Source organism: Hibiscus syriacus, unplaced genomic scaffold (assembly GCF_006381635.1).
Source record: "Hibiscus syriacus cultivar Baekdansim isolate YM2019G1 unplaced genomic scaffold, ASM638163v2 tig00111810_pilon, whole genome shotgun sequence".
Taxonomy (NCBI): Eukaryota; Viridiplantae; Streptophyta; class Magnoliopsida; order Malvales; family Malvaceae; genus Hibiscus; species Hibiscus syriacus.
This window is the reverse complement of record NW_024063186.1, coordinates 1,179,345-1,251,433: the sequence shown is the minus strand read 5'-3', so window position 1 is coordinate 1,251,433 and position 72,089 is coordinate 1,179,345. Positions and strand designations below refer to the sequence as shown.

Below are 72,089 nucleotides of genomic sequence, written 5' to 3'. Positions count from 1 at the left end.
CAACCCCTTTGTCCATTAATACCGATTATTTGTGTTTAACGAACACTTTTTGTGGATCAGTCACCTCTTTTAAATGATGCAAATGATAAAATAACAGAAAATAAGAAAAATGAAAGAAACCAAGTTATTAAGATAAAAAATAATAATGAAAGTAAAAATTCCTACCCCATATGCTTTATTTCTTACCCGGACATGATTTATATCTCGAATATTAACTTTTGAGCACATCCTAATCTCATATGTTTCTAGTTCACATGCTTTGAACAGAAAATAAAACAAGAAATAACTCAAGCATACTAGGTTTTGAAATGGGATCTAGGGGTGGGCTCTAATTTCTTGCAGTCTCCCGGTTTAGGTTCTAAAAGAATGTACCCGAGTTTTCCTTGCTGATGCCCCTTAGGCTTGCCAGACCCTCAGTCCTAAGCCCATTACAAGCTCATTTGGACTGAGTTAAACTTGAGAGGACACATTCCCTTATGTATGTACGGAGAATAAATTCACACAAAAACATAAGGTATATGCATCCCAAAGGTTACTTGTTAGGCTTATATGGAAAATAAATTCCCACGAAGGTGTCGCTTTCACCTCCACTTACGAAAGGGTTTGGAGCTCGAATATAGAGCCTGAGATGAATTTTGAAAGGATGAATCATTAGAAAACATCAGTACGATTATTTATTTGAAAAATAATAATCAAAGGTAAATAATAAGGATCGAAAAGTTAAATTAAAATTTAAACTTACAATTTTCTCTTTAGAAGACAACCTAAAATTAATTTTGGCCTGACTCACTTACCTGTTCCCAGCAAAGTCGCCAAACTGTCGTAATCGTCCTTTGGGTGGGCCCGGAATCGGGTTCCAACTTAATTTCGATGTGATATAGCCACCACCGATCATTTAGAAAGAATTAGGTTGATCGGATACCATTTTACCTGATCTGCGTTTTACCAAAAATATATTAGATTCGGGAGTCGATTACAGTCAATGAAGGATTAACACCCTTGTACCGCCCTTTCGGTACCAATTTAATTTTTCGGTTTTCTTAATGCGAAAACTAAAAGTTAAATTAAAAATTAAAATTCGATATGAATTACTTACCTTTGATCGATTAAAATTACCCCTAAAAGTCAAAAACATTATATTATAAAATAAAACAAATATTAAATAAATCAAAGAAAAAAAAGGTAAACTAAGAAATTAACAAAAAATGTTAAAAGAAAAAGATAAATAAAATAAAATAACATGAAGAAAATATTAAATTTTAGAAGAAAAAAATAATAAGATATGTAAAAAACGTCAAAAGAGAAAATAAAAAAGGTGTTAAATTTTAAAAGAAATAAAAAATAAATAAATAAATTTAAAGGATCAAATTAATTCTAGGAATGAGCTGCAAGAGAAAAGTAAAAGGTTTAGGGTTGTTGTTTCAAGTTTAGATTGTTATGGAAGATTTTGAGAATGGATTATGAATTCGGAGTTGGGCATGTAATTGAAGTATTTTAGAATTTGAGGTTTAGAATGTAATTGAAGTATTTTGGAATTTGGGGTTTAAAATGTAATTGATGATTGTGTTGCAAGTTTTAAAAGTTGGGGAGAATGCAAGCGCCTAAATATTTCAGTGACTATTTATATAATTGACCTTAACGGAAGTGAAACGGTCGTTACGTCGGGGACCATATTATAAACGAACTAAATGTTTGGTAATTGTATTGTATGTTTTAAAAGTTAGAGGACATAAATGAAAATATATAAAAAGTTCAGTGACCATTTGTATACTTTACCCTTTATATATTAATAGTTATGACATGTCGTTTATACTGTTGTCTGACGCCACTTCGTAAAGTAAACAAACCAACCTTTCAATTTGGCTCTCGCTCCTCTTTTCTTTCACTCGGATTTTTTCTTTTCTCTTTCTTTCTCTCCCACCACCGACTCTTTTCTTCTTCCAATGGACACCACTGCAGCCAATCAAAGCCCTTCTTCGTCGGACGTGGATGTCACGCCACGTGGAGAAACCTCTGCCGTCCTTCGAGCCCTGCAATTAATCCAATACGACCACCCCGATTCCATGCTGCAAGCCGCCAAGGAAATCCGCCGTCTCGCCAAAACTTCCCAGAGGTGTCGGCGGCTCCTCGCCGACGCTGTTATCCCACTCGTTTCTATGCTCCGAGCTGAATCACCTGAGTCGCAACACGAGTCCGCCCTTCTCGCCCTCCTCAACCTTGCCGTTAAAGACGAAAAGTACGTTCACCCTTCAACAATCTCCTCCTCAACCTGCGTTTATTTATTATGAATGGAGATTTCTAACATGTTTGTTTCAAATTACTTTTTTAGTGATTCGGGGATTTTAGAATCAGTGTAATGGTTTTGGGCAGTTTGTATTGGGAATTGGAGTTCGTAAAGGATTGGTCTTCACGTTGATTACTCTTTACTTTATATGTTTCTATTTTTTTTTCTTTCTTTTTCAACATGAGAAAGAACAATGATTTATGTATTTCCTAATTGGGTATTCAGAAAATCTGCAGAGCAGAGCATCAGAAATATAATTTCGCTTTTCCCAGAATATTTTGACCGTACAATTTAATGGCGTAGAATGTAATTTTTATGAATAATAGAAAGAAATGAGTTGCATAAGGCTAATTTTCTTCTCATTTATGGAGAAGATGAATTTAATTTTGGGATTATTCCTTTACAAAGAAATAGGTGCTGCTTTTAGTTTGGGGGGTGTATATATTTTCGATTAATTTGATTAAAAAGTGTAGTTCTTCTTCTTTATTGAAAATTTCCATTCTCTTTCTGTTATCTTCTAGTTGAAGTTATAATTTTGACCCCAGGATTCGTTTGGTGATGGAGGATATATAGATATAGATATTTACTAATCGAGTAACCTATATCATTCTATGCTTCTTCTTCAAAACACTATAGGATATTCTCTAGTAAAAGTAGAAAACCGTATTGAAGTAAATTTCTTGTTACTCAAGTTTTCTTTGAAATCAAATAATTGATCTTATAAATAGAGATAGGACTCGGTCGTCTACAACTCAGGTGTGCGGTTAAGAGAGAAACAGTGAGATGATCTTATAAATAGAGATAAGAATGATTCGTTTAAGGTGTGCGGTTAAAGAGAAACGGTGAGGTAGCTTGTACAACTATTAGTCTAGCTAATAATCCTAGATTAAGATGCCTAGAGAATTTGCAAGCATGAGGATATCATTATAGAAACTTTAATCCAATCTGGCAGGAATATTTTGATGTTGATTACAGTTATGAGTGGATTGGAAATGTTTTTTAAACATTGTTTTGCATCAAATTGTGCAGGAATAAGATGAGCATTGTGGAAGCTGGTGCATTGGAGCCAATCATTAGATTCCTTCAAAGTGATAACATAAACCTGCAAGGTTCTGCAACAGCAGTGTTGCTCACTCTATCAGCGTCTGTCAACAACAAGCCGATTATCATTACATCCGGTGCCATTTCTTTGCTTGTACATATGCTTACACATGGACCCACGCAATCTAAGGTTGATGCTGTGACGGCTCTATCCAATCTCTCCACACATCCTAAAAATCTTACCGCCATCAATGAAACCAGTCCCATCCCCTCCATTGTTAGTTTGCTGAAAGCCTCGAAAAAGTCTTCAAAAGCAGCCGAGAAATGCTGTTCCGTGATAGCATCCTTGGTGTGTTTCGATGAAGGAAGAACCGCTTTGGCAGCTGAAGACGGCGGAATATTAGCAGTCGTCGAGGTGCTCGAGAACGGCACTCTCCAAGCCAGGGAACATGCTGTTGGGGCACTGCTGACAACATGCGAAAGTGACCGATGTAAATATAGGGAACCGATTCTTAGAGAAGGCGTGATTCCTGGACTACTGGAGTTGACAGTGCAAGGAACACCCAAGTCCCAGACGAAAGCTAAGACCCTTTTGAGGTTATTGAGGGAGAGTCCATATCCGAGATCCGAGCTTCAACCCGACACACTAGAGAACATCGTTTGCAACTTAATATCTCAGATGGATGGAGAGGACCCATCTAGTAAAGCAAAGAAGATGGTGGCTGAGATGGTCCAAGTCAGCATGGAGCAGAGCTTGAGACATTTACAGCAGAGAGCTCTGGTTTGCACCCCAACTGATCTATGATCGCTTCTGGTTTCCTTTTTTATTTTCCTTTTTCTTCTTGGAGGTGTTTTGGTACGTAAAGAAGTTGCCATGCCGGTCCAGTCCAGTCCAGGCCGTTTGTGGGGTGTCGGGTGACTGGTAAAGAAAAGTGTGAATAAACTGGAAATTATATGATGCCGTACGCATGTATATACTAGTCTGTTTGTAAAGAAACTGTCATATGTTGTAATACTTTACCAATCAATCAAGTTCTTCTCCCTTTCTCCATGGTTTGTATTTGGATATGATTTTTTTCCCTTCAATTAAATTTTACATTCGAGTAAAGGGGGTCGTTGATGGGAGAAGCGGTGGCCCCTGAAAATTTTGAAATTTTATATATTTTCTTTGTATTTGCTATATATTTTTCATCCACATCAGTTGTTGAATTGTTGTTTTATTTATTAATGATGGACAAGTCAAATTAAATGGCTGAGAAATTTTCTGGATTGGGCAGTCCAAAGTTTATTAGTTTTCATGCTTTCTGAAGGGTCCTCGTATTTTCTCAAGTAATCGTCCTCGTGGTGAGACGCAATTGGTCAGGTAATGAGCACCGCATGTACTAATGTCATTGGGAAACTTGTCTCTCCCTTGTATGATTAGCTTTAAAAAAATGGAAGAAAAGGAAGTTTACAAGTTTATTATTGTTGGTACGGGAAACCATGTTGAAAGGATAAGATCATTCATTTGTATAGCTGAAAGTTGTGTGGAAATAAATGAGGTCTGATGTTTGAAATTGGGACGGAGGCCCCGATTTTATATTAGGAACGATGAATATTATTAATTTCAGGTGAGAATGAATTTATAAAATCTTAAGAGTAAAAATATATTGTTAATAAAAAACATAAATTTTTTTATTTAAAAATATATAATGATTTGAATATAGAGATAGTCGTTCCTCCTTAATTCATCTCTACCAGAGTTGTCTCACGAGGGTTAGTTAGGCGATCAACTTATTTAAGAACCAAGTTTTATGGGAGGTTGGGTTGGTCCCATCCTGATTAAGCACACTCATTAACTCGGCTATCTTGTCTTTGGACTCGTTAGGTTAATGCATGTATTGAAACCCTCCCTATGAGGCCTTCAGACCGACGGTATAAGACGAGGTATTGAAATTTTGAAGTTTTATATTTGAGTCTTATTCGATCTTATCTTATGTGTGAGTTTTATTTAGAATTTATTCAGATTTAAAAATATGAATACTTCATAATTTAAATAATATAAAATTTTAATATATTAAATTTCAAATAAATCTCTTAAATGCACGAATCAAGTTATCTCAATGATTAAAGGGACGGTTCTTGTCTTTAGAAGCCTTAGATTCGAGCACCAATGTTTGTAGCCATAAATGTATTAGCGTCTATTGTCAAATGATTTATAATTTTTAAAACAGATACTATTCTTATAATCACCTCAATTTAATAAAATTAAATAAATATCTTAAATACTATTATAAACTTTATTATACTTCTCATAAACATCAAAGAGAAAAAAAAGTAAGCATAGCAAAGCCGGTAAAATTGGCCAAGCTTTTTTATTTAGCCAAATACGACCCAAAGTAATTTATTTAGAGAACTACGACATTTTCTGTAGTATTCCTGTAATTCGTCACATCGACATGATAAGTTTCATATGAAAAATATATTTTAATGGACCCAGACGTTAGATCTAATATTTTATTATATTTCTTGAAACCCGTCACGTAGACATGATGAGTTCTGTTAAAAAATATTTATTTTAATTTAGATATTTTTTCAAAGTAATTTTTGTACAAAAAAAATTACAGAACTCATAATGCCGAAGCAATGAGTTCCATTTGGTTTAAAAAACTAGTCATTTATAGTTGTTGGGCAATGATCAGATTTTAAATTAATGAGGAACTCGTCAAGTGGGTGTGACAAGTTCCGACAGTCATATTGATAAATTGTTTTGTATAAATAGGAGTGAGGTGAGTTAATGGAGTTTATATGAGAAGTGAGAAAGAAAAAATTCTGAGAATCAAATCATGTATCTTTGAGAAAAAATTTATTTTGATTCCATGAACGATCTTTTTGGATTTGACAACTCAGGCTCTGGTGATTTGGATTCAAGCTCGTCTTCAGATTAAGAATTGATGAAGGAGACAATAAAGTCGATACTTGATAAACATAAGGAGAGAAGAAAACTTGAAGATTATATCCTTTTCTTTTCTTTGACCACTTTTAATGAAAAATGGAAAAACATCCTTTTTCATTTCTTTTCAGTTATTGTTGAATGAATAATGACAAAATCTTTTTAGTGTTCAATCACTTCATTTATGAATTTTTTAGTGTTATATCACTTCAATTCTATGATATTTTCAATGATATATCACTTCAATTTTGTGATATATCAGATCCTATCATAATAATTCAAAACATCATTTTTCTTTTCAATGATATATCACCATATTTCTGAACTTATTGACCATATTTAATAATTCATCAAACCTTATCATAATTATTTCACAATAACTTTTTAGTGTTATATATAACCATGCCTATATGTGACACAATTTCATTGTTCAAGTTCCTATTTTGAAAATTTTCATGGCAACAATTTATTGAGAGGAAAACTCTTTCACCATCTCCTTAAAGGGAGACATTCGAATTTTCGACTTGATGGCAGAAATTTTAAACAAGGTTGGAACTAATGAAGATTCAACATTTTCTTTATTACAATTCAGGTTTCCAAATGAGTTATATGAACAATGATATTGCAATTCGAACAATGATTGACACATACATTACTAATTCAATGAGTAATGTTGACTTATTTGTCGAGTATCACAAGCAAGTCGTTACTCCTTCCACAACAAAAATAAAATCTCTAGATATATCTGACAATATAGAAGCTAAATTTCAAAAACTTGAACTATTTATATATAGAAGGAAACAAGAGAAATAATGGAGGGTTGAAGAACTTAATATTTAACAAGTCAATTGACTATGAAGACTAAGTTGTGGGGGTAACCACTTAATGCTTCTATTGTATTGTAATGTAATGTATGAGTTAATGCTTCTAATTAGGGATGACAATTTAACACGAATCTGACGGGTTCTGACTCGACACAACCTAATAGGGTTGAAATTTTTTTAAAATAATTTCAGGTTTGAGTCGAGTCAGATTTTTTAAGGGGCGATGTAAGTCGGGTTCGGGTGGAGGGTGAAAAAACTCTAACCTGACCCGAAAATAATAATGTAATTATCTTAAAATTTATTATTTTTAATTAAATCCTTGTTTTTATTGGGTAGGGTCGGATTTATACTCTAAAAATTTAGGTCGGTCGGAGTTGGGTGGAGGATATGAACTATGGGTGTTACATCTTTAACTCGTATTACGAGAATTATACGGACTATGGGTGTTACATTGTACAAACGGTTCGTTGGTTATCACATATATATGCCAGATGATATTGATGTTAAGAGGAGATTGCTTTTTCCGTTGGTCATTTTGGTTATTCTTCAAGTTTCTCTCCTCCATGTTTGATTCTTAAAACCTTTTGTGTTTTAGTTTATGTACATTTTTGCTTCACTTGTTGATGGTTTTGTTTATCATGATATCTCTAAGCGATCATTGTTATATTTTATTTTCGATAATCATGACTGTATTTATTCAATCTGTACTTGACAAGATGTTTATTAATACCACTTTTAGAAATATCCTAGTTATTTTCAACAAAAAAAAAGTTGGGTTAGATATATATATAATTAAAAAAATGATTATTCAAAAAAATAACCAAGACTAAACGGACCGTAATACTTATGTCCAAAAACAGTTTTCCAACGGGTCAACCCGACCCCCCACAGGTAAAAGGAAAAAAGATCTGGTAAAACAAGACATCACCAAATATGGATGGAGGGGTGGACAGTCGTCGAAAGTCGTAATACAAGGTTTCCTACTCCAATCTTCCTCTATTTCCTCTTTCCTGTTATCTTTTGTATACCCCAAATCAAAACCCTAGATTTCAAAACCTACCCAAATCCCCTTCCTTCGATTATTAAGCCAATCCCATTTTTCTGAACCCAAACTCCGTGTTCTGTTTCCCAAGGTGAAGTTTCTCTTGTTGATTATCCCTTTTGAGGAATTTCTATTTTAGATTGTAGATTCTAGATGATCAAAAACTGTTTTCAAATTCACGGGTTGCACATGTTCCTGCAGTATTTGTTCTATTTTACCTGAAAATTTAGGCCATAATTAACTTTTCTTTAGTCTTTTTTTAGATATTCATATGTTTATTAGCATCCCACTTAAGATATAATGTTAATTTCCTGTTTGTAAGCAACATGATGTTTCGTTTATTTCAGATTATGGGGGGATCTGTTTTGTTCTAAACGGTTCTGGTTATGAATAACAGATGGTTAAGTTTTATTCCTTGTAATTGGAGAGTTTGGAAATCGGGCTTTGCAGGCGTAATTTGGATGTTTACTCAGGTGATTGTAAGGTCCCATTTGTAATAGATTAAATCTGGGATGTTTATGTAAATCCTGTTTTCTAGTTGCTCTATCTTTGAACCTAAGCCGTATCAGCTTTTAACTGTTCCAAATGCTCCCTATTCGACAACGGTATTAGTTTAAACTTTGAATCATCCTTAAACCTCAACAGTAGGGGTCAGTTAGTAGGAAGATGAGACAATTTAACTTCAATCATTTCCTTATTCTGGGTAGATAGGATATAGGGCATTAACAGCATCTTTTCATCATGCGTTGTCGCTTATGCGTAGTCAGCTCAAAAGTTGAAAGGGGATTTAGAGATGAGTTGGATAATTGTAGAATATGCATAAACTGATTTTGTATGATTTGTGGTAACCTTTAGATAAGTCGGTTTTGTATGTTTCATCATCTGTGTATCTAAAGTTGTTTTTGATTCGTACAATTCTTTCTGAGATTCTCTATCTTGTTAAGCATGCCAAAACCATGTGTTTATCAGTGAGGATATTTAAAGTTATGCTTGGATTTGCATACATGATTCACAGCAGTTATATAGAGAGAGAAAAAAAACTAATATGCTAATACTTTAATCATTGTATTGTTTTCAGCAGCGAGAATGCAAGATCCAAGGATGCCACCATCAGAGGAAGGTTTGAATCTTAAGCCGCCTAAACAGAAAAGCTCTGCTAACAAAGGACCTCTGTTTCTGTTAGAAAGAAATAATATTAAAGGGGCTCAGCAGGTACAGGGATCCCTACCATTAAAAGGGAAAAAGACGTCAAAGAGGAACCCGAAGAATGAAATGTCTCCAATATTTCAGCAACCTGAGAGATCTAACTCAGATTCATTACCAGACTCTTCTACATCTGGAAACGAGTACCGCGTGCTGAGGCGCAAGTATTTGCTACTGGAGGAAGAGAGCTTTACATTGGGTAAAGAGGTTAAAGAAATTGAAGATGAGGTCAAGGCTCTTGAAGATGAAAAGTTTGCCCTACTGGATCAGCTTGTTGTATTAGAAGGTCTAATAGATTCTTCAGAAATGCAATCTCATTGAGCTTAGGTACTATTCAGTACTTTTTTGCTTCATGCTAGTCTCTATATTTTGTGTGCTTGTATATCATATGGAAGTAATAAACCGCAGGGGAAAGTTAGTTTTATTTTTTAAGTGATTTTAGAAGTTCTTTCGGGCGAAAAGTGGACATGGAACTACTCAGATGTTGGCTGGGCCAAAAGACATGAGCTCTTAAAGAGAGTTCTGGGTTATGTTGTGCAGTGCAGGTGTAACCGGTAATAAGCTTTACGTAAATGAAACTTAAATATTCATCAGTATTGGGATTTTTGTGATAATAGTGTTTAGCTGCTTCTATGAATTGAAACTTCAATTCTCAATATTCAAAGAAGATGATGAAATCAATAATAGTAGGGGTAATTACACTTTCCAAATGAATATTTAAAAAATCCTCAAAGAGAACATAAGTTCAAATTATTTTTGAATAAAAAGCCTAGAAAAATCAATTTGATTTTGATTTTAGATTCATAATTTTGGACATAGTAACTATTCAAATTGAATTTTTTTTTTTTTGAAATTGAATAACTCACAATTATTTTTTTAGTTTTCTATTCTATAAAATAAATACCTATTGTGAAAAACTAAATAATACAGTTAAAAATGTTTTTTTATAAAATATAAACGAGCCAACCAAAAATAATAAAAGTTAGTTTGAGTCGATTTCAAGTTTAATTTTTTTTTAACTAAATCATTATTACTTTTAATTTCTTATATTGCTACTTTTAATTAAAATTTAAAATTTTCAACATATTACGTTTTATCTTTAATTTAATTAACCTAAATTTAGATATACGTATTTTGAAATTGCACTACTAAAATTATATGCTATTAAACTCAAGAATATTGTTTTCCTAATTAATATTCCACAATTATGACAATTTCAAGAAGGAAAGAAAGAAGAACCGGTCGTTTTTAAGAAAATGCAATGAGATTAACCTATCATTTCCCCCATCAAATTATATAAATATTAATATAATATTTGAAAATGATAAAAGATCATTTTATATAAATATAAAATAAAATATGGAAAAATAATTAAAAAATCTTAGACAAAGTAAATTGGGATTAGGGCGATTATCGAGCGAGTCAATCGTGATTTGGACAGTGCTCAACTCGTGCTCGTTAAAAAAATTTGTTGCTCGACTCGATTCGTTGCTCATTAAGCTCGATAAATTTTTGCTCGACTCATGCTCATTCAAAAAACTTGTTGCTCGAATCGTTGTTTGTTAAGCTCGATGCTCATTAAGCTCGCTGAAATTTTTACCTTATTTTCTTAATTATAAGTAAAATCTACTAATATTATACAAAGCTTAATATAAACATAAATTAATAAATTTAACCAAAAATATTATCAAAAGAATACGAAACAATTTCAAAATCTAAACTCCAAAGTAACAATCCACAAATACATTAAAATAATAAGTATTGTTTGATTTTTGAGTGTAGTAAAATTCTAATTAATAATTTAGTATTTTTTATTAGAAAATTAATATATTAATAATGTATAATCTTTTCTATTATCTATTAGTAAATTAGTATTTTTTAATGAAATGATTTTTTTAAGATAACTACAGAAAAAATTATATAAAAAATTAACGATATGCTCGCGAATTTATTGAACCGAGTTGAACTTTGCTCGAATCAATTCGTTAATATCTCGAGTTGAACTCGAGTCATCCCGAGTCGAATTTTTATCTAATTTTAATTGAGTCGAGTTCGACCTACACACAACCTACTCAACTCATTAAGCAATTCTAATTGGGATCCGTATAGATGAGAACAAAAAATTTCCTACTTTTTTAAAAATTGAAAAAGTATCCATTTTCTCAGACTCAGTCATACACACTGTCGTTTCTTTGGTTTTGGGAGTGAAGTGAGGCTTACAGTGATGAAGGCGTGGCTCTTGTGTTATACTTTTACTGCGATTCTGTGCATTGCAAATGCGGGTAGGCAGCACCGGAATTTGGAGGCAGTGAGCGACACCGGAGGGCTTAGCAGAGAAAGCTTCCCCAAGGGATTTGTATTTGGAACTTCTGCTTATCATGTTGAAGGGATGACCGGTCAGGGCGGCCGAGGCCCCTGCGTCTGGGATGTTTACGTCAAACAACCAGGTAATACCACTACTAATGCCTCTATATCTCTTTCTTTTTTATTTATAATTTCTGGAGAAAAAAAATGTGATTTCCTTCTTCCGATCAGCTCAACTCTCAAGAGACTGTTCGTGGGAATGGGATGTATAGAATAGTGTCATTTTCTAATTAATTAATTTCTAACCAGAAAAATATATAAATTAATTATACTCCAGTGTTTTATTTGTTGTTGGAACAGGCTACATTGCCAATAATGATACGGCTGACGTAGCTGTGGATCAGTATCCCCGCTACAAGGTTACCGTCTTCACTTAAAATTTTGTTTGTAACGATATAATAAATATGATATAATTGTGTGGATTCATGTCCCTCTATTTCCACAGGAAGATATAGATTTACTGGCGAAATTCAACTTCAATGCTTACCGGTTTTCTATTTCATGGTCGAGGATCTTTCCTGGTATTTGCACCAATGGCTCAATTGTTTTGGTTATTGTTCATTTTTTTTAACTAATTAACTCTTTGAGTTATTTATAATTTTTGTAGATGGAGTTGCTTATTACAATAGATTGATCAACTACATGGTCAAGAAAGGTGACTGAAATGAATTCCCATTGCTTGAAACCAGTTTTCAATTTGTTTTGCTATGATTGCCAGTATCCTGGAATGTCGGGTTCATGTTTCATCCTCAAATCTTGATAATGTTGGGTTTAGGGTTTGCTATGATTGCCGGTATCCTGGAATGAAAACCTCTGCTGATTCATTCCGTTTGTAGGCATTACTCCCTACGGGAACTTAAACCATTATGATCTCCCTCTAGCTCTTCAGGAAAAGTATGGTGGTTACTTGAGCCGCCAAATTGTGTAAGTAGAACGTTTTTCTTTTCTTTTATTTTTCTTGAGCTTCTCGTTATTGAATGATCTCACTATCCCCATAATCCTGTATTCTTGGAAAAGTTGTCTCAAATGTTTAGTATTTAATTTGTGATTCGAATATTTCAGGGAGAACTATGCAGAGTTTTGCTTCAAGACATTTGGTGAGAGAGTCAAGAACTGGTTTACATCTAATGTGTTCGGAAGACGGCTATCGGATAGAGCAAATTAGGAACTGATAATTTGAGAAAATAAAAATGAAGATAAAAGAGACACAAAATTTACGTGGAAAACACCTGGATAATATAGGGTAAAAACCACGGGCAACGGTAGAAGAATTTCATTATGAGAAAATAGGAATTACAACTTCTCTCAATCGACCAAGGAGAAAACAATGATAATTCTCTCTTGATAAAAAGGAGAAAACAACTCTCAAGAAACTCTCTAAATTCTCTCTAGTATTGGAAGAAAGCTAGAATGCTTTGGGATGGTTTTGAAGCCAAATGTGATAGGGTATTTATAGCTAAATCTTAAGGACTTAATCTTGTAAATACACTAAAGTTTAATGACTAAAGTTTGTAATTTGACCATATAAAAAATCAACAAATTTGGCTTTTAATAATTTTTTTTTCAAAGCCACCGGCTGCTTAGCAGCCCATGTGGTTTGATTTTTCAACAATCTCCCACTTGAAGATTTGATTGGAACAATCATATCTTCACATCATTCTTTCTACCTTGTACCATCATGTTGCTTACGTCTTTGACATGCCACAAGAGGATTGACACCAGGTAAATTTATCAGCGTTGATTGCCTTTGTCATGAAATCTCTTATGTTGTCTTTGGTATGGATTTTCTGCATATCTACTGTCCCTTCTTCCACCTTTTTACGAATGAAATGGTACTGAACTGGTATGTGCTTTGTACTTGAATGAAATACTGGATTCCTTGCTAGATGCAAGGCGCTTTGACTGTCACAAAACAGAGAGACATACTCTTAATTGTGCCCAAGCTCCTCCAATAACATCTTCAACCAAATTGCCTCTTTACTAGCTTGTATAGCTGCTACATATTCTGCCTCTGTTGTGGATGTAGCCACAACTGACTGCAATTTTGAAACCCAACTTACAGCTCCACCATCAACTTTGAACACATATCCTGTAGTAGATCTGCTTTTATCCAAATCCCATGCATAGTCAGAATCTACATACCCATTGATTAGTAAGTTTGATCCTCCGTAACATAATGCAACATTTGAGGTCCCTTTGATGTATCTCAGGATCCTCTTTACTGTATTACAATGCTCTTTTCCTGGATTTTCCATGTACCGACTAACCACTCCCACTGCTTGTGCAATGTCTGGTCTTGTGCATATCATAGCGAACATTAAACTTCCCACTGCTGATGCATATGGTACTCGAGACATCTCCATCCTCTCTTTTTCACTGCTAGGACTCATACTGGAGGATAATTTGAAGTTAATAGGAAGAGGGGTAGAAATTGGCTTACAATCTTGCATGCTGAATCGTGACAAGATCTTCTTCAAGTAATTCTTTTATGAAAGCCAAATCTTCCTATTACTTCTGTCTCGGTGAATTTGCATCCCTAGAATCTTGTTTGCTGATCCCAAGTCCTTCATTTCAAATTCCCTAGCCAGTTGTGCCTTCAATTCTTCAATATGATCTTTGTTGGGTCCTGCAACCAACATGTCATCCACATACAACATCAATATAACAAAATCGTTATCACAGGACCTCTTGAAATAAGCACAAGGGTCTGCATTAAGTCTGTTATATCCAAGGCACATAATGAAGGAATCAAATATCTTATACCAACACCTCGGCGCCTGCTTTAGACCGTACAGAGATTTATTCAACCTGCAAACCAAGTTCTTCTTTTCTTTTTCTTCAAAACCTTCAGGCTGGAGCATGTAAATCTCTTCTTCAAGATTTCCATGAAGAAAAACTGTTTTAACATCTAGCTGCTCTAGATGTAAGTTCAATGTAGCACACATTGCCAAAACTACTCGAACTGTTGTTAGTCGAACCACAGGAGAAAATATTTCATTGAAATCAATACCTTTTTTTTTGAGCATATCCTTTGACCACCAGTCTTGCACGATACCTCTCAACTTGATCGTCACCATTTCGCTTGATTTTGAAGACCCATTTGTTACCAATTGGCTTCCTTCCTTGTGGTAGTGGCACAAGGTCCCATGTATTATTTTTATGAAGGGCTTCAATTTCTTCTTGCATCGCCATCATCCACAGTGAAGCATCTGAGTTGTTTATTGCCTCCTGGTATGTTGATGGCTCACCGTCCTCTGTTAAAAGATAATATGCAATATTACCTTCTATAACATAATCTGAGTGCCAATTGGGACGTCTTCTCACAAGATCTGATTGACGAGTTGTTAGTGCTTCAGAACTCTCTGGTTCTTGTTCATCATGTGCTGGTTCTGCTTCAGAAGAATCTCCTTGTTCAAACTCCTTTTCCACATTTATCTATGTAATCTCTGACTTTTCAGTGCTATCATCGTCTTCTTTTCTTTGTAGTTTATCCTCTACAAAGATAACATCCCTGCTGATGATCACTTTGCGGGCAGTGGGATCCCACAAGCGATACCCCTTGACTCCATCAGCATACCCCAAGAATTTGCATTTCCTGGATTTTGGATCCAGCTTTGAGATTTCTTGGGAGTTGTACATCACGTACACAATACTTCCAAATATATGGAGGTTTGAATAATCAGCTGGTTTATCAGTCCACATCTCCATTGGTGTCTTCAGCTCTATTGCAGTTGATGGAGCTCGATTTACCAAATAACAGGCGGTATTGACTGCTTCTGCCCAGAATGATTTTTCTAGGCCTGCATCCCTCAACATTGCTCTTGTTCTTTCTAACAAGGTTTTATTCATCCGCTCTACCACTCCATTTTGTTGAGGAGTGTTTGCCATTGTGAACTGTCTTTTGATGCCTTCCTTTCCTGCAAAAGTCATTAAATTCTTCGCTGATGTATTCTCCTCCATTATCTGTTCTGAAACACTTGATCTTATTTCCAAAATCAAGTTCCACCCGCGCTTTGAAGATTTTGAAAGTTGAAAACACATCTGACTTCTTCTTAATAGGATACACCCAACATCTCCTAGAGTAGTCATCAATAAATGAGATAAAGTATTTTTCTCCACCTAGGGATGTAACTGGTGCTTGCCATACGTCAGAATGAACTAATTCTAGAACATTTTTTCCTCTAGAATTTGACGTGTTGAATTTCAACCGGTGCTGCTTACTTGTTATGCAATGCTTACACAAAGTAAGTGATACCTTTGTTAAGCCTGGAAGTAGCTTTTGCTCCACAAGAACTTTCATTCCTTGTTCTGACATGTGTCCAAGTTTCTGATGCCATAGCATTGCAGAATCTGAACTACATTAAGCAACAGAGGCTTCTGCTTCTAGTAAAGTCTCTCCCTTCAGCATGTACAAGTTTGCTGCTATCTTTTCGCCTTTCAGCACCACAAGCGCTCCACGGAACACCTTCATGATTCCTTTCTGTGTCTCAATCTTGCTTGAATTATTATCCAACAATCCGTAGGATAATAAATTTTTCTTCAGGCCCTTCATGTACCGCACATCTCGAACAACTTTGATTGTTCCATCATACATCTTCAATTTGATGGTTCCCACGCCAACGATCTCTAAGGCATGATCATTGTAACTATACACAGATCCTCCTGAGACAGGTTCATAATGATGAAACCATTCTCTTCTTGAGGTCATGTGATATGTTGCTCCCTAATCAATGAGCTATATATATGCATATCTTTTTCTATCTTCCACGGTGGTTGACGTTTCACAACATAGAGCATCTCCATCATCTGAAGTGTTTGCGGTATTGCCTTGTGGATTGGAAGTTTTATTTAGACTCCAACAATCCTTCTTCAAATGACCCTTCTTTCCACAGTTGTAACACTTTAAATTCTTCTTGCTCCTTGACTTTGATCTACCATATTTGTGACTGCTGCTTTGGCCACGTTCTATTGATCTCACTCTCATCATTGTCATCGTTGTCAATGCTTCTGCTTGTTGCAGATTTACTTGTCTGTCTTCTTTGTTATTGCGCCGATTTTCTTCTTGTAGAACAGAAGCTGCAACGTCATCGAAGACTAGACTGGTGACATTACTATTTGTCAAGTTGATGATGAGTTGATCATACGAATCTGGTAGACTTTGAAGTAGAAGTCAGCACGTTCTTGTTCTCCTATTTACAGCTTAAGGATGTAATCTGGAAAATAAAGTGTTCAGTGTATTTAAGTGCTCCGTCACTGAAGTAGATTCTGGCATACGGAGAGTGTACATTTCTCTTAAGGAAAATTTTATTGTGCAACGATGTGGCCTCGTACAATTGAGAAATTTCTCCCATTGAATTTTTCAATATCAAATTTCGTTGCCATAGCTTCTTTACGGATAGCTCTCACTATTTCACTATCGTGAATAGTTCTCTGGAACCTTCAAAATGTGTAATAACTTCTTATTTTCTTATGTTGGAGGTCCACCTTTTGGTGGTAACCACAAAGACAATAAGCAGATATTACACACTCTAATCTAGCTCTGATACCAATTGTTGCGGAAGACGGCTATCGGATAGAGCAAAATCGCAACTGATAATTTGAGAAAATAAAAATGAAAATAAAAGAGACACAAAATTTACGTAGAAAACCCCTGAATAATATAAGGTAAAAATCACGGGCAACGGTAGAAGAATTTCACTATGAGAAATAGGAATTACACTTCTCTCAATCGACCAAGGAAAAACAATGATAATTCTCTCTTGATAAAAAAGAGAAAACAACTCTCAAGAAACTCTCTAAATTCTCTCTAGTATTGGAAGAAAGCTAGAATGCTTTGGGATGGTTTTGAAGCCAAATGGGATAGGGTATTTATAGCTAAATCTTAAGGACTTAATCTTGTAAATATACTAAAGTTTAATGAGTAAAGTTTGTAATTTGACCATATAAAAAATCAACAAATTAGCTTTTAATAATTTTTTTTTTCAAAGCCACCGGCTGCTTAACAGCCCATGTGGTTTGATTTTTCAACATAATGAACCTAGGATTGTGGCTGCTCTTGGCTTTGGTAATGGCCTCAATCCTCTTTCACGGTGCTCCAAGGAAGTTGCAAACTGTACTGCTGGAAACTCTGCAACTGAGCCTTACATTGCTGCCCATAATCTACTCTTATGCCATGCTGAAGCAGTGAAAAGATACCGTCAAAAATTCCAGGTCAGTTTATGTCTCCATTGTATAGACAAATAAGCAGGGGTTCACATAGCAGCCTTAAGGTTTATATTATACAATTTAGGTTCTTCAATTGATTGTGGTAATCTTGAGGTTCATAAATTGACCCGGAACTGGATGTATCTTCAGGAAAAGCAGCAAGGGATGATTGGAATTCTCTTGGATTTTAATTGGTATGAACCTCTCACAAGATCAAAGGCCGATAACTATGCAGCTCAAAGAGCTAGAGATTTTCATGTTGGCTGGTATGTCTCAAGCTTATATCATAATTTCTATTCTAGATTTCTGTTGTAGGAAAATTATCACTGTATCATCTGATCTTGCACTTAATTATACACCAAACCTTTTAACCTGAGATATTTTGAGACTTATTCCAAGTCATTATTAATCTACGCAAAATAAATTAATTTTTTTAAAAGATAATTCTCCTCCTCAAGGTTTCCATCTCTCTCAAATGCTTTCGGAAATATATATTCCCTTGGAATAATCAAAATTAAATCTAAAAATGTAGCTTTTGATGATTAAGACCGATCAAGCAAGGGATCTCTCAGCAGTCGATGCTGGTTTTTCTTTTCCCTTTTTAATTAAAGCATAAACATTTGATGTTCCAAATTAAACCGTCTCCAAAAGTTCTCATGATTAATGAATCTCATCCTCCTACTTGCTTAAACTTACTTTTATCAGAGACGTTGGAATTTTAAATTCATAAAAATGAAATTTTAAAAGTTATTTAGATAAATGGGACTAAGTATAATAATAATAAGTAATGTGATGCATTGTTAACTTATTTTCATAATTTTAAAATAATTAAACAATCAAAAAGTTTCTCGTCACTCGTTAATTATGATTTTAAGGGTTTATTAGATAGAATAGAAAGAAATTTGAAAAGATAAAAATATTAAAGGCATAGAAAAATAAAAATATAATTTTTTCTTCTTCTTTTCATTGGTATGCTTGATAGAAATGATGAATACATAGAAAGAAAAATTAATATTAAGGGACATTGGCAAGATTTTATGTTGGGGGATGAACTAACACTTCAAGGGGCAAACTAAAATTCCAGGGAGACGAAATAGATTTTCAATAATAAATACGTAGAAAAAATTTAAAATATATAGTAATTTTAAAATTTTAGGAGATGATTACCCTCACCCTCTCGGTCCATCCCTAGTAATATTATTTCTAGAGTTTAAAATTATAGGTAAGAAAATTAAGCTGTAAAGAATATACAATTTGACTTGACATACATATCTGTCTTTTTCTTCAAATATATTAATTAATTAATCCGGATCAGGTATTGCATAGGTGAGGGTGACCCTCCCAAATCAATTTGTTTCATTCACCGACGTCAAGATTCAAACTCTGGATTTCGCTTAAGGGAAATAGTGTCTCATTCCACTACACCATTTGATTGTTGGTATGATTGCTCATTTCATTTTATTTTTGTTGAGTTGTTTATTTTATGTATTTTCTTTAATAAGCTCTATTTTTGTATTTGTACAAGCAGTGGCTCCCAAAATAAATAAAAAAATACTCTATAGTCCCCCTAAAAGTTGTGGACTTGGTTGTTATACTTTAATTTAGTCATTTATAGTCCCCCTAAAAGAGTTGTAGTATCGTATTCTATCATGGAATGCTGATCTAGGGGTATAGTTAGTTTGAAAAGTTGGTCGGGATTCAGTTCCGAGGATCGGTATGAGGGCAAAATCTCGTTATATGTCCATGTTCCGATGTTGTCTTGGCGCACTCTTTTTCTTCCTAGAGAGGTTTTTTAACGAGTCCAAAGTTTCTATCTTTATTTGTTTTGTAGTTGCGAGTCTAAAATACAATACAAAACTTCCCTTTCAAAAAAATAATAGATGTTAATTCAATTTTTTTATTAATTAATGTAATATGCCTAAGTTGTGGATTTATTTTTTGTTCTTCAATTTGATCATTTTAATTCCTCATAATTTAGTCATATTGTTCTCATAATGTTTGTATCAAAATTGACATTTTAAATTGAATGATACAATATCTAAATTCACCTTTCATGCATAGTGTTGGGACAAACGAAAAATTTGATCAAAATTAAATAATGTCAAATTGAAATAAAGAGATTAAATAACAAAATCCAGTATAGTAGAGGGAGTAAAACTAGAAATAGGCAAGTTAAATTATATAAAAGAGATTTAACTAATACGTATAAGTATGAATAAAACATTCAAACTTTTATATGGGTAATGAGTGAAAATAAATAATTAAAATAAAAAAATAGGAAATGAAGAGATTTTACAGGAAAAAATAGAATAAAAATCTGTAATTTAAAAATTTTGATCTTAACCATTAAACTCATTTAATCTAATTATAAAAAAAGGCGCAAAATTATAAGTTATGAGTGAATTTAGCTCTTTCTATATATATTTCTCAATGAACTGTTATACATGGTAAAAAATCCAGCATCAAAATTCATAATTGATGCTACATGATGGAACATGCATGGACGTTGTCGTCGCTGAAGAAGGAAGCGAACTTCTCTTCGGGAGCGTTGGAAGAAGGAGCCGGATAAGCTTGCACCACGTTCCTTATATATCCCGCCGGTGCCCTTTTGTCATACGCCCCCGTTGCGTACGGATACAATGCCACATGCTGCGGTATGTAAGGCCAGAACTCTGCCCTCTTCCCCGTGCTCTTCACCCTCTTCAACACCGTGTTCGGATCCACGTTTCCGGTCACCGTTACCCGGCTCTGTTTCCGTACCACTTCAACACTTTTTACACCTGTGTCAACAACATACAACTAATGGTCAGTGTTACGTTAGACGAGTGTCTCGAAATCTTAATGTTAAAAGAGATGTTTATAAAAAGAAAAAGGGGGGGGTGGAATTGGACCTTTCATGTTTGTAACAGCTTTTCTGACTCTTCTTTCACACCCATCACAATCCATTTTAACCTTGATTTCAACTGTCTGTGAAATTTTAAAAGAGTCGGCATTAGAGAAACTAGAGTTTTTCCAGGTGATTTCTTTCTTTAATGGTTCTCTTTGAAGGTCTAGGTTCAAGTAACTATGCCTGTTGAGTGTGTTTGCCTTGTCAAAAAGATTCTGAACATTTACTGACAATCACCCGAGACTATTCGGAAGAAAATAAACAGAAAAGGTACCTGCATTGGCTTGCGTTTGCTCCTTCCTTCGGAGACGGTGCAGAAGTTTGAAATATAATCGAGAGCCCCCATTTTTGTTTATTTTCCTGTTGGAGGGATGCACTAAACAGAGTTGAGAGAGAAAAGGAAAAAGATATGCAGACAGTAGACGCACCATGAGATTTGGTATTTATGCAGAAAAGGAATTGTTCATTCTTTTCGAAAAAGGAGACGAAGAAGATGTCCACAAACCATGCTTTATCTGTCATTTTTTGGGTGGATTCCATATTAGTATTTTTCCCCTTGAAAATTAACAAAGCAATTGTTCCATATTTACATATAGGGTCATATTCTAGGGGGCTGCAGTTTTCGTTGGCCTCAATCATTGATGACTGAAATTGATTTCACTCATAAACATGTAACAAAGCAACCACTTGGACACAAGAACAAGTTCAAATCATGACTGTAAATATTAAGGTAAACTACACATTTAGTACCCAATTATCACTTTTATTTCGTTTTGGTCGTCCAACTATTTTTTGTTTCAAAATCATACTTAACGTTACATATCACTTTTATTTCGTTTTGGTCGTCCAACTATTTTTTGTTTCAAAATCATACTTAACGTTACATTTTGGTCACCCACCGTTAGGGGTGCACAAAAAATCCGAATATCCGATTTTACGAAAAAAATATCCGAAACCGGATTTGGGAAAAACCGGGTCGGATTTTTTTAAACCGGTTATTTTAACTGGTTTGGAAAAAAAAACCTAGACCGGTTTTTTTACCAGATAAAAAACCGGTTTGAAAAAAACGGGTTTTTATCCGAAAAAAAACCGGTCTGAGTTTAAAAAACTAGCCGTTAATATCCGGTTTTTAAAAAAAACCTAGACCGGTAATTTTAATAATATTAAAATCGGTTTTTTATAACCGATTTTTTAAAAAAACCGGTTTTTTAAAACCGAAACCGGTTACACCGGTTAGGATATCCGGCCCTCCAAACCGGTTAGAAACCGAACCGGTTATTTTATAAACCGGTTTTTTTTTCTATGGGAAAAAACCGGATCGGATAAAAACCGATCCGGATCGGATTGAAATCCGACTTTTGTGCAACCCTACCCACCGTTAAAAGGTTAATGGCGATATTGGCATGTTACCGTAAGGTAATTTCACGTTATCATTGAAAAAATGACATGTCATTAGTTCTGTTAATTTTTAATAGCGGGTGACCAAAATGAAACCAAAACGTAACGTCAGGCATGATTTTTGAAAAACAAAATAATAATTAGATAACTAAAACAGAACAAAAGTGATAGTTTAGGTACTGAAAATTTGATAAAGGAAATGGTAAAGAATCTGAAATGGTGGATGGCAAGCCCCACCATGTCATGCTCCTTTGCAAGTCAAGATCGGAAAAAAAGAAGAAAGGGAGTGGTAGAGCAATAATTCGATAGAGAAAAGGGGAAATAAAGTTGGACTTTATAAGATGCCCCAACCCTAACATTTTGAAAGAATACAGAATCATGGACTGCCTATTCCCCCCTCCCTCTTCCATTCAAATTCCCATTGATTTACCATCAAGTTCAATGCACCCATTACCCCTATAATGAGAAAATATAATTAGATTATAAAACAAAATATTCTAAAAATATATGTAAGAACACAAAATGATCAAATTGAGAATATGATATAAATCTACAACTTATAGAACCTTGACATAACAAATGTAGTGACTACCATTTAGATCAAGATTGAAACTCCAAAAATTTTTTATAAAAAAATTGACTATTTATGATCAAATTAGAATATAAGGACTTAAACTTTAACTTGTATGTTAGGTAGGGACTAATAATAAAATTTGACAAAAAATGTGCAAGTCAGCCCCTTTTTACCGTATAAAAGAATCTACAAGTCTACCCCGTTTTGCTATATAAAGTTATAAATTATATCAATAATAGTTTTATAATTAAAATTTTAATTATTATCATGTAATTTAGTTTAGGTAAACTCTGTTTAAATATGAAAATATTTTATTCAAAGTTCTGACACATCTAGTTTTACATTCAATTTGCAATAGCATAAAGGAAAAGAAAACAGTGAATAAACTGAAAAAGGGCAAGGAAAAGAATATCAATAAAAAGAACATTTCATGTGTTTGAGTTAGGAATAAAATGAAAAAAAGATGTATTTAATTTAAAGGGTTAATTGTCAAATTGGTACCTAAAGTATACATTTTTCAAATAAAGTTTAGATACAAGTTAAAGTTTTAGGGACTAGGAAAAATATGATGTAGCCGAGTATCAATTTGTGAATTAAGCTCAAATTGAAGAAAAAGAGTGTTCCCTTCCATTTTGAAAGGATGAGATTTAAAAAAGAAAAGTGGAAACCTTCTCATTTTCGAAACTTTATTGCTTTACATTCCATCAACACTCATCTTTCCTCCTCGAGATTCCTACAGAAAGCTACAGTTCTTGTGGGTTGTGTTATTTTTCATTATACATGAAAAGTTTTCTCAAATGTTCAAACCCAAAAATAGGAGTAAATAAATTGAGATTGAATGAAGAAACTTATTTGTGTTCGTTTTTTTAAAAAGATTATCATGTATATAACTCATGTTCAGCTAAATTTTTAATATCATATTTATTTGTTTCCTTTTAAATGTATTCATCTTTGTTTCATTGTTCGCGAATACATTTGTTTAATGTTCAGAAACTAGTAACAATTAAAAATGATGATATTATGTCACTAGACTCTAAGCACTTTAGAATTAACAATTTGAACTCCAAAGTTTACATATGTTTAATTTCATCCCTAACTTCACCAATATTTAAACTATAAAAATAAAAGGGGGTAAACAAGCTCATGAGTTGATAAAAATAAAATTTCAAACGAGCTTGTTCATGAAATAAATAAATCGAACACACCTCTTTTCTAGTTTGTTTATTAAAGGTTCGTTTGTTTCACAGAAAACAGATTCCGAAAAATGAATTCCGTAAAATGAAATACATTTCCTGGAAAACATTTTTTGGAAATCATTTTACGTTGTTTGGATGATGTTGTGTAATTCATTTTCTACTGGTTGGTAAGTTTTTTTTTTAATTTTTTTTATTATAAACATCAAATACAATAAATAATATTATTGTAATAACCTAAATCCCGGGTTATTAGTTCGGATTGACCCGAGACCCGTTAATACAACCCAAAGGACTTAGTAAGATAGTTGGATCAAAATTAATTAGGATTTGGGCTTGGTTTGGGCTCAATATTAAGCCTTGGGGACAAGATTGTAATGAAATAAAAGGAAAGGAACTTGAAGTGGATTTTACCATTTTTCAAATCATGAGCTAAACCCCTTTATTTTCTTGATATTAACGTGAACCACTCTTATATCTTCTTCACCAAACACTCTTCCTCATATCTCTCATTTTTTCTTCACATTCTTCTCTTTCAAGTGAAGCTCTAAGGATTTCCAATTTTTAGGTGAGTCATCTAAGGTAAGAAAGTTAATTCTCCATTCTAGAGCTTCATTTCAAGTCTCATATGTCAAGTTTTAAGCTTTAAACTAAAAATTGATTTTTGTGGGGGTTTATGAAATAAAGGATTCTAGCTTGTGTTTGGGGAAGGATGAACTTTAAGAAATGTTTTTAGACTCTTAATAGCCTCCTATATAACCTAGTAACAATATTTCTTTATGCATTAGTGGAAGAAGTGGGAGAAGGGTCCAAAGTAAGGGGAAAGAGAAGTTAACTTTGGGGTAATTTAGGACTCTTTTATGCTACCAAAACCTTAAGGTAACACCCTTATAACCTTCTTATTTCAATTGTAAGCATTACCATGCACTTATGTAGCTTACATTAGCTTTGAAGGATTTAAGAGCATGATCATGGTAGATTTCAAATCTATGTGTTTTTAAGTTATATGATATCTCTTTATTACCCTAATAAACTTAAATAAGATACTAATAATATTTGGGGACCTCCCTAGGGTCTTTAGGACATTTTAGAAGGGTTGAAGATGCTCAAACAAGGCATTTTGGGTGTCAATATCAATGTTGTATGGGTCAGTATCGATATTGTTCATATGCTAGGCAAAAATACATGAGTTTTAAAGCAGAATTATCGATACTCATGCATAGAGTATCGATAATCTAGGCCCGGTCTCAATACCGGATGGAAATGTTTCGATACTGGATGGAAATGTTTCGATATTGAAAATCCAGAATACCATTTTGACACTAATACTCATGGGAGTATTGTTACTCCCTATAAGGGTATTAATACTATCTTTTTTTCTCAAGGTATATTTTAAGATGTTGGTATCGATATTCAAGTAGGGGTATCGATACTCCTAAGTCAGTATTGGTACTGATGTGTCAATATTAATACTACCTCCTTTCCAAAGATAAAAATTTTTGGGAAATTTTAGAAACATGGTTGAGGTTCCCAAACCACTATTTAATCCTTCAATAAGACATTAAGTGAAAACAATATTAACAAGTTAAATTTAACTTAGAAACCCTATAATTTAAGAAATCATAATACTTACTTTGTATGATGTTCGAGATATGAAACGGACACCCGAATAACTATAGAATATAAGGGAACATTTGTATGCTAAGATATGGTCAACCTTAAGATTGTGCACCAGGCACATATTTGCTAACTGGGCGTATATGCCCCAAGGCTCAACGGAGCAATTTAGAGGGTAACGCAATCTGATGTAAAATTCTGGATTTCTACCCTAGGTAGGATAGAGGGGTGCGTGAGCTCCGAGTGTAGCCCTCAGTCGTACCGTGATGTCTACCTTTGTATGTATGTTTTAGTTAGCATACTAGTATGCTAGCAAGTGTGTTTTAAGTATGAATTTTATTTGTTTTTAGTTTTATAATTAAATTTGGAATTTGGTTTTGTTTATTGATATCTATTTGCTATATTGTTCTTTGGAATACAGTGAAATTGGATTAAGATTGAATCTCAGAAATTTTATGTTCTATGATTTTGAATTTGAAGGTCGCGGTGATTATTTGCTGGTTTGAATCCATTTGTTATTTTTTTTCATTGATGTTGAATAGGTGGATGACATGACGATAGATTTGATCATAAGTCAACTGTTACTTCTCGATGCAGAAGACTTCGAGAAAGGCATAACATTGTTCATCAATTCATCTGGTGGCTCTGTCATTGTTGGTATGTCTTTAGATTTTTTTCCATATGCTCTACTCCTTACTTCTATCATTGTTTTTTGTCATACCCTAATACAGGGGCTAAATTTTAATAAATATAAAGTATCGAAATATAGTTGTATCAAGGGAGAAATTGAGGACTAAATTATAAAATATCAATGTTGGCAGACTCTTTTAGGAAGTTTTAGAAAAGGACTTGAACTTGAATTTTCCCATTTTTTGTACTAGTGAAATATAAATTTCCCCACTCCCAGATCAGTTAACCCAATTTTCCCAATGTTCCCAAATCAACCCAATCCCTAAACCCATAAATTTACCTTCTTCCCATCGACCCTCTTTACTGGCCAAATTCACCATCGTCTGGCCACCACAGCTCGAGCCACCACCACCAATAGACTCACCTTCGAACGATGATCAAAACCCGACCACCCTCTTGTCGTGAAACGCTACCGTCAGCCGTGAATCGATGATCAAAGCATCGACGAAAACTCAAGTCGGTCGTCATGAATTCTCTAATTTTCGATCGATTCTGCCAGCAGTGCAGCGCATAACCACTTCTATTGGCTTCCTTGTCATAGTATGACAAAAACCTGGTAAGGATTGTTGCTCTTCCGTCGTTGCAACCGTCGTTCGCCGTTCAGGATAAATCGGTTGATTATTTTCAATTGTTTTACTCTGTTATGGCTAATGATTAAGGTTGATTTGGATTAATAAAGGTTAGTGTTGAAACAGGGAGGAATCAGCCGATCACTCCAACATTCGTCACTGCCGCACTCGCCACCACGCGCCGACAGTGCGCGTAGGCTTCTTTCCCTGCCCCAGAAGCTTCTGGATCGGCTCGAACCGGTAAACCTGAACCGATCAACCCGGTTTGAACAGAACTGACCCGTATGCCTGACCCGAACCCCTTTGACCCGACCCGTTGACTTGACCCGACTCATTGACTTTGACCGAAAAAGTCAAAATTTTTGAAAAGCTCTATTTCATGTTTTTCGACGTCCTGAGTCCGAATATGAAGCCCGTTTTGTCAAATTCACACCCGGTAAGCCTTTTTTCAGATATTTACCTTCATATTCAATATGGTTTCTAAATTAAGTTTAGTTTCTGACATAAATTTAGTTTCTTTGTATCCGAAGAATTATTGGACGTTGAATTAAAGTTCGAGAGTGATCGAATGGAGTTTAAAGGGTCGATCGATATGGCACAGAAATTGAGGTAATACTCTACTACCCTTTGTATACTTTTTGAAACCCATTGATAATTGGTACATGTATGAATGAATATAATTTGTCCATTAGATATATTTAGTTATCATTGGAATCAGCCATAAACTGGAATAAGGAAAGAATATGGTATACGACTCATACGACTCAAAAAAGAGAAACTGAAAGATCGATAGGAAATAATTATAAGATCAGTGATTCAATAATAAATTAATTGATTTCAAGATCCGTAAAATTTGCTAAATTTATTCAGAGGTTAAATATCGGGATTATTTAGATAAGAAATTACCAAAAATAGCCCTATCAGGTAAAAATTATGAAACTGCCCTTATACTGTATAAGACTAAGGGGCAGTTTGTTTGCCTCTTAATGGAACCATTCAGCGCTGAATGCTGAACAGTTCAGCATTCAGCGCGTTTGTTTCGCACCTCTGAATGATTCAGTGCTGACTGATTTAGCAAAATAGTTGACAACTGTCGTTTCGGTGTCAAAATAAATTCCTTATTCTCAATTAATAAATAAAGGAAATACGTAGTAAAGAGAAGTAAGGGTCGATTCCACAGGGACATAGAAAATTATAAATTTTTGTCTGATTTATTTATGCCAGGCGTGAAACAGTAAAAATGGGGGGGAATTTTGGTAAAAAGATATTAAAATAATAAAAGCGATTAAATAAATTAAAGCAATTAAAGTAAAAATAAGAAGATGAAGATTGTGAATAAATTCGGTAAAAGTAGCCTCCAGCTTTGCTTTGATTCAAGTTCCTTATGATCATCGAATAAGATTTTCTCTTCGGGATTCACGTCGGTTACTTTGTCTACAAGGGTTATCCCCGTGACTCTATCTTGTATACCGAGCACCCAAGGCAATCTTTGATTCCGGCTTTGATAATTGATTCTAACGACATCAATTGTCGTAGATCAATTACCGTTTAAGTTCGTAGCATCCGACTCAGATTGTTGCTTTTATAACCGTCAATTCCGATCTCAATTCCCTTTTGGAGAAACTATCTCACCAAGTGTATTCCCAGGAAGTCGAATTGCTTTCTACAAGCGGAATCTTCCTCCCACACATTTAATCGCAACAACCTCTTGACCAAAGTCAATCTTTGATTTTGAAAACTGTTTTTATTTTGAAAAATAAGCGCATAGATTGAGAGAGATATTCCGAAGATATTAAGGGACCGTTTCAATTCTCCCGTTGGAATTGAATCATCGCGACAACTCTCGGCTTTTGAAAAGTTTAGCTAAGCATGAAAAAAGTCATACTTAGCATTTTGAAAACAAAGCTTGAAAATAAAATAAAAAAGGGAAAGACTTGAAAAGTAAAAAGAGAAAGCTTTAATAAAACTAGAGAGAAAATAAGAATGTAATTTGAGTGATGAGTTTAGGCTTACCCCAAGTGGGTATTTATAGCCTCTCAAACCCTAAAGGATAAGCAAAGAAAATAATAAAATAATACAAAAGATAATTATTTTTAAATTTAAATTCAAACTTAAACTAGTCTCTTAATGCAACTCTACTCGTCAATCTTCCAGAAGGCGTGCGGATGAAGTCTTCTAGAAACTGCCGCTCTGCTGACTGGACCTTCTAGAAACTGCCACGTCAGACCGCATCGTGTCCAGAGTCGTGCTCATGTCTCCAACCGTGACCAAATAATAAAAAAAATGCATAATTCGCCTGTTTTGTCACAAATTCTGGAAAACAAGGACCTGTACAAAAATAAGTATAACACGACCAATTCAGCAACAATAACTCCACAAAATCGAAGAAATAACGAGAAAAGATTAAGGATTTTGAACACTCATCAAATTCCCCATCACTTTTCTCATGCTTTTCCTCAAGAATTATTAATCAAACTAGTCAAAAAATTCATTTACCGTTCTTTATCAAGTTTCACATTCAATGAAGCAAGGTAGAGACCACAATAACTATTCAAGTCAAGAAATCAATCAATTGAACATCACCAATTGGAGCAAGTCAAGTGCAATTGTAATATCCATTCATTCATTAATCTCAATGCTCATAACTCAACACCTTACCAAGATTCACTCAAATCACTCAATGTGTTTGGGGTAAAGAAACTCTCAATGTCAGAATTGACACGATATTACTATAAGCCTACAATTAAATCAAATATCCACTACTAATAATAACAAAATGGATAAATCAAAGGGTCTTTTATTAGTTGTAACAGGGCTTAGGTAAAGGTGGGGAAAAGGCGACAAGATCAAAATATTAAGCACAACAAGATAAAAAGACGACATATCAAACAATAAATTTCTTGTCGAAATGCATTTTTTTTTCTTTTTCACACTTTTGTTGTTTTTTTCTTTCATGTCTTTTTTTCTCTTTCTTTTTCTTTCGAACATCTTTTTTTTTCGAACTGCTGTTTTTTTTCTTCTTCCTTTCATTCAACATTTTTTTTGATGGAGAATACAACGGTAAAATTATTCACTTTCCCTGAAAAAGGTAGAAAAGAAGGATAAAATAAAAAGTCTCGGGTTTATGAATATGGTGAAAACAAAGAAATGAGAATAGGCTCAAAAGTGGTTAGCTAAGGGGAAAAAGCATAGGTAGGCTCAAAAGTGGTTAGCTAAGGGGAAAAAGCATAGGTAGGCTCTTTAGTGGGGAAAACATAATGGTTAATCCTAAGGTGTCCAAATCATCTTTAAGCATCATGTTCATGTGTAATCTCGACAGTATTTAACATGCAGGTTCTAGAATACCAGTGTCAAATTCGACACACTCAATCCAACAAAATGAGAGCGAAAATGATATGCTAGTAAAGGCTCAAATCTCACCAAATTGTTTCATGCATTAAGCTAATCACGTTTCAACTAAAAAAGTCATGGAATATCACAAAAACACCAACTTATCACAATTCATGCTATTCGCTATCAAGAACATCCTAACTTAAATAATCATGTGTTCCCAAACAAGCATAGTATTCCAAAAATTTTCAACAAGACAAAAACAATCAATGAATTTTTCGACAAATCCAACCAACACATACTAGCATCGAAACATAAAGATAATCAAAGGGAAATTCAATCCTACAATCTACTCCCCCTCACTTAAAGCGTTTTGCCTCAAAACGAAAACTAAAGTGCAAGAGAAGGAATTAGAGTACTCCCCGGATTTCATGTTGGTTTTGCGTGCGCATCGTCATGGAGTAGAGAGGAGCGGGTGGTGTGGAAACTCGTTAGCAAAGGCGTAGGGGTTCGGTGATGCCGTCGGCAGTGAGGAGAAGAAGGGGTGATGGTTTTGCGTTTGTTTGGGAATGGCTATCGAGTTGATGGGTTTAAGTTTGGTTTCTGCCGTGGGGTGTCTGAATTGGAAGTAAATGGGGTTTTTGTTTTTTGTGTGGATAAAGGGGAGTTTAAAAATTAAAAGGTGATAGAGATAGGGATGGTGGAGTCCATGGTAAAAGGAAATTGAAAGAGAATAGAGAATTGAGGAATGGTGGGCGGCAGAAAGATAACAAAAAAGGGGAAAGAATTTTTCATATGGGTTTTGCTAACATGTGCTGACCTTCAAAGGGTTATTCTAACGTGCACCGTTTAATGAAATGGTGTGCACGGGTCTTTCCTTGTTCCACTGTTCTGAGTTTTTTTACCACTGCTCATGGGGTTCCGAAATTAGCACTATTCGACTGAAATTTATGCAATTCTTCGTCATTTAAGTTTGAATAAAATTATTCGGTTCCTTCAAAAATAAAAATAAAAATTAAATTAAACATGCTTGAATGAATAAAAATAAAATGAAAAAAAAGTAAAGATAAAAATATAACGGAATTGAAAACAATGGGTTGCCTCCCATGAAGCGTTTTTGTTTAACGTCGTTAGCTCGACAACCTGATTTAGATTACAGGTTCTTCTAAGTTGAGATCTTAAATTAAGCAAACTTCGCTATTCGCATAATATGGTTTAATCCTGTGTCCATTTACTTTAAACCGAGTGCCCGAATTGTCTTCAATTTCGACTGCGCTATGAGGAAATATTACAGTTACCGTATAAGGTCCGTTCCATTTTGACCGAAGTTTTCCTGCAAAAATTTTTAATTTTGAATTAAAAAGAAGAACTTTTTGTCCGATGGAAAAACATTTAGAAATAATTTTTCGATCATGGAATTCTTTTGTTTTGTCTTTATATATTTTGGCATTATTGTAAGCGTCTCTCCGGATTTCCTCAAGCTCCTGATATGTAATTTTCTTGTTTCACCAACCGCTTCTAACTCTATATTGCACTGTTTAACGGCCCAATATGCCTTGTGTTCTAGCTCAACGGGTAAATGGCACGGCTTACCGAACACAAGGCGATATGGCGACATGCCGATAGGTTCTTTATATGCGGTTCGATAAGCTCACAAAGCGTCAATTAATTTCAAGCTTCAATCCTTGCGATTTGGCTTAACTATCTTCTCAAGAATCATCTTTATTTCTCGGTTTGAAATTTATGCTTGTCCGTTCATTTGCGGATGATAAGCCGTGACAATTCTGTGATTCACTCCATGCTTTTTCATAAGAACATCAATTACTCGATTTATGAAGTGTGTGCCGCAGTCGCTTATTATCGCTCTCGGTGTACCAAACCTGGAAAAAATACAATTCTTTAGAAATTGAACAGTAGTTTTAGCATTGTTGTTTCGAGTGGCTTTAGCCTCTACCCACTTCGAAACATAATCAACCGCAAGAATTATATAGAAATTGTCAAAAGAATAAACAAATGGACCCATATAGTCAAGTCCCCAAACATAAAATATTTCGCATATATGTATAGGATTAAGGGGCATTTCATTTCTTCGACTCAAATTACCTGCACATTGACAATTATCACAAGATTTGCAGAACAAGTAAGCATCACGGAAAATATGAGGCCAAAAGAATCCGCATTCCAAAATTTTATGAGCGGTTCGCTTCGGTCCAAAGTGTCCACCACACGAATATGAATGACAGAAATTCAAAATTGAGCTTACCTCGCTTACGGGAACACACCGTCGAATTACATGGTCTGAATAATGCTTCTAGAGATATGGGTCATCCCAAATGAAGAAGCGAAATTCTCTCTTGATTCGGTTTACTTCGGCTCTCATTAAATCAGATGGTAATTTGCCTGTAGTTAAGTAATTAACTATATCTGTAAACCAAGGTATTAATTTATGGGCCATCATCAAGCTTTCCTCTGGGAATTCTTCACGAATGGGAGGATCAACTGTAGTGATTGGAAGCTGGCTTAAGTGATCAGCCACTAAGTTCTCACATCCTTTCTTGTCCTTGATTTCCAAATCGAATTATTAGAGGAGTAAGATCCAACGGATTAGTCGTGGTTTCACCTCTTTTTTGCTGAGCAAGTACTTCAAGGCTGCATGATCAGAGAAAACAAAAACTTTAGTGCCAAGAAGATATGATCTAAATTTATCTAATGCAAAAATAATAACGAATAATTCTTTTTCGGTAGTCGAATAATTCTGTTGTGCGGAATCTAAGGTATAGGACGTATAAGAGATAACGTGAGGCTCTTTCTCGATCTTTTGTCCGAGCTTAGCTCCAACACTTCCATCCGAAGCATCACACATAACTTCGAAGGGAAAGTCCCAATTTGGCGGTTGGACTATGGGTGCCGAAACCAACTTTTCCTTTAATATGTCGAATGATTCTTGGCATTGTCGGTCGAAATTGAAGATTTTATCCTTCTGTAAGAGCTCACACAATGGTTGCGCCACCTTAGAGAATTCCTTAATGAATCTACGGTAAAAACCTGCATGACCAAGGAAATAACGAATTTCCCTCACCGTAGTGGGGTAAGGAAGTGAACGTATTATATCGATTTTTGCCTTGTCTACCGTAATTCCTTTAGATGAAACAATATGTCCTAGAATTAAACCTTTATCAACCATAAAGTGACACTTTTCATAACTCAAAACAAGGTTAAATTCTAGGCACCGACGCAACACATTTTTCAAGTTTAATAGACACTCATTGAATGAATTACCGTAAACAGTGAAGTCGTCCATGAAGACTTCAATACCTTTCTCAATAAAATCAGAAAAAATACTAATTATACACCTTTGGAATGTGGCAGGTGCATTGTAGAGTCTAAAAGGCATACGTCGGTAAGCGAAGGTGCCGAAGGGACATGTAAACGTCGTCTTTTCTTGATCTTCTAGTACTACTGGAATCTGGAAGAAACCTAAAAATCTATCAAGACAACAATAGTGAGATTTACCGGCTAATCGTTTTATGACCTGATCTATGAATGGAAGAGGAAAATGATCTTTTCGAGTTAAAGAATTCAACTTCCTGTAATCGATGCAGACTCTCCATCCATTCTGAACTCGTGTTGGTACAAGTTCTCCTTCAGAATTTTCGACTACAATAACTCCTACTTTTTTAGGAACTACATGTATCAGACTTACCCATTTGCTGTCCGAAATTGGATATATAATATCTGCATCGAGGAGTTTTTGTATCTCTTTTTTTACCACTTCCATCATTGGTGGATTTAGCCGACGTTGACCTTCACATGTTGGTTTTGCGCCTTATTCGGTTTTAATTTTATGCATACATGTTGATGGACTCAACCCTTTTATGTTATGGTTCATCTTATAGCCTTTTTGTATTGGCATAAAACCGTGATCAAGGTTTTTTCCTCCTCCTCGGATAACCCTTTTGATATGATTACTGGCAGCGTGTTGTTTGGTCCAAGGAAGGCGTATTTCATGTGATCAGGCAACTGTTTAAGTTCAACTTCGGGTGCCTGCAGAACAGAAGGTAAGACTTTAGGCTTAGAAGAAATCAAATTCAATTCCGTGTGATCAGAATGATCTTCCAGCTCCTTGCATATATCAAAGGAAAAATTAGTCTTTAAAAATTCATCAGCCAAAGGATCAATTAAATCGATAGAATTTAAACTCTCCACTTTATCAGGATATCTCATTGCCTTATATACATCAAATTTAACGATCTCATCATCAAATTTCATAGTTAAAATTTCACTCCTCACGTCAATTTTCGTGTGTGCAGTGCTCAGAAAAGGGTGCCCCAAAAGAATATCAGACGATGTGCTCGTGCGATCATTCTCTATGTCGATTATATAGAAATCGGTGGGAAATATCAAGTCGTTTACCTCCACCAATACATTCTCTAAGAGTCCTTCAAGATAGATCACTGATTTGTCGGCAAGCTGTATCGAAATCTTTGTGTCCTTCAAAGGATCGTTAGTTACCATTTTATAGACAGATAGACGCATTACATTAATTGATGCCCCAAGATCGCACATAGCTCGTTTAATCTCAATCTTACCAATTTTACAAGGGATTGCAAACATACCTTGGTCCTTCAGTTTAGGTGGTAACTTTCGTTGGAAAATAGCTGAGACGTTTGCTCCTAAGCTCACTTTCTCGACTCCGGTAAGCTTCATTTTTGTCGTACAAAGATCTTTTAAAAACTGGGCATACCTTGGAACCTTTCGGATAACTTTGAGAAGGGGTATGTTAACTTCCACTTTCCGAAGTACATCTAACATTTCCTTTTCCTCAGCTTTTCTATCTTTTTTAACTAACCTCAATGGAAAAGGTGGTGGCATGTCATAGGGAGATGGCATCGGATCGTCCATTTGTTCTTCATCATTCTTTTTATGGGATCCTGCGTCATCAGTCTTCTTCTCTTTTTGGACTGCTTGGTCTGATAGAATAGGTGGCGCCACTACTGTATCACTCCGAAGAGTGATGGCACTGACGTTCTCCCTCGGGTTTACTTCAGTTTGAGACGGAAGCTTACCTTGTGATTCCATGCGACTTACGGTTTGAGCCAGTTATCTCATCTTCTTGTCTAACTCTTGGAAGTGGGCTTCGATTCGATTCTGAAACTTTTCCTACGAAAGCACTAACCTCTCGACAATTTATTCTAGTGATGTCTTTTGCGGCTGTTGTTGTGGTGGGATGGTCTCGATTGATAGCTTTGATTTGGTCTTGGGTTCTGAGCATAGCTGAAATTTGAATGACCCTCCATCCTGGGTTGTATGTATTGACGCAGGGATTATAAGCTCTTTGGGGAGGTCCCGGGAAATTCCCGACTGTATTAACTTGAGTTGTTGCGTCATCTTGAATTAGTGGACAACCGTCTGTCGGATGATCAGGCAATGTACATATTCCACATACTTAGTTTTGCCCTATCTTTCCTGAAACAAGAGAGTTTACGACTTCAGTTAGCTTATCGATTTTATTTTCTAAAGAAGATGAAATTATCTCTTGAACCCTTCGAGAAGGTTCATTATTTGTGCGAAATGGTTGGGAATTTGCAGCCATTGTTGATATTAAGTCCCTAGCCTCAGTAGGAGTCATATTCACCAAGGCTCCACCGCTGGCTGCATCGATCATCTTCATTTCCAGGGGAAATAATCCTTCATAAAAGTATTGAAGGAGTGTTTGTTCAGTTAACCCATATTGTGGACAACTAGAACATAACTTCTTAAACCGCTCCCAGTAGTCGTAGAGTGACTCTCCATCAAGCTGCTTGATTCCAAGTATTCTCCTTCGTAATTCACTTAGTTTTGCCACAGGGAAAAACCTGTCAAGAAAACAACGAGTCATTTGAGCCCATGTAGTAATAGAATTAGGAGGAATATAAAATAACCACTCCTTAGCCGATTCGGCTAAGGAAAAAGGAAAAGCTCTAAGTTTTAATTGGTCCTCGGTTACTCCCTGTGGTGCCATGCTGGAGCAGACCATGTGAAATTCCTTGAGATGTTTGTGTGGATCCTCATTTGGCAATCCACAGAATGTAGGGAGGATATGAATAAGGCCAGTTTTCAACTAGTATGGAGTTTCACCTTGGGGAAAATTAATGCACATAGGTCCTTGTTCAGTGGGTGCTGCGACTAACTCCCAAATAGTAAGTTCGACCATTGGATTTGTATTACCTGAATTTGATTCTTCTTCTGGATTTGTTTGTTTTCTTTTTCTTTCCCGAAGTGTCTATGCGTGGAGTCTCCTAGCTTTAGCTTCGATCTCCGGGTCGTACTCCACTAATGTGCCCAGATTAGTCCTGGTCATAAATCAAAAGCAAACAAAAATTAGTAACTTTGGCGAAGTCCCCGGCAACGGCGTCAATTTGACAACTGTCGTTTCGGTGTCAAAATAAATTCCTTATTCTCAATTAATAAATAAAGGAAATACGTAGTAAAGAGAAGTAAGGGTCGATTTCACAAGGACTTAGAAAATTATAAATTTCTGTCTGATTTATTTATGCCAGGCGTGAAACAGTAAAAATGGGGGGGGAATTTTGGTAAAAATATATTAAAATAATAAAAGCGATTAAATAAATTAAAGCAATTAAAGTAAAAATAAGAAGATGAAGATTGTGAATAAATTCGGTAAAAGTAGCCTCAAGCTTTGCTTTGATTCAATTTCCTTATGATCATCAAATAAGATTTTCTCTTCGGGATTCACGTCGGTTACTTTGTCTACAAGGGCTATCCCAGTGACTCTATCTTGTATACCGAACACCCAAGGCAATCTTTGATTCCGGCTTCGATAATTAATTCTAACGACATCAATTGTCGTAGATCAATTACCGTTTAATTCTGTAACGTCCGACTCGGATTGTTGCTTCTATAACCGTCAATTCCGATCTCAATTCCCTTTTGGCAAAACTATCTCGCCAAGTGTGTTCCCAGGAAGTCGAATTGCTTTCTATAAGTCGAATCTTCCTCCCACACATTTAATCACAACAACCTCTTGACCAAAGTCAATCTTTGATTTTGAAAACTGTTTTGATTTTGAAAAATAAGCGCAGCGATTGAGAGAGATATTCCGAAGATATTAAGCGACCATTTTCAATTCTCCCGTTGGAATTGAATCATCGCGACAGCTCTCGTCTTTTGAAAAGTTTAGCTAAGCATGACAAAAGTCATACTTAGTATTTTGAAAACAAAGCTTGAAAATAAAAGAAAAAAGGGAAAGACTTGAAAAGTAAAAAGAGAAAGCTTTAATAAAACTAGAGAGAAAAGAAGAATGTAATTTGAGTGATGAGTTTAGGCATACCCCAAGTGGGTATTTATAGCCTCTCAAAGCCTAAAGGATAAGCAAAGAAAATAATAAAATAATACAAAAGATAATTGTTTTTAAATTTAAATTCAAACTTAAACTAGTCTCCTAATGCAACTCTACTCGATAATCTTCCAGAAGGCGTGCAGATGAAGTCTTCTAGAAACCGCCGCTGACTGGACCTTCTAGAAACTGCCACGTCAGACCGCGTCGTGCCCAGAGTCGTGCCCATGTCTCCAGCCGTGACCAAATAATAAAAAAATACAGAATTCGCTCGTTTTGTCACAAATTCTGGAAAGCAAGGACCTGTACAAAAATAAGTATAACATGACAAATTCAGCAGCAATAACTCCACAAAATTGAAGAAATAATGAGCAAAGATTAACGATTTTGAACACTCATCAACAGTGCTGAATAATTCAGCACAGAACTATATTCTGAATGATTCAGAGCCATTATTAAACAACATGTCACATTCAGAGCTAATTCATATAGAGCCTCTGAATCATTTAGCATTTGAATCATTCAGCGCTTAATCATTCTTAAGTAAACAAACAACCCCTAAGACTTTCCCGGATGGTGAAAAATAACTCAGAAAAGACATATTTGACCAATTATCAAAAAAATGAATATGATTAAATTGAAATGATTTACCAAAATTTCCTTGAGTTTATGAAGTAACTATAATAACCTCCAATGATCAAATGAAAAAAATACCCTGAATGCTAAAGGAACTAGAGTGTTTTCAAGCCTAATTTATCGAAAGTAATTCCACTGATCAAATTAAGTGGAATGATGATGATACGCTCAAAGTGTTAAGCAAAATAGATGGCTATGACAATAGAGACGACCTGAGAACTCATATCTTGTTATACTTGAACCTTGGAATCATCAATTTAAATTTTGAATCTATATTGGAATGCCCCTGAAATGTAAGATGGCCCAAGGAACGTCTAAGCACTGTAATAACTAAATTCTTTAGCTTTGAAACAAATACATCAACCTCTAATACCAAACGAAGTAGAAATTCTATTTTCTAAGATAACACACAGAGACTGAATTATTGAAAGTGCTTTACACGTCTGAATTTCATGAAATGACTAAATTATATGATCAAGTTGAATGGATTGGAAGAACTATATGTATTTTGAATTTCAGTAATGATTGAATTACTATGGAAATTTCATAGTGATTGGAATAGACTTAACTACTAAATTACTTAAGTACTTTCAAAGACCTAGAATTAAGGAATGGCTCAGACAAGTCTATAAACGTTGATAAACTTGTATGATGTACAGTCCTCAAGGGTTTTAACCCAGATCAAGAAAGTCGACATTTATTGATATCGTTGCAATACAGAAAAAAATAAATACCACTGGAATACTTATTCGTCTCCTTAGGAACTGATCAAGGAAGATTCTGGTATTGATCAGATCAGCTGGTGCATTCAGTAATAAGAAGTGAATAATAATGAAGTAACACACTCCTAATGATCCACAAATATTGCAATGTTGGGATCTTTGGTTCAATGGGACTCAAAATCCTGATAATTCAATATATAACCCTGAATACCCCAGATTATTTGGGTATTGGAATCACTCTCAGTAAATATGAATATATAATTATTATGTATAAAGGTTCATGAACACCTTCTTGATGCACATGAATCATAGCGAGATTCTAAAGCATCAACTTTAAATGTCTGATTAGATCCATTAGTAATTGATCCCTTTCAATATGACCTCGTTCCTGGAATCCGATCAAAATTACATAAATTTCATGTTTTCCTGATAACTATTAAGTGCTTTTGGAAAATACTTGGATCCTCTAGTGTGTTCCCAATGTACTATATGACTGTTTTATATGTTTTGAAATGTATTTTACTGAAATTTATTGATTTATTGATTTATGAACTATGGTTTCCTGTTTCCACTTGTTAATACTTTGACTGTTTTATTGGGATATTAACAGGGTAGGCTAAAGGTTCAGCTCTGATCAAGCTGGTAAATCCTTATGGACCTAAGGTGACTCTTGGGTAGGCACTGAGGCCCCCAAGGAACTTTCTTGGGTAGGCTCTCAGGCCCCAAGGTACTCCCTTGGATTAATCATGGGAATACATATGATGTATAAGTGAAGGACAGTTATATGATTTATTTCATTAACACGGTTACGAGATTTTACTGAATCACGATCTAGATATTACGGTTTATTGTTAAAACTTATTTATATTGGATTTTATATGGGTAGAATTTGGAGTATGGAGGTTCAACACTGATCTAACTAGTAAATCCTTATAGCCCTAAGGTGAGCCTTGTGTAGGTTCTCGGGCCCAAAGGCATTCCCTTAGGGTGGCTCCCTTTGTTATGTTCTTAGGGTAAGCCCTTATGGATGCAGTTCTGGAGAACTGCATAACGGTGTTCGGTTGGAGGGTTCTACTAAGGTTTTGAAAACATGTTTTAAACGGTCACTGATTTAAAAACATCTACATCTTTTCATTGGTTTTAGTTGGAACACACTAGACACCCTATTCCAATCTCCTGAAAACATTATAATTCGAATGATTTCTATGAACTGAGATCTTTATGGCTTTTACTCTATGAACTACCACTGGAACCCTAGCTTATCCCAAAAACTTGTATATGTCTAATTCAATAAGGAAATTTTATTATTCTACATTTATATGCATGTCATGTAGCATCAATAGGTAGTTATGTATTACTGAGCTTCCCAAAGCTCACTGTCTTACTCACCATTTCAAGTTAAAAAAATCATAACAATGCAGGTATCGACATTAGTAAAGGAGTTCCACCAGCGTTGTTTTCAGAGTACGATACATGTGATTAGGAGGCATGCATGTTGTATTTTTTATATAGGAGTCTGAAAATCTATTTTATTTCTGAATACTGGTAAATTTTACTTTTGTATTTATAATTTAATTTTATGATTTTACATGTTTTAATAAAATTTTAATTTTTCTGAGATTTTTACGTTGGGTAACTCCGGTGGCCCTAATGTGACACCTCGGATCGGATCGGGCTACCCGCATCGGTTTGAGGGGGTTACATTTAGTGGTATCAGAGCCTAGGTTGAGTAAAGTTTTTCTAGATAGACCGGTCAGTCGACACTCAAAAGATGTATGGTCAGTACATGCCCCTAGACTATAACCGTACTTTTATAAGTCGGAACTCCAAGGTCAAGTCTCTCTCCGTAATGAGATAACTTAAGTTTTCTATCCGTTAAGTCTCGACCTATGCATAAAGGAATATCAGTAACGTTTTTCCAAATTCTGTAAAGTATCTCACGAGTAATGTAAGAGTTACTTATTTGAGAAATTCTGACCCGACTCCAGAAATGAAATTGGGAGATGTTACTGCTCTATGAACCTAACCTCGTAACCAAGGTTGAATTGATTCCACAAGAATAATTCTGTTTAACTTCTATTATTGGAATGAGAGTGAGTTCTGATGAGAAAGTATATTCAGTTGGTTAAGGATTTGTAAAAATCTCGTACTTCTATAAAAGCTACTTGAAGATATTAAAGAACTAATGGAAGCTTCATTTCGCATTACTGTGACTTGAGTGAATTTCGAGGACGAATTTTTTTAAGGAGGAAGAATTGTCACACCCCAATATAGGGGTTAAATTTTAATAAATATAAAGTATCGAATTATAGTTGTATCAAGGAAGAAATTGATAACTAAATTGTAAAATTCCAATGTTGATGGACCCTTTTAAGAAGTTTTAGAAAATTCAGGGACTTAAACCCTAATTTTTCTATTTTTTATTCCAGTGAAAAATAAATTTCCCCCTCCCCGATCAGTTAACCCAATTTTCCCTAAATTAATCTAATCCCTAAACCTACAAATTAACGTTATTCCCTGTAGACCCTCTTTACAAGCCAAATTTGTCGTCGTCTGGCCTCCCAGCTCAAGCCACCACCACCAATAGACTAACCATCGAGTGGTGATCAAAACCTGACCACCCTCCTGTCGTAAAACGTTATTGTCAACCGTGAATTAATGATCAAAGCATCGACGAAAACTCAAGTTGGTTGTCGTGAATTCTCTAATTTTTGATCGATTCTATTAGCGGTGCAATGCACCGCCACGTCTATTGGCTTCTCTATCATCGTGCGACCAAAACCCAATAAGAATCGTTGCTTTTTTGCCATTGCAACCATCGTTCGCTGTTGAGGGTAAATCGGTTTATTATTTTCAATGTTTTTACTCTGTTATGGCTGATGATTAAGGTTGATTAGGATTAATTAAGGTTAGTGTTGAAACATGGAGGAATCGATCGACCACCCCGACCTCCGTCACCGCCGTATGCATCGCCACGCGCCGGCAGTGCGCGTGGGCTACTTTCCCTTCCCTGGAAGCTTCTGGACTGGTTCAACCGATCTGGACTAGCCCGAACTGGTCAACCCGAACCGGTCAACCCGGTTTGAATAGAACTAACCCGTCTGCCCGACCCGAACCCCTTTGACCCTACCAGAACCCCTATAACCCGACCGTTGACTTTGGTCAAAAGAGTCAAAAAATTTGAAAAGCCCTATTTTATGTTTTACGACATCCTGAGTTCGAATCTGAAGCCCATTTTGTCAAATTCGCACACAGTAAGCCATTTTTCAGAGATTTACCTTCAGATTCAATATGGTTTATAAATTAAGTTTAGTTCTAATGTAAATTCGGTTGCTTTGTATCCGAGGAATTATTAGATGTTGAATTCAAGTTCGAGAGTGATCAATTGGATTTTAATGGTTTGATCGATATGGCATAAAAATCGAGGTAATACTCTACTACCCCTTGTATGCTTTTCAGAACCCATTGATAATTAGTGCATGCACGAATAGATAAAATTGGTCCATTAGATGTATTTAATTATCATTGGACTCAGACGTAAACTGGAATAAGGACAGAACACAGTATAAGACTCAGATGGCTCGAAAAAGAGAAACTAAAAGAGCGATCGAAAATAGTTATAGGATCAATGATTCAATAATAAATGAATTGATTTCAAGATCAGTAAAATTTGATAAATTTCTTTAAAGGTTATATACCAGGATTATTTGGATAAGAAATTACCAAAAATAGCCCTATAAGGTAAAAATTACAAAAATACCCTTGTATTGTATAAGACTAAGACTTTCTTAGATGGTGAAAAATAACCCAGAAAAGACATATTTGACCAATTATCGAAAAAATGCATATGATTAAATTGAAATGATTTACCAAAAAGTGCTTGAGTTATGAAGTAACTATAATAACCTTCAATGATCAAAGGAATAAAATACCCTGAACGCTAACGGAACGAGAATGCTTCCAAGCCTTATTTATCGAAAGTAATGCCACTGATCGAATTAAGTGGAATGATGATACGCTTAAAGTGTTAAGCAAAATAGATGACTATGACAATGGAGACGACATGAGAACTCATATATTATTATACTTGAACCTTGGAATCATCGATTTAAATTCCAGATCTATATTGAAATGCCCCTGAAATGTAAAATGACCCAAGGAACGTCCAAGCACTGTAATAACTAAATTCTCTAGCTCTGAAATGAATAAGTCAACCTCTAATACCAAACGACCTAGAAATTATATTTTCTGAGATAACAAACAGAGACTGAATTATTGAAAGTTCTTTACACGTCTGAATTTCATGAAATGACTAAATTATACGATCAAGTTGAATTGATTGGAAGAATTGCATGTATTTGAATTTAAGAAATGATTGAATTACTAAGAAAATTTCAAAGTGATCGGAATAGACTTAACTACTAAATGACCTAAGTATCTTCAAAGACCTAGAATTGAGGAATGACTCCGATAAGTCTAGAAACGCTGATAAACTTGCATGTTGTATCGCTCTCAAGGGTTTTAACCCCAGATCAAGCAAGTTGACATTTATTGATATCATTGAAATACAGAAAAGAAATAAATACCATTGGAATACCTATTCGTCTCCTCAAGAGCTGATCAAGGAAGATTTTGTTATTGATCAGATCAGCTAGTGCACTCAGTAATAAGAAGTGAATAATAATGAAGTATCACAGTCCTAATGATCGACAAGTATTGTAATGTTGGGATCTTTGGTTTAATAAGACTCAAAATCTTGATAATTCAATACATAACCCTGAATACCACTGATTGTTTGGGTAATGGAATCATGTTAGGATTTTTAGAAGCTCAAATCGACAACTGGAACGGTTTGCAAAGAGGGGTCGAAACGGTTTTGTGTTTAGGGAGTAAGGAGATTGAAAGATAGAGAATTGCATAGCGATTTATAGTGGTTTGACTTTCTCAAACAAAGTCTACGTCCACTACCTTAGCTCCTCACCAAGGATTTTCCAACAAATTCACTAATTTGTTCTTTCTTTTGAGGATAAAGAGTAACCTTACAAACTCCCTAGTTTTTTAGGGCTAAACTAGAACCTTTCCCTAGCTTTTACACGGGATTAGCTAGAACATTTCCCCTTTACAAAAGGATAAGAAATGTAAACAAGAAAACCTCTCTAAGGTAGGTGTTTACAAGAATTAAGCTCACAAGAACAAAATATTTATAAGAGAAAGATGAAATAAGATTGAAAAACTCTTCTCTTGTGTTTGATTTCTTGGATGGTTGTTCTTTTGCTTCTTCAAGTGTCCTTAGCTTGTATTTATAGCTTGGAATGTGTTTGAAGTCGTATATAGTCGTTGGGGATGTTTTGGAGCCGTTTGGGGATGAGAAACAATTAATAAAACAGTTTGGAGCGTGGGGGAATCAATACCCCATCATGGGGAATCGGTTCCCTAAGTGCAATATGTTTTTGACCGTTAGACAGGGGGAATCGATACCCGCTGGGGGGGAATCTGTACCCCTTGGACAATCTGATTTTTCTTGAAACCCTTTAAAAAGAAAATATTTTTGGCTCGATTAATGCTCGAAATACTTTGTAAAATTGTTTTAAAATAGTTTAAGTATAAAACACAACTTTACACTTTAGTAAGGACTAAAATGAACTTTGAAAGACTGTAGTAATATTTTGATATTCAAATAATTATATCGAATATACTTAGAAAATCATTTGAAAAATCTTAAAATTTATTTGTTATATCAAAACATCAAAATGTTTTCAACAATCTCCCCCTTTTGATATAACAAAACATTTGAGTAATTTAAGATTTTGAATTCAAGTTTGAAATTACTCCCCCCTTACTTTAACACTTCTCCCCTTTAAACACCTTAACACTCTCTCCCCTTTAAATCAAAAAGACTCTAATCTTTGAAGTTCAAAATAACTTTGGAGAGTAAGTAGAAAATTTGACATTTTAAAAATCATTTGAAAAAATCTAAGCTCCCGCTCAGTAAATGCATTCCAAATAAAATTATGCTTTTAGGATCTTGACACTTAAACAAAATTGAATTTCAACAAAGAATAACAAACATATTAGTAGCACATGAAATTCAATACTTCCAAGTCTAAAATACTTCCAAGTCTAAAATACTTTATGCAATATCAATTATTGAAATTAAGTGCATATGCATAAAGTTTTCCAAAAATGTTATGCATTTGAAAATTTTGATATCAATTGTTAGAGAGATATCATTTTCATTTAAACCACATGCATAAACATTTAAATTTAGGTCAAAAATTTTAAAATTTATAAAATCAAAATATTTGAAAAGTTGATATCAATTGTTAGAGAGATATCATTTGCATTAAAACCAATTTTGACCAAAATTCCTTATGATGAACTAAAAATTCTATAAAAATAATTAAAACTTTAAAATGTTCATCATAAAAACTTTTTAACATACATGAGATTAAAATAATAATGTATAATTATTTAAAAACAAAACTCATGCATGCTTAAAATCAAATGAGCAACCAAATAACTAAAATTAAAAACATTAAACTTAGAGGTTACCCATTCCTTTTCATGTGTGGCTAGAGCATCTTGAATATCATCATTTTCATCACAATTGCTTCCACACACCTACAAGAGACATTCATTTCGATTTTGGTATTAAATTGCTTTGGATCCTTGGATGTTAGTTTCAATGCCCCTTGCTCCTTTAGGAATCCACACTTGTCTAATTTTAAAACGTTTTCCTTTCTTCAAAGGACAAGTATGTTCCTTATGACCATGATAATGACAATGTGAGCATATTGTCATTATTGAACTAAATGAATTATTTAAAATGATTCTTTTTCTTTTGTTAAGCATTCAAGCTTAACTTTTAAATCAAAATTTTCTTTTTCAACTTTCAATTTTTATTTTTGAAAGCTCTAAATCCTTTTTCAAAATTTTATTTTGGCTTTCAAAATCTATTTTGTTTCAAAGAAAATCATTTTCGATTTTAAAATTTGAAATCATTTTCTTATATTTGGAGTTCATGGCCTCAAACTCCGAATATAACCTATTAAAAGTATCTTGTAACTCATCAAACGTATATGAATTAAATTCATTTCAGTTAGAATATACCTCAGGCTCTTCACAGCCATTAGAGACACCACCTTTGTGGTTCTCGTTCTCGATTATCTCCCTGCATCAAGATCATTGGATTGGATGAATACCTTCTTTTATTTCTTCCAATGATGATAGTTGACTCCATTGAAGTATGGAGGTTTGTCGGTTGGTAGGGAGTCTTCCTTGTGGAACGAGCCAGAGGTGGAAGCCATCTTCTCGGTTGTGTCGGGAATTGGTAGAGGTTCTTCGAGGATCGTCTCAAGGTGGTTAAACCTTCTTAACGAGTTAGGCTCTGATGCCAATTGTTGAGTTAATCGATTGATGGAAATGGCCAAGAGGGGGGGGGTGAATTGACAATTAAAATTTTGGTGGAAGCTTTTGTAGAAAATTGAAAATATTTGCACAACGATTTATAGTGGTTCGACTTTCTCAAACAAAGTCTACGTCCACTACCTTAGCTCCTCACCAAGGATTTTCCAACAAATTCACTAATTTGTTCTTTCTTTTGAGGATAAAGAGTAACCTTACAAACTTCCTAGTTTTTCTGGGCTAAACTAGAACCTTTCCCTAGCTTTTACACGAGATTAGCTAGAACATTTCCCCTTTACAAAAGGATAAGAAATGTAAACAAGAAAACCTCTCTAAGGTAGGTGTTTACAAGAATTAACTTCACAAGAACAAAATATTTACGAGAGAAAGATTAAATAAGATTAAAAAACTCTTCTCTTATGTTTGATTGGTTGGATAGTTGTTCACTTGCTTCTTCAAGTGTCCTTAGCTTGTATTTATAGCTTGGAATGTGTTTGAATTCGTATATAGTCGTTGGGGATGTTTTGGAGCCGTTTGGGGATGAGAAACAATTAATAAAATAGCTTGGAGCGTGGGGGAATCGATACCCCATCATGGGGAATCGGTTCCCTAAGTGCAATATGTTTTTGACCGTTAGACAGGGGGAATCAGTACCCCCTAGGGGGAATCTATTCCCCTTGGGGGGAATCTGTACCCCCTGGGGAAGAATCTGTACCCCTTGGACAATTTGATTTTTCTTGAAACCCTTTAAAAAGAAAATATTTTTGGCTCTATTAAGGCTCGAAATACTTTGTAAAATTGTTTTAAAATAGTTTAAGTATAAAACACAATTTTACACTTTAGTAAGGACTAAAATGAACTTTGAAAGACTTGGAGTAATATTTTGATATTCGAATAATTATATCGAATATACTTAGAAAATCATTTGCAAAATCTTAAAATTCATTTGTTATATCGAAACATCAAAATGTTTTCAACAAATCACTATCAGTAAATTTGAATATATAGTTATTCTGTATAAAGGTTCCTGAACACCTTCCTGATGCACCTAAATCATAGCGGGATTCTAAAGTATCAACTTTAAATGTTTGATTAGATCCATTAGTAATCGATCCCTTTCAATACGACCTCGTTCCTGGAATCCGATCAAATTACATAAATTTCATGTTTTCCTGATAATTATTAAGTGCTTCTGAAAAATACTTGGATCCTATAGTGTGTTCCCCATGTACTATATGATTGTTTTATATGTTTTAAACTGTGTTTTACTGAATTTTATTTATTTACTGGTTTATAAACCATGGCTACATGGTATGTGTTCTCCGATTACAGTTTTCACCGAAAAATATGACTTGTTCATGATCTATGGAATTAACTGATTTATGAACTATGGTTTTTTGTTTTCACTAGTTACTAATTGAACTGTTTTACTAGGATATTAACTAGGTAGGCTAAAGGTTCAGCTCTGATCAAGCTGGTAAATCCTTACAGACCTAAGGTGACCCTTGGGTAGGCTCTGAGGCCCCGAGAAACTTTCTTGGGTAGGCTCTCAGGCCCTAAGGCACTCCCTTGGGTTAATCATAGGACTACATATGGTGTACAAGTGGAGGATAGTTATATGGTTTATTTCATTGACACGATTACGAGATTTTACTAGATCACGATCCAAATATTACGGTTTATTATTAAAACTTATTTCTATTGGATTTTATATGGGTAAAATTATGGAGTATGGAGGTTCAGCCCTGATCCAGCTGGTAAATCCTTACGACCCTAAGGTGACACTTGGGTAGGCTCTCGGGCCCCAAGGCATTCCCTTAGGGTGGCTCCCTTTGTTGTGTGCTTAGGGTAAGCTCTTATGGATGTAGTTCTGGGGAACTGTATAACGGTGTTCGGTTGGAGGGTTCTACTATTGTTTTGAAAACATGTTTTAAACGGTCGCTAATTTAAAAATATCTATATCTTTTTATTGGTTTTGGTTGGAACACACTAGACACCCTATTCCAATCTCCTGAAAACATTGTACTCTGAATGTTTTCTATGAACTGAGATCTTCATGGCTTTTACTCGATGAACTACCAGTGGAACCCCAGCTTATCCCGAAAACCTGTATATGTCTGATTCAATAAGGAAATTTTATTATTCTACATTTATCTGCATGTCATGTAACATCAATAGGTAGTTCTGTATTACTGAGCTTCCCAAAGCTTACTCTGTTACTCACCATTTCAGGTTAAAAAAATCGTACCAGTGCAGCTATCGACATCAGTAAAGGAGTTCCACCAACGTTGCTTGCAGAGTACGATGCATGTGATTAGGGGGCATACATGTTGTATTTTTTTTATATAGGAGTCTGAAAATCTGTTTTATTTCTGAATGCTAGTAAATTTTTCTTTTATATTTATAAATTGTTTTTATGATTTTACATGTTTTAACAAAAATTTTAATTTTTCCGAGATTTGTACGGTGAGTCGCTCTGGTGGCCCTAATGAGACACCTCGGATCGGATCGGGTCACCCGCATCGGTCTGAGGGGTTACATTTTCTTTCCTTCATTCATAACCATTAGAATGACATTTGGAATGAAGTGTTCTAAAAGTTTACGCTTTAGAGAACTGTTCGTAGTCTACGGCAAGGCGAACTCCTAAAGTTCCTAGCTTGGTTAGCTTCAAAGGATTCATACGGTTCGATAATGGTCTAGATCAGTGTTGTTTCATCGGGTGCAAGAAGGTATTCCGTATTCACGTAGGCGATGCAAAGGGTTTAGGTTTATACTAATCTTCCCTCATTGATTGATGCGTGTAGGAATGGGAATATATGATGACATGAAGATGTGTAAAGCAGATGTTTCCACTATTGCCTGGGGCTTGCTGCATCGATGGGCGCATTTCTCCTGGCTACCTGTACTAAAGGGAAGCGTTTTTGCATGCCCAATTCAAGAGTGATGATTCATCAACCACTTGGAACTGCTGGAGGCAAAGTAAGTGTATGATGCTCTGCATAATTTTATGAACATCGATCCTCTGAGATAAGATTTATATCTTCGTTTCAAGGACTCTTGGGCACTATCAACTTTGTTGTTTGCTTTCATTATTAAATATGTCGTGATTATGCTCAACTTCATTCGTTAATGTTTTATTTAATTGTTGGCTGTTTTCATTACTAAACTTGACATGAACCTGCAAAATTTCTAGGTTAATCTTCTAAAATCAAGGCTGAAATTGCAACCATAATGTGTGTTTATATTCAAATGTGATTCAAATCTGAATTCTTGTCCACATTGCTTCCCGAAGAATTTATTAGTGCTCAAAGGGACAGACATTAGAATCGTAAAATGCTGCGAGTCAGAAGCAAACAACATAGACTGCCGCTTTACATGATTTAGAAGTGTATTTTCATCGGTATATATGATGCCCATTGCCTTTTGTAATGTGTCCATGGCTAATTTCTCAGAAGCAGTTTGTGCTATTCATGTAAAATTTTCTTGCAAGACGAATTTAACTATAGGGAAAATGGAAAACTTTATACTTAATAGAACAAGTCCGACTTGAACTCTACTAGTAATTTGTCTCGCTGGTTTTAACTGGATTTTGCTTTAGAAGCATAAAATTGTCCGCTCAAAGTTAATTTATTGCGGTTTCGATTATTTGCGCTAAGACCGTTTCATATATGATTGCAGGCAACTGAACAAGATTTTATCAAGAGTTACAGGAAAGCCTGACGAACAGGTTGGATTACCTTCCCTCATTCCTTCATCATTTGCATTTGTTTTCGCTTATAAATCATATCGTTTTTACTATCCATTATGTTGCAGATTGAAATAGATACAGACCGAGATAATTTCATGAATCCTTGGGAAGCCAAGGAATATGGTTTAGTCGATGGAGTCATAGACGACGGTAAGGCAGGGTTAGTTGCTTCAATTGCGGATGCAACACCGCCGCCAAAAACCCGAGTGTGGGATTTGTGGAAAGTGGAAGGAAGCAGGAAAGCCAAGAAGAATTTACCTACAGAACACAAAATGCTGCAGAATGGTGAAGCAAGTGATGAGGGAAGAAACACAGAGCAGGAAAAGAGAGAAGAAGCTGCTCCTTTGTGATAAACTGTTGTTTCTCTCACCAAGCTTTTGATTACAACTTTGTTTTTGAAAATCACCAAAGGGAACACAAATTACTTGTATATTTATATTGGAACTTGGTGTCCCATATCTGCTTATTTTTATTTGCATATCGAGTGTCTTGAGTTCCTTTATCAAGTTGAGCAGATTTTTATTTGCAGACGTATTCATTTGTTGTCTCTGAAAGAAGATAGCAATGATTGAATAAACCCAACAGATGAAAGCTGAAATCCATTGAATGTCTCGGTTGAACCGATTAAACAATGAGTTGAACTAAAATTCATCGAATGTTTTGCTGTGAACCAGATAAATTAACTAAAATTCTATCAACTATTAACTAGAGTAATGCGGATGTTCGTGAAGCAATGGGGGGTTTTTGTTGTTGATATTAGGCCAAGATTGGACGGTGTCACTTGTTTTATTAAGCTCGCCAATATCTACTAGTGTTTCTCAAAACGAACGTTAGATTTTATGTTAAGGATAAACTTTTAAAATCTTTTATAAGAGATGACCCACATATAGAATTCAAAGAGGACAAAAATTTATTATCAATAAAAATACAAAAGAATATCTAAAATATATGATAATTTAAAATTTTGAGAGAGAACCGCTCTCAATCGCCCTTTTAACCTATTCCTGATGTCACCTTGTTTGATGCTTTACTGTTAGCTGAAGGGTTCATTTCTCCGAGTTGATTTGCCAAAATATATAAATCTGGGTTTACTTCAAGAGATGTTGGATTGAATTCTCAAAGGTTGTTAGGGTTTATTAGTACAGTTCCTCGGGTCTTTATTTTTTTCTTCATTTTTGTTTGTTTGTCTTTTTACCATCTTTGTTTCTTCTCCTCCTCTTTAATCTTGTAACCTTTTAGTTGGTTAATTAAAAACATTAAGATCCTAAATATGAAATAATTTAAATAAAAAGTATAATCGTTTTCCCAAGATAAATTAATAAGACATGAAATTGCCATATTTACAACCATTTTTGAATGATTCATGGACCTACACATATATTTAAGTACACAATAATAGATGGGGTACTCTTTTTTATAGACTTGAAATAATCCAAATCAATTTTCAACTAAAAAACAACAAAAATAAATAAATTTAACAAATCCATCCAAATATTATCTCGACGAAGTAATGATTACCACCTAAGTACGTTCATTTTAAGTGAAGCTAACGTACAGTGTTAAAAAATAACCCTATCACACAGTACATGAAAAGTTGCACTTGGTTTTCCTTGTCTACTCATCATTTTGTTTTAGGAAAAATAATCTAAGTGACCAAAAATATCTTATAATATATGATTTTAACCATTTTTTTATTTGTCAAAATGACCAACTAAATCGCAATACGATCGATAATTCGCAACGCGATCTTCGGTATCGCAAATCAGTTTTCATATTTACAACGCGAACTTCGACTATCGCATTGCGATTTACATATTCGCATTGCGATAGTCCAAGTTCGCGTTGCGATAGTCGAAGTTCGCGTTGCGATTTTTCAAATTCGTTGCAATAGTCGAAGTTCGCGTTGCGATTTATTCCAAATTCGTTGCGATAGTCCAAGTTCGCGTTGCGATTTTCCAAATTCGTTGCGATAGTCGAAGTTCGCATTGCGATTTATTCCAAATTCGTTGCGATTTATTCCAAATTCGTTGCGATTTATTCCAAGTTCGTTGCGATAGTCTAAGTTCGCGTTGCGATTTATTCCAAATTCGTTGCGATAGTCCAAAATCGCATTTGTTTCTTAAGAATTTTCTCTAAAAAGATAGTATTCGCGCGGACGTGTCGAAGACACGTATGACCACGACCACGACCACGAGACGGCGACGGCGGTGGCAGCGGCGCGCGAGAGTCCCCCTTGTTCTCTATCACTCAACAAAGAAGTGGGAAAGCCAAGCCTTAAATACCATTCCCAATAGTGTTTCCAATACTATATGGGATTGAGCATTACCAACACTTGTTCCCAATACTATGTGGGATTGAGCCTTAAATAGTGATATTATTTTTTAATATTTTGCTTAAAATTCCAATAATCGCGATTTATTGTAGATTGACTTTTAATTATGACATATTTAATCGTATAATACTAATGCAATTGGTTGCTGATTCAGTTGTTTTAAGATGCATGATTGTTAATTGTTTCCTGAATAATCACATTGTATTGGAAACAAGTGTTGGTAATGTTCAATCCCACATAGTATTGGAAACACTATTGGGAATGGTATTTAAGGCTTGGTTTTCCCACTTCCTTGTTGAGTGATAGAGAACAAGGGGGACTCTCGCGCGCCGCCGCCGCCGTCCGTCTCGTCTCGTCTCGTGGTCGTGGTCGTGGTCGTGGTCGTCGACTATCGCAACGAATTTGGAAAATCGCAACGCGAACTTCGACTATCGCAACGCGAACTTGGACTATCGCAATGCGAATATGTAAATCGCAATACGATAGTCGAAGTTCGCGTAATTCGCATTTCGATAGTCCAAGTTCGCGTTGCGAATCTGGAAACTGATTTGCGATATCGGAGATCGCGTTGCGAATTATCGATTGCATTGCTATTTAGTTGGTCATTTTGGTAAATCCAAAAAAAAATTGATTAAAATCGTATATTATAAGACATTTTTGATCACTGAGGTTATTTTCTCCTTGTTTTATCTGATAAATTTTTCTTTCTTTCTTTCATAGTTTATGGTTCATAAAAAGAAGTCTTTTTCCTTGTTAAAATTTTGTTTTTCCATTTAAGAAAGTGGGGTGTTCAGTGTTCTTTTCATTTGCAGTAGACATGAAATCAACAGAGACTGTAGTTGAAGCAGTTTTGCCTGGACTGAAACTCCTTTCGATAGCTCTAATAGGACCATGGTTTTTATAATCGGATCGGTTAGTGAATCGGCCATGTCACTGGTTTACTGGTTCAACCGGTCGAACCGGTCTGACCGGTCTGAAGAATCGGACGACATCATAATTTTTTAAAATATTAAATAAAAATACCAAAAATATTTAATAAAAATAATTTTTTATATCGCAAGTCATAACATATATAAGTTAAAAACCATAAAACCAAGTGAAACAAAATGATTCAAATTAACTACAACATAATATTTAAGTTAAAAGTTAAAAACCATAAAACCAAGTGAAACAAAATGATTCAAATTAACTACAACATAATATTTAAGGTAAAATATATTAAATAATAAATATAATTATATAACTAATTAAAAATTTGGTTAAAAAAATCATAACAAAATGATATTGTTTAGTTTAATTTTTTTTTAAAAACAATCTCACATGGCTAAGAAACATAAAAGAGCATCCCAAAAGTCTAAAGAGTACAAATATGAGAACAAAACAATCTCACATTGCTAAGAAACATAGAAGCTCATCACAACTAATTTATATAAATAATAGAGGTAATTTGACATTCAAAATCATGGAGCCTTTTTGTGAGCATTGAGTGAACTATTATTTCACTTCAATCAAGCTCGAATTTTAGACTTCAATCGAGCTTCTAATTTTTTTTTTTGAGTTCAAGCCTTTTTGAGTTTAAGTTTCAATATTATATTTCGAGTTTGAGTTGAACTTGATAATTTTTAGCTTGTGAGTTTGAGTTGAGTTGAGCTTACTTTTAAAGTTTTCAAGTTCGAGTCGAGCTCAGCAATACTCGAGTTCGACTTGGCTCGTTTAACAAACGACGTTGTTTGGTTTAATTTTTCCGATTTTCAGCCGGTCCGGTTCGAACGGTTCAACGGTTCTGGCCGGTTCACTAATAGCGGTTCAACTGTTTTAGATTGAATCAGATTAAGCAACGATTTTTCCGGTTGAACCGACCGGTCCGATCCGATTTTCAAAACAGAGAATAGGACTTCTTCTTCCCCACCACGAAATCCAAATGATCCCAAAACCTAAACTTAAGCTTCTAAGCAAGCTTGTTTTCTTTCTATTCTGGCCGTGTCTCATATTCACCCACCTCGGTCCAGTCATTACTCGCACCAGATTCATCCACTGGTGTTTCACTCCAACGAATGTTATCATCAGTACAGTCATCGGTTCCGTACTGGTGTTCATAGTGGCATTAATATGTCGACCGCCATCTTTCGTCTCACCGTGATCATTACAGCCTTCTGAAACACCGGAAACATTTCCATTGCTGTGGTTTCATCGGTGTGCCGCAATGAAGATAATCCTTTTGGTGATACATGCTATGATGGAGTTGCGTTTGCAGCTTTCTCACATTGGGTTTCAGTTGTTCTCGTTTACACTCTCGTTTACCACATGATGGAGCCGCCATCGGAGTACTATGAGGTTGTTGAGGAAAGGTCTGAGATTGAAGAATTGCCTAATTTGCCTGCAGGGAACGACCTCAGTACTCCACTTCTTATCCAAGCCGAATGGACCAGGATCTATTAACACAAAACCGAACACTGCAGAACACCCTTAGTTGCAGCCCTGTTCAATCCATCTCGATCCGATATTTCGGATGTCGAATCGATTCGAGACGAAATTCTGATTAGCCCCGAGTCATATAGGTGCATGGCTGAGCCTAACGCAGTCAGAAAGAAGAGAATTGTTGTACAACATACGCCTTTCAATCAAATTCTAGACACTCCATTGATTGCTACTGTACTAACCGTTCTTATTGGCATCATTACAAAGTTCGGACGCTCCTCTAGACTTCATTGCAGACAGTATGGCCATTATTTCCAAGGAAATAGTACCCGCTGTTATGCTGGTGCTCGGAGGAATGTTATGGGAAGGACCGGATGAGTCAAGGCTCAGGGTTCGAACGACGATCGGGATCGTTGTTGCTAGGCTTTTGATACTTCCTTTGGGGGGGATTGTCTCATTTATGTGGCTAACGAATGGAATCGTTTAATCTCTGATAGTTCAATGTACAGATTTGTGCTTTTGCTGCAATACACGACACCAAGTTCCATATTGTTGGGAGGCATTGCAAGCTTGAGGGGATATGCAGTAAGGGAAGCTTCGGCTCTGCTATTTTGGCAGCATGTTTTTTTGCTTTGCTCTCTATTTCTGTGTAGGGCTGTAAACGAGACAAATCGCGAGCTACTCGAGATCGACTCAGTCAAGGCTCGATAAATACTCGGATCGAATGGACTCGACTCGAATTCTTAACGAGCCGAAACGAGCTACTTGATACTCGACTCGAAAAATTCGTGAGCACCTCGAAAAAATAATATATTAAGATTTTATTTTTTTAAAATAAATTATTAATAATATTAACAATTTTTTAAATACAATAAAACTCTCATGTATTTAAGGTTCAGGTTGGAGTTTGAGTTTGAGGCTTTAATCTAGTTAAATTTAAGAATTTTTTTATTTCGAGCCTTTTCGAGCTGCTCACGAGCTTCAGTTCAGGATTTCGAGTTTGAGTCAGTTTTCGAGTCGAGTCAAGCTCAATTTCAGAGTTTTCGAGTCGAGTCGAGCTAAGTAATACTCGAACTCGACTCGCCTCGTTTACACCCCTATTTCTGTGTATATATTCATCTATTTCAAGATGCTGGTTACTCTGTTTCAAGGTTTGTTTCATGGACAGTTTTCTGTTAATTTTATAATCAGCAATTTACTTTTATTTGAACCAAATAAAATAATCAGAAAGTAGAATATTTGTGATTTTTTTTCACTTTTGAAACAAATAGTTGTGGCTTTTTTTTATTTGGTCACTCTTTAAGAAATAAATGTGACAATTTTAAAGTACATCACACATAACTCATAATTGATAGTGATTTATTGTAATCGAAGCAAGTCATTAATAAAATGTTCTAATTGGTGTCAACTTATTTTTCGGGGGAAAAATTGTAATAGCGACAATATTTTGTTACTAGTTTTAGTTGGTGATTTGTAACAAGAATTGTTTTTGTCACTATTAAAGTAAATGATTGTGTCTTATTTCTATTTGATCCCTAATAAATATTCAAATTGCACCAACGTTTTACGGAAAACGATGTAATACTCATAATATATAAAGTGATTACTGTTATTATTCATAATTGTGACAATAACATTTTCTCACTATTAAGTTTACTATTTATTTTTTAATTAAATATAGTTTAAGGACACTTAATATTATTTTAGGTTTATATATATATATTAAAACCAATCTAATTATATATTAGATTTTTCTTTAACAAATATATTTTATATGAGAAATCATATAAAATCTAATTAAATTATTTTATAATAATTAATATTATAATTAATGTATTTTCATAAAATAAATTAATTTCAATAATAGTTTAATTTAAATATTAACTTTATCAAAAATAAATATTTCTTTCTTAGCATAGTGGTTAGGTGTTGCACTCTCTCTTGAAGGTTTCAGGTTCAATCATCTTAAAAGTCATGTATTGTATAAATTTATTAAAAATCAATGTGTGGAATCAACAACCAGTTAGTCTAGCGGGATGAGATACTAAATCCTTTAAGCAAATTGAGTTGGGATGGTCGTTTTTGTCTCTGTACAATCCAATTTGGATTAGTGGATTAATAAATCGGATATCGGTGATTATATAAAAGAATAAACATGTGTATATGTCACTTCATCTATAGTTAACGAATAATTAACTGAAGACAATAATTACACTGCAAGTTCCTAAAGTAGATGGATAACTAAAAATGTAATATTTACTATAATTAATTTCATAATGAATTTTTCTAATTAATCAATTTAATTATGTAGTTGTGATAAAATAACAAAAATTAATAAGGATAATATTAATGACTAGATTTTCGTCATTGTGATTAATCTTGTTTTTCCTCCAGAAAACGTTGTCACGAAAAACATAAGCAATAGTTACAAAATTCATTAAAGTCGCCACTAATATAATAGTGTCATAACTATTAGAGACGACAAGTAACAACTTTTATTTCTATGATATTCTGTGACTAAATTTAATACTTTTAATGATCATTTTTAGTGTTACTTAAAATATGTTTTCTTGTCGTGAGTGGTGAATAAGCAGTGGTTGATAAATTTTTCTCCCGTTTCTCACAATATAAAATGTCATAAATCATTACCTCACATGTTGTATATCAATATTGATGATTTTAAGAATCAATAATGATGAAAAAAATATCAAATCTATAATTCTATGCCAAAACTTCAAGACAAAAATGAGATAAAAGAAAAGAATCAACCCTTGAACTTATTGGAGCGCTAGACAAGACCCTCTATACATAATAAGCCCAATCAAAGATTCAAAAGAGAAATTATATCCCATTAAAAAGAATCTTAAAACATTTATTATCGAAATCTGAAAGGGAAAATATGATATGAAACCATAGGAGAATGAATGGGTCTCCCAAAAAGGAAAATTTGACATTAGTTATGTCTACTAAGTACTATAAACTCGAAATAAAATGAGAGAATCCAAAGTTATCCCTATAAATAGGAACAGCAAACACGTTTTCTTAGGACTATATAATGGAGAAGAAATGGATGGGTTTGTCTTGGTCTCTCGGGGGTTTGGGATCAATCGTGGTTTTGGTTGCGCAACCAAAAATCGTGGATGCAATGTCATGTGAAGATGCAACAACAGCCTTTCTGCCTTGTTTGTCACCCTTACTTCACCGGCGTTAGAGCAGTCGACCCTCATCCTCCGCGCAGTCAAGCGGAGACTAACATCAATGCCGCCACTGCCGCTACAACCACTTTGGCACGTTGGTAACTGTAGCTAAACATCTTCCTCAAAAATGTGGTGTTAGTGTTCTTGTTCCCATTGATCCTACCACTAACTGCGACACGTAAATCTCTTCTTCTACATACTCTTTTTGTTGTTTTTTATCGTGAAAGCAAATCATAATCTTTGATTTTGAAAACTGGTTGATTGATTTTACATGCAGCCTCAAATAGGCGATGGAAACGTGCTGCTGCTTGCCATCGAGAATAAAGCATGAAGAACCAATAAAATATGTCAATCTAGCTTCTATTGTGATCGGAGAGTTTAATGTCGATCTAGTCAAATCTTCTAAAATGTAAGACGGAAATGTGTGACTAAGAAATGCTTGATCCTTTATTAAGAAAAAAAATAGCTAATATAATGTATATTAGAAATTATTTTCGAAATTAGAATCTTTGCTATATTATATGGTGAAGTTGTCATTTTTTAAATTCGTTTGGATTATACGATGACTTCTACCTAAAATCATAATCTTTTATATCGTCGTGTAGTCCTGACAACTTTCAAAGGTTGTCGTATAAGCACTATAATAAAAATTTATTTAGACATTTAATATTAACTATAAATATAATTTAGACATTTATTTTTACATTAAACCTTAAAAATGGGTGAAACGTAGGTTTCTCCACAAGAACAACAACCCCAATTTGAACGTGCATGGAAATATTTGGTTCTTGTTGTGGCAGCTTGAAGGTAAGCTCCTGGTCAGACTGTTATTTTTTCTAAATTTATAATTAAATTCTTAAACTCTAAATCATAAATCATAATAATTTTTATTATTTCCCACAATGATATAAAATAAGACCCTGCTTATGCGATTAAGTTGAACATTGGTATAAGCTAGTGAAAATTGTTATATCAGTTTTTTCTTATTAGTTATTAGCTTTGGTCTTCTCCACTGCCACGCTTGTTCACCTTACCAATCATCAAATATTTAATTAAAATAAAATCATATTATAAAAATAACATTACTAAATTTCAACTGAACAAATGGTAGTTAATTCACAAAATACGGTACTCTTCCACTGCATAAAAGGGTAAATCACACTGATCATCATTAAATTTTATTCTCTCTCTTATTTTATTTATTATACTTTACATTTATTCAATTTACTCATGAACTTAACATAATTAGCATTTTTTGTCGTTAAACCATTTTCTCACTAAACGAAATTATAAATGAGTTGTTATGTAGATACAAAATGATGTCATTTTAACAGATTTAAAATACAATGACTGAAATAAGAGATAGAGTAAATTTCAGTGATGATTGATGTAATTTATCTTATATAAAAACAACCTTAGATGAGAGAATACACGTATAATTTTATATTAAAAGATGAATTTTTTAAAATTTTAAGATACTAATAAAGAAATATATATATATATAAATTGAAGGGTGAGAAAACTTGTATCCACCCTGGATATGGTGGAAAATCGGATCACTTTTAAATGACAAAAGCAGGAGAGGTTGCTTAGGGATATGAGTTTGACCGGTTCAATTTTTCATAGAAAGAACCGAAACCGTATAGTTGACCTTGACTTGGATTCATCCAAATGCGTAATTCCAAATTTTTATATCTAATTTTTGTCCTTTAACCTAAATTTATTGTTTAATTAAACATTACACCCCAAATTCCTTTCTGCCTATCACCAAACAAAAACCAAGTTGCTGGCCGCCTTCAAATTTATTATTCCTTTCATGTTTATTATGATTAAATAACTTTCAAATTGTAATTGAAAAAAATATTTTTTATAATAAAATTTATGTTTTTAGTTTATGCAGAAATGAACCCTTAGTTATAAAAACCTAATTAAACATTTTAGCCGCCTTTAATCTTGTTGTATTCAGACACTCTCGGTTCCAATCACATTATTCCTTAAATTTGGTCCCCAAAAAAAACATTTTTTTATATATAATATAACCCAAGTAGATTGTTTTCTTCTTGCCACCTCCAAATATTATTGCATTTGAAGAAACTTAAACGATATAACCTCATCAAAAAAATATCATGGTTTCTTCTTCTTCGTTATCACCTTCATCTTTCTCCATACTTTCTCCATCTTTGAAGCATTATAATCGTCGACCATTTCAAGTCATTAGAGCCCAAAGCTGCAGAGATGGAGGTACCAATAACTTCCTGGACTTCTCTTTCTTTTCTTTCTTTTCGGTCTTAAATTTGTGTTGAAACTCGAAAGGTATAATTATGATAGATCGAGCGGAGAGCGGGTGAGGGTAGTAACCCTGGAATTTTCAAGTTATCGTATATATTGTATATTTTTTCTTAGTGTTTTTATAATATTTATTTTCGTCTTCTCTTAAATTTTAGAAATCCGTCATCTAATTTAAAATTCTACGTGATCAGAGAGATCAAGTAACGAGGTGATGCGAAGTTGAGGGTACTGAGGGAGAGAATAGAGCAGGTGAAGATGAAGAAGAAGCTGGAAAGATGTTGCAGATGGGAATATGGGTGGAATTATGGAGATGCAAATAATTACAACAAGGTGAAACGATATAAGGAGAAACAAGAGTTGTTTGAGCTTGTGAGTTTGGTTGGGACAACTGTTGGCTTCACGTGCCTTACTGGAACTGTTTTCCTTCTTCTTGTTTCAGTATTTGTTCATCTCCATCGTTCACTTCATTAATTCATGTATAGAAATATTTGCAGAAAGTAGAATTCAAATTCTTTTATTGGTACGTTGATCGTGTAGAAGAGAGAGAAGCATTTTGATTGATCCTTGTAAACAATTGTTTTCGTTTTCGTTTGGTTTGGGGACTGCTTGTTAGCTAGCTACCCCAGATATATGATATCTAAACCTGTTTTTTAATAAAAAAAAAAAAGTTTAACTGGGCAGTACAGGTTGAATGTCAAACTTTTTATTATTATTCATCATTAGATTAAGAGTCGGGACAATTAAGGTGGTAAGGGAAGGTGTATATATTATACCTTTATTGGTGAACTGAGATTGGTTCCTTTAGTCCCTACTTTTTGAATTATTTTATTTTTATTTTAATTATTGATTTTTTCCTATTTATTTTTTTTTGGAAAAAAACTAATTTTTATTACAATAACGAAGAGAGAACAGCACACTAGTGGCACCGGGGATGGACTGGGTCGGGTCGTGTCAAGTCGGATTTTTGATCAATTCAATCCGAACCGAAAATATATAAACTTTACTTGAAACTCGACTAAATTGGTGTTTATGGGTGACTTCACCAGATCCGAACCTGATCCGATTTTTTAAGATAAAACTTGAACTCAACTAGACCCAAAATAAATATATTTATAAAAAATATTATTTTTATTTAATAAAAATAGGATTTAATTAAAAAATAATAATATATAAAGAGTTATTATTGTAATTATTCATACATATATAAGGTAAATTTACATTATTTTTTAGATCGGATCAAATATTTTTTTAGCTTAAATCCGAATCTAACTCAACCCAATCTCAAATTTTTTTTATAAAAAAAATTTAATCCAATTGGTCAAGTCAAATTGAAACTTGTTGGGTTTGGATCCCGCGCCCATCATTACCCAATATGTAATGTAAACCTAAACGTGTGCATAGGGAAGCATGAATCGACACTGCCATCTCAAAACATGTTAAATAAATAGTACCAGCACACGTAAGAAAAGATTTGGGTTGTCCTAGTCTTTAAGAGTTCAATAGTTTGTTTTAATTTGTTTCCTAGTTAATAGGAGTTGGCCTAGTCAGTAGGAGTTTGCTGATGCACGTTGGATAGTACCTATTTTCATGTTGCTTTCAGTTATGTATTTGTCTATTTATAGGGTGGTGATTTATCAATAAAACGCAGAAAATTTATCCATTATTTTCTGTGTACCCTCTGTTTTCCACAGTTAGTGCAGAAAACATCCTTTAGTTCTTTTGTTTTTATCAATGGTACCAGAACCAGGTGAAAAAAGCAAGAGAGAAAGAGTTGTCAAACAACATTGATGGCTTCACACTCAAATTTTGTGCAGTTAGCGATCCCACGTTTTGATGGTCACTATGACCATTGGAGTATGCTAATGGAGAATTTTCTACGGTTCAAAGAGTATTGGCCGATTGTTGAATCTGGAATTCAAGCACCAACACCTAATACAGTCTTGACAGACGCCCAGAAAACATAGTTGAAAGGGAGAAAGCTCAAAGATTTGAAGGTAAAAAACTACCTTTTCCAGGCAATTGATCGTCCCATCTTGGAAACAATTCTTAGCAAAGAAACTTCCAAAGATATTTGGGATTCCATGAAGAAAAAATATGAAGGCTCTGCTAGAGTGAAACATGCACAGCTTCAAGCTTTGAGAAGAGATTTTGAAACTCTACAAATGAATGATGGAGAATCTGTTACCAGCTATTGTGCCAGAACTATGGAGAATAGTAACAAAATGCACTTTCATAGTGAGAAGATGGAAGATGTCACCATTGTTAAAAAGATATTGCGTTCGCTGACACCAAAGTTTGATTATGTCGTATATTCCATTGAAGAATAATGCACTTTCATAGTGAGAAGATGGAAGATGTCACCATTGTTAAAAAGATATTGCGTTCGCTGACACCAAAGTTTGATTATGTCGTATATTCCATTGAAGAATCAAAAGATAAAGATGCATTTTCTCTTGATGAATTACAGAGCTCCTTGCTGGTCCATGAATAGAATATGAATCGAAGTTCAACTTCAGAGGAGCAAGCTTTAAAGGCTTCCACTTATACTCATTTCTCAAACTCTAGAAGAAGAGGTCGAGGTAGAGGAGGCAGAAACAACAATGAAAGTGGGAACCAACAACAAAGTCATCATCATCAAGAGAGTAAATTTCAAGGAAGAGGCAGAGAACATGGAGGCCACCACTCAACAACTTATTGATCAAAGTCAGCAGACAAGTCAAATGTTGAATCTTTCAGATGTCATAGGTATGGCCATTATAAATCAAAATGTCAAACTGATTACAAAGTGGAGATCAAACTAACTTTGCAGAAAAGGAAACAAAAGGTGTCTCTTTTGATGGTGTGTCACGTGAAAGAAGAAACTCAACAAAAAAAAGTGGTTTTTAGACATTGGTTGCATCAATCACATGTGTGGAGAGAATGAGGCATTTTATGACTTGGATGAATCCTTTTGCAACTCTGTTAAGTTTGGTGACAACTCCAGAATTTATGTTATGGGAAAAGGAAAGGTAACAATCCAAACCAAAGGAAATTCCACTCACACTATCGCTAATGTTTATTTTGTGCCAGATTTAAAGACCAACTTGCTTAGTGTGGATCAGTTACAAGAAAAAGGATAATAGATTTTTATCAAAGATAGAGTATGTAAGATTCAAGACGCAATATTGGGCTTAATTTCTCAAGTTAACATGACGATGAATCGTTTTTTCCCACTATAGCTCCACAACACAGCTCATATGTGATTCTCAGCAAAATTAAAAGGTGAGGAATAACTATGGAACTTTCGCTATGGGCATCTAAATTTTGGCGGATTGAAAACACTACAACAAAAGAACATAATGACGGGGCTTCCTCAAATTACAGTATCTTCTCAAGTTCGTGAAGAATGTGTTGTTAGCAAACAACACCGTAATCAATTCCCACAAGGAAAATCTTGGAGAGCGAAGAAAGCATTGGAGCTTATTCATTCTGACATTTGTGGGCCAATAACACCACATTCTAATGGAGGTAAAAGATATATAATTACTTTCCTTGATGATTATAGTCATAAGATATGGGTTTATTATTTACAAGAAAAATCTAAAGCCTTTGTGGCTTTTAAAAGCTATAAAACACTTGCTGAGAAAGAAGTTGGCAGCACAATAAAAGTTCTTCGCACATATCGTGGTGGAGAATATAACTCACATGAATTTGTAAATTTTTGTGAGAACCATGGAATCAAGAGACAACTTACAACATCTTATACACCCCAACAGAATAGTGTATGCGAGAGGAAGAACCATACTATTATGAATATGGTGTGAAGCCTTTTGACAACAAGTGGCATTCCAAAAAGTTTCTGGCCTGAAGTAGTTAATTGGAGAATTCATATATTGAACAAAAGTCATACATTTGTTGTTCAAAATATGACACCAGAGGAAGCATGGAACGGAAGGAAATCTGTTGTAGATCATTTTCGGATTTTTGGGTGTATTGCCTATGCTCATATTCCATATGAGAAGAGGAATAACCTAGACAACAAGGGAGAAAAATGAATTTTTCTTGGTGTTAGTGATAAGTCAAAAGCTTATAAACTATACAATCCTAACACCGTGAAAATTGTCATTAGTCGTGATGTGGTATTTGATGAAGAAGTCACTTGGTCATGGAATCAAAATGGTGTTAAAGAAAGTATTTCGACAGATTTTGATGATGAAGAGAAAGGGCAGCAACATATGGAGGATGAACAGAAGTGGAAGTCACTCAAAATGTTCCAATAGCTGATCAAAACCCACTTGCAACTGAATCACAAAGGTCTCAACGTGTTCGAAGAAGACCAACATGGATGCATGATTATGAGGTAACTGAAATCGATCAATCTGAAGACCCATTCACCCACTTTGTTATGTTTTCAGATTGTGATCCTACTAGTTTTGAAGTAGCTGTCACAGAACCAAAATGGAGAAATGTTATGGATGCAAAAATTACAGCCATTGAAAGAAATGATACATGAGAGCTATGTGATCTTCCAAATGGGCATAAAACTATTAGCGTAAAGTGGGTTTACAAGACAAATCTGAATGAGAATGGTGAGATTAACAAACACAAGGCACACTTGGTAGCTAAGGGTTACAAGCAGAAGTTTAGTGTTGATTATAAAGAAGTTTTTGCTCCGGTTGTAAGGCATGATACAATCAGGTTGGTGACTACTATGACACCTCAAAACTCATGGCCTATCTTCCAGTTTGATGTGAATCAACATTCCTCCGTGGAGATTGGAAAGAAGAGGTATATATCGATCAACCTCTTGGTTATGAAAACGGATTTAGCCAAGAGGGGGGGGGTGAATTTGTTAATTAAAAATTTGGTGGAAGCTTTTTGCAGAAAATTGAAAGTAATTGCACAACGATTTAGAGTGGTTCGACTTTCTCAATCAAAGTCTAGTCCACTACCTTAGCTATCCACACTAAGGATTTCCAACAAATTCACTAATTTGTTCTTTCTTTTGAGGCTAAAGAGATAACCTTACAACACCCTCAAGAATATACCCAATTTGAGAACACTCTTTCCCAAAGAGAAGATTACAAATTTGCAAACTTACAAGGAAAACCTCACAAGGTAAGATGTTTGCACAATTCTAGAACAAAGAAAGAACACTCAAAGATAATTACAATGAGCAAATGGTGTTCTTGAAAGCAAAATGAATATTGAAAGGAAAATTGGCTTGATTGCACAAACTTGGTTGTTTGATGCTTTCTCTCTTGTTTCTATGATTTCTGTTGATCAAGGGCTTCAGAACTTGTTTAAAATACACTTGAATCACTTTGAACGTTGGGGATGATAGTGAAGATATATAGCCGTTTTAGTGTGAAAACAATTAATAAAATAGCTTGGAGTGGGGGGAATCGGTTCCTCCTCATAGGGAATCGGTTCCCTAAGAGCAAAATTCAAAATTTTGACCATTGATCAGGGGGGAATCGGTACCCCTATGGGGAATCGGTTCCTCGAGCATTCTGGAAATCTCGGAGCCAAAACCATTCAGGGGGGAATCGGTACCCCTTGGGGAGGAATCGGTTCCCTTTGAGCAATCTGGAATTTTGGCTTTAAAATAGTTCGAAATACTTTGAAGATTATTTGAAATTGTTTAAGATTAAAAACTTAATTTTACACTTAAGTAAGGAAAAATGATTTTTGAAATATTGGAGTAATGTTTTGATATTCGAATAATTATATCTAATATACTTAGAAAATCATTTGGAAAATCTTAAAATTCATTTAACTTAATTTGTTATATCGAAATATCAAAATGTTTTCAACAATCTCCCTCTTTTTGATATAACAAAACATTTTAGTAATTTTAAGATTTTGAAATCAAGTTTGAAATTATCCCCCTTACTTTAACACTTCTCCCATTTATCATTTAAAAACACACACTTCTCCCCCTTTTTGTTAAATCAAAAAAGATTCAAAGAAACGTGAAAATCATTAGCCAATTGATTAGGTATATGTATGCATAAGCTGCTAAGATCACAATCAAGAAAACCGTTAGCCATTAGTTCCATAATCAATATTCATAAACAATGTGATATGGCAAAATTGGTCATATATTTAACATGAAATAAATGATGCAATAATGAATAAATCACACAAAACATATAAGTTCATACCATCCATAAATCCAAACAAATTCACAATCAATTAATTCAGAAATTCAAACATTCCAAAATATTCAAAATGTTAAAACAATAAGTTTGGAGTTCAAAGTAAAACATTTAATCACATATCCGGATCAGGAGGGGGAAAACGAGCTCGCATAGCGGCCATTTCGTTAGTGAGGTCATTAATACGTGTGTTGGTTGCTTCATTATTTGCACGCATTTCCCGAAGAATTTCTAATTGTTGAGCTCCAATTGTGGATAAATGAGGCTCTATAGAATTAAAGCGTGAATCCATGGTCGCATATCGGAAATCAAATTTTTCCATAAAGGATTGAAAATATGGAGGCATTTGAGTCGATTGTTGTGCGTGCTCCTCGGGTTGCTCAGGCTCATCTTCGGCTTCATCGATATCCCTCATTAATTGTTCAAACTCTGGATCTTCGTCAGCTTCGAGTGGAGCTTGTGAAGAACTAGCTCCCGGAAGTAGTTGCAGAAGATCGAACCCATTCACCGGTTTTTTTATTTTTGACCCATCCCGCTCTTGTTAAAGAAATAAGATTGATTTGTTTCTTAAGAGGAAAGGAGGCATCTAGACCAACTCGAAGCTCAGCTTTAGAAAAGAGATTACTAAGGATACAACCGTAAACTGGTGAGGAACAAAGTTTCTTATTTGGCACTAGGTTAACGGTTTCAACAATCTCTGCAAAGATAATCTCGGAAAGGTTTTTTTATATTGTGTTCAAAACAATGCAACCACCAAGATCTAAGCTCTGAGAGTAGAATAACGACCCCGGATGGTCGAAACCACAGGTGATCATGAGAGATGAAAACGCTCATAAAGATCTAGAACACTTGCACTATCATTTCGTTTATATCGTGAGCCTAAAACTTGTTTTTCATTTGATAAACCTTCATTATCCAAGCCTAAGGCATTGGCTATGTAAGCCGGATAAAGATGGAAATATTGACCTAGGAGGTAGGAACGTACTCCTATGGTTTTGGTTTTGTCACGATTTTTGATACAAACGGCATTACAATAGAAGATACGAACAAGTTGATGATAGACAACAGGTTCAAGTTCGAAAAGTTTATCAAATTTCCATTCGTGCAAGATAGGGAGATATTTAAAGTTAATAGCAACCATAGCTTGAAGAGATGGGATACGTTCTTCCCTAATCTTATACGAGTCAAAATATTGGTCAAACCAATAACGATAATCTTTAGGACCCGGTTGATTGAAACAAGAATTTGGATAGTCAAGTTAGGATCAAGATTTGGAATAGGATTTTGAGGAATAAGAGGAGGATTTGGAGGTGGATTTGGTTGACGACTAGAACGACTAGATGAAGACCTAGCACGTTTAGGATTGGACATGGTGAAGGAAATCGGAATAGATTGGATAACCTGCAATTTTAAAAACAAATGTATGCAATTCAATTAATCCCAAAACTCAATTGAGTCCTCAATATTCAAGGTTCTCTAAATCAATCCTAATGGGCAAAGTTTTTGAAAAACTTTTGAAAAATATGGTTTTTAGAAACAATATATGAATAGTTTTCATAACAACAACATAATTTAATCAAAACACAATAATTTGAAAATTAACATTTTTTTTAATTTCGAAAATTTGAAATTTTTTGGAAAATTCTTGTGTTTTTGATGAAATTAGTTGTAACATCTAGTTTCTAATCACTAAACAATCAATGCCCGATCACTATTTTAACCTAAAACTAATTAAAACTAATCCTATGTTCAAAATCAATGAAATATAGAGTTTAGAAAAATTTACCTTGAAAGATGAAGATTGAGGGGATTTAGATGTTGTTTGCACGATTTTAATGATTCCAACAGGTTTAGAAGATGATATTTGAATCGAATTCCGATTAATATCGTTGATTTGAGGCAAAAATGGAGATTTGAGAAAAGTTGAGAGAAAGAACGGCGGAAGGGTTTTGGGGTGTTCTGCCCGATTTTAACAGAACCCTAGGGGGTATTGATTCCCCTGTGGGGGGAATCGGTTCCCCTTCAAAGGGGGAATCGGTTCCCTCATGGGGGGATCGATTCCCTCTGCACCAAAATGCTAAAATCCGACTTTTAAGCACACAAAATGCTAAATTAATCTTCTCTAGTGGTATAGGCAACTCATATATTGAAAATAATTATGTTCAAACAATTAAATTAATCTTTAATCAATATTTGAACATAAAATTAATTTTTCATCAAGAATCATAAACTCCCCCTAACTAATAGCAATGAATGCAATCAAAAATTACTATTATGAGCATTTTTCAGTATTTATTAAAAGTGCTGAATTATTTTAAACACTAAGTGAAGATAGGTCAGTTAAACCTAATTCTCTCCTAAGTGTCCAAAACCTTTCCTTATCTAAGGGTTTTGTAAAAATATCCGCTAATTGATGCAAAGTATCAACAAATTCTAGAACTACATCTTCCTTAGTGACATGGTCTCTAATGAAGTGATGTCTAATTTCAATGTGTTTAGTTCTAGAGTGTTGGATGAGATTTTTAGTGAGACAAATAGCACTAGTATTGTCACACTTGATAGGAATAGTACCTACTTCAATTCCATAATCAAAAAGTTGTTGTTTCATCCATAAAACTTGTGCAAAACAACTACCGGCTGAAATATATTCCGCTTCAATGGTAGATAATGCAACACAATTTTGTTTCTTTGAAAACCAAGAAATCAGCATATTTCCAAGGAATTGGCAAGTACCGGAGGTGCTTTTCCTGTCTAATTTACATCCTCCATAATCCGCATCAGAGAAGGCATGCAAGCTAAAACTAGAGTCTCTAGGATACCAAAGTCCTAAACTAGGAGTGTCTTTAAGGTATCTAAAGATTCTCTTAACAGCTAGTAAATGTGATTCCTTAGGACATGATTGAAATCTAGCACATAAGCAAACACTAAATATAATGTCCGGTCTACTTGCATTTAGATAAAGCAAAGAGCCAATCATTGACCTATATAATTTAACATCTACACATTTACCTCATTCATCTAAGTCAAGCTTTGTTGAAGAGCTCATTGGAGTGTCAAGAGGTTTCCCATTTTCCAGTCCAAACTTCTTGAGCATATCTTTGACGTACTTAGCTTGATTAATGAAGATGCCATCTTTTCTTTCCTTGATTTGGAGTCCCAAGAAAAATGAGAAATCCCCCATCATGCTCATCTCAAACTCACTTTGCATTAGCTTAGAAAATTCTTGGCAAAGAACATCATTAGTAGAACCAAATATTATATCATCAACATAAATTTGAACTACTAATAAATCTTTACCTTTATGCTTTAAAAACAATGTAATGTCAACCTTTCCTTTTGAAAAACCTTTTTCAATTAAAAAATTTGACAATCTTTCATACCAAGCTCTAGGAGCTTGTTTTAAACCATAAAGAGCTTTTGTCAATTTAAGAACATAATCTGGAAATTTTGAATCTTCAAAACCTGGAGGTTGTTCCACATACACTTCTTCTTTTATAAAACCATTTAAAAATGCACTTTTAACATCCATTTGATATAATTTAAATTCATGAAAACATGCAAATGCTAATAACATTCTAATTGCTTCCATTCTAGCTACGGGAGCGTATGTTTCATCATAGTCTATGCCCTATTCTTGAGTATATCCTTGAGCAACAAGTCTAGCCTTGTTTCTCACTATATTACCACTCTCATCAAGCTTATTCCTAAATACCCATCTAGTACCTACAGTAGATTTATTACTAGGCCTTTCAACTAATATCCATACTTTACTTCTCTCAAATTGATTTAACTCTTCTTGCATAGCCATAATCCAATGTTCATCATTTAATGTTTCTTTAATATTCTTAGGCTCTATGCATGAGATAAATGCAACATAATTACAAATATTTCTAAGAGAAGATCGAGTTATTACCCCTTTTGATGGATTACCTATAATTTCACCATCCTTGACATAGTTGTACTCTCTTGGATAAGATACTTCCCTTTCTTCAATGGTTGGATTCTCAAGAGGATCATGAGTTTCCTCATTTTTCGTTTCTTCCTTTGATGATGGTTCTCCAACTTCATGTCTAACATCATTTGTATTTATAACACCTACATCATCATTCACACAAGAATCCTTCCTTGGAAGGGGATTATCATCGAAAACAACATGTATAGACTCTTCTACAACTAAAGTTCTTTTATTAAATACTCGATAAGCTTTAGAATTTAAGGAGTAACCCAGAAAAATTCCTTCATCACTTTTAGCATCAACTTTGCCAAGGTTTTCTTTACCGTTGTTTAAAACAAAACATTTACATCCAAAAGGATGAAAATAGCTAATGTTAGGCTTTTTATTTTTGAAAATTTCATATGGAGTTTTCTTTAAAATTGGCCTAATCATTACTCGATTAACAACATAACAAGCAGTATTTGTGGCTTCCGCCCAAAAATATTTTGGCAAATTATTTTCACAAAGCATGGTTCTAGCTATTTCTTCTAAAGTTCGATTTTTCCTCTCAACAACTCCATTTTTTTGAGGGGTTCTAGGTGCTAAAAAATTATGACTACTACCATTAGAATTACAAAATTCAATAAATCCAAGATTTTCAAATTCAGTGCCATGATCACTCCTAACACTAGTTATAGAGTAACCCTTTTCATTTTGGATTATTTTTGAAAATGTGATGAACTGTTCTAATGCTTCATCTTTAGTACTTAAAAATAGAACCCAAGTATATCTAGAATAGTCATCTACCAAGACAAATGCATATTGTTTTCCACCCAAGCTAGTAATCCTAGTTGGCCCAAAAAGATCTACATGGATCAATTGTAATACTCTACTAGTTGATACGTCATTAATGGATTTAAAAGAAACACGCTTTTGTTTTCCTTTAGCACAAGCATCACAGATTTTATCATTATCAAATTTAAGCTTAGGCAACCCTCGAACTAAATCACCTTGAATTAGCCGTTGCAAAACACTCATACTAGCATGTCCTAGTCTCCTATGCCATAACCAACTATCATGTTCATCCTTAGCAACTAGGCATAAATTAGTCATATCAAAAGAATTTAAATGCACCATGTAAATGTTCCCTAATCTATGACCAACAAGCATAATCCGATTAGATGCAATGTCAATGACTTTATAACCATTAATTTCAAATAAGACATTAAATCCTTTATCGCATAATTGACTAATACTCAATAGATTATGCTTTAATCCATTCACATATAAAACATTCTTAATTTGTATGGAAGAGGTATTATCTATTGTACCAATACCTTCAATGTGACCTTTTAAATTGTCTCCAAAAGTCACTTCTCCTCCATTTTTGGCGTTAAGCTCAATGAACCGGCTTTTATCTCCGGTCATGTGTCTTGAGCATCCACTATCAAGGTACCATGAATTTGAATTTGTTTCCCGTGCCTTGTAGCAATGCTCCTTTCCCTACAAACATAGACTAATTTTTTATTTTTGGTACCCAAATTCTTTTGGGTCCATATTCATTAGTTTCCAAAATCCTAGTCCCCTTAGGTATCCATTTGTGTAGGATATTTTTATCTTTAGTAGTAATGAGTTCTTTAGGAACCCACATACTTCTAACGATTTTTCCATTAGAGGTTCTTTGGGGACCTCTATGATTGTAGTTTCTAAAACTTTTTCTAACAAAGTTGGATTTTGAATTTCCACCTTTTTCAAAATGTTTTGTTCCAACTTTATCAAAA

At 34.5% G+C, this 72,089-nt stretch overlaps 5 protein-coding genes and 2 pseudogenes across 6 annotated transcripts; 6 read left to right on the top strand and 1 right to left on the bottom strand.

Annotated features, from left to right (window-relative positions):
• Positions 1-1,869: 1,869 nt before the first annotated feature.
• LOC120171080 (U-box domain-containing protein 4-like) lies at positions 1,870-4,281 on the top strand. Its single transcript, XM_039178881.1, has 2 exons — positions 1,870-2,236; positions 3,314-4,281. The coding sequence occupies exons 1-2, from the start codon at positions 1,944-1,946 to the stop codon at positions 4,128-4,130; spliced, it is 1,110 nt and encodes a 369-aa protein (XP_039034812.1). The 5' UTR covers positions 1,870-1,943; the 3' UTR covers positions 4,131-4,281.
• A 3,753-nt stretch (positions 4,282-8,034) lies between these two features.
• On the top strand, positions 8,035-9,919 carry LOC120171028. The gene is made up of 2 exons (XM_039178842.1): positions 8,035-8,056; positions 9,202-9,919. Exon 2 carries the CDS (start codon positions 9,210-9,212, stop codon positions 9,645-9,647), a length of 438 nt encoding a protein of 145 aa, XP_039034773.1. The 5' UTR covers positions 8,035-8,056; positions 9,202-9,209; the 3' UTR covers positions 9,648-9,919.
• Positions 9,920-11,521: 1,602 nt separating this feature from the next.
• On the top strand, positions 11,522-18,246 carry LOC120171076 (beta-glucosidase 44-like). The gene is made up of 8 exons (XM_039178877.1): positions 11,522-11,773; positions 11,991-12,049; positions 12,136-12,211; positions 12,298-12,345; positions 12,527-12,614; positions 12,753-12,814; positions 17,719-17,900; positions 18,045-18,246. Exons 1-8 carry the CDS (start codon positions 11,551-11,553, stop codon positions 18,207-18,209), a joined length of 903 nt encoding a protein of 300 aa, XP_039034808.1. The 5' UTR covers positions 11,522-11,550; the 3' UTR covers positions 18,210-18,246.
• A 2,064-nt stretch (positions 18,247-20,310) lies between these two features.
• LOC120171074 (heavy metal-associated isoprenylated plant protein 21-like) lies at positions 20,311-21,182 on the bottom strand. 2 transcript variants are annotated; one of them, XM_039178872.1, is made up of 3 exons: positions 21,056-21,133; positions 20,786-20,895; positions 20,311-20,674 (listed from the first exon to the last, which is right to left on the bottom strand). In XM_039178872.1, the coding sequence occupies exons 2-3, from the start codon at positions 20,838-20,840 to the stop codon at positions 20,376-20,378; spliced, it is 354 nt and encodes a 117-aa protein (XP_039034803.1). In that variant the 5' UTR covers positions 20,841-20,895; positions 21,056-21,133; the 3' UTR covers positions 20,311-20,375. The 2 variants fall into 2 exon arrangements, with proteins under 2 accessions (XP_039034803.1, XP_039034802.1); XM_039178871.1 differs by having other exon boundaries at positions 20,324-20,674; positions 20,786-20,861; positions 21,056-21,182.
• A 4,524-nt stretch (positions 21,183-25,706) lies between these two features.
• On the top strand, positions 25,707-50,348 carry LOC120171045 (annotated as a pseudogene).
• Positions 50,349-54,251: 3,903 nt separating this feature from the next.
• On the top strand, positions 54,252-55,927 carry LOC120171044 (annotated as a pseudogene).
• A 1,876-nt stretch (positions 55,928-57,803) lies between these two features.
• On the top strand, positions 57,804-58,127 carry LOC120171043. Its single transcript, XM_039178853.1, has 2 exons — positions 57,804-57,930; positions 58,054-58,127. Exons 1-2 carry the CDS (start codon positions 57,804-57,806, stop codon positions 58,125-58,127), a joined length of 201 nt encoding a protein of 66 aa, XP_039034784.1.
• Positions 58,128-72,089: the final 13,962 nt, after the last annotated feature.

Bases quoted from the DNA above. Each gene is read 5' to 3' on its own strand.
- LOC120171043 (XM_039178853.1), top strand. From the start codon at position 57,804: ATGGAGAAGAAATGGATGGGTTTGTCTTGGTCTCTCGGGGGTTTGGGA. The intron at 57,931-58,053 runs GTTTGTCACCCT...TGGTAACTGTAG, and splicing joins AACAACAGCCTTTCTGCCTT to CTAAACATCTTCCTCAAAAA.
- LOC120171074 (XM_039178871.1), bottom strand. From the start codon at position 21,127: ATGGGGGCTCTCGATTATATTTCAAACTTCTGCACCGTCTCCGAAGGA. The intron at 20,862-21,055 runs GTACCTTTTCTG...AAAATTTCACAG, and splicing joins GCAAACGCAAGCCAATGCAG to ACAGTTGAAATCAAGGTTAA. The intron at 20,675-20,785 runs GTCCAATTCCAC...TTGTTGACACAG, and splicing joins AGCTGTTACAAACATGAAAG to GTGTAAAAAGTGTTGAAGTG.
- LOC120171076 (XM_039178877.1), top strand. From the start codon at position 11,551: ATGAAGGCGTGGCTCTTGTGTTATACTTTTACTGCGATTCTGTGCATT. The intron at 12,212-12,297 runs GTATTTGCACCA...TAATTTTTGTAG, and splicing joins ATGGTCGAGGATCTTTCCTG to ATGGAGTTGCTTATTACAAT. The intron at 12,346-12,526 runs GTGACTGAAATG...TTCCGTTTGTAG, and splicing joins CAACTACATGGTCAAGAAAG to GCATTACTCCCTACGGGAAC.
- LOC120171080 (XM_039178881.1), top strand. From the start codon at position 1,944: ATGGACACCACTGCAGCCAATCAAAGCCCTTCTTCGTCGGACGTGGAT. The intron at 2,237-3,313 runs GTACGTTCACCC...CAAATTGTGCAG, and splicing joins CTTGCCGTTAAAGACGAAAA to GAATAAGATGAGCATTGTGG.
- LOC120171028 (XM_039178842.1), top strand. From the start codon at position 9,210: ATGCAAGATCCAAGGATGCCACCATCAGAGGAAGGTTTGAATCTTAAG.